Genomic DNA, 71,573 nt, shown 5'->3' with positions numbered 1-71,573 from the left:
AGGGGATGGCAAAAAATTGGGCCACTAACTGATGGTTGGAGCAGTGAACAGATCTAACCATCCTGGAAAGCAATTTGGAACTATGCCCAAAGGGCTCTAAAACTGTATATCCACTTTAACACAGTAATACCACTACTAAATCCATATCACAAAGAGATCCAAGTAAAAGAAAAATGACCTCTCTCTCTCTCTCTCTCTCTCTCTCTCTCCCTCTCTCTAAATATATATATATATATGTATGTATGTATGTATGTATGTATATGTATGTAAATATTTATAAAAGCTCTTTTTATGGTGGCAAAGAAATGGAAATTGAGGGGATGTCCATCAATTGGGGAATGGCTGGGTAAGTTGTAGTATGTGACTGTGATGGAATACCATTGTGCTATAAGAAATGATGAGGATGATTTAAGAAAAACCTGGGAAGATTCATATGAACTGATGAAAGTAAAGTGAGCAGAACCAGGAGAACACTGTAACACATAGTAACAGTAAAATTCCGTGATGATCAATTGTAAAATACTTAGCTACTTTGATCTAAGGCAATTCTGAAGGACTTATGATGAAAAGTGGTATCTACCTCAGAGGAAGAACTGATGGAACCTGAATGCAAATTGAAGCATACTCTTTAAAAACTTTCTCCTTTTTTGGCAACCTGGCTAATATGGAATTATATATTACAAGATTTCCCATGTATATTCTATATTAAATTATTTCACTTCTCTAGAAGGAGCTTGGGAGGGAGGAAGGGATGGAATCTGGACCTCAATTTTTTTAAAAAAACTAATGTTAAATTTTTTACATGTGATGGAGAAATATTCAATGAAATAAAAATATATTGGGAAAAAAGAGAAAATTGTACTTTTAATATATAATTATTTTCAGTTTTCAACTTTCACTTCCACAAGATTTTGAACTCTAAATTTTCTCCCCATTCCTTCCGTTCCCCCATTCCAGGAGAGCATGCACCAGGACCACTCCTTTCCCCAATCTGCCTGCCCTTCTATCACCATACCCCCCTTCTGCCATCATTCCTCCCCTCTATTTTCATGTAGGGCAAGATAGATTTCTATACCCCATTGCTTGTACATCATATTTCTCAGTTGCATACAAAACAATTTTTCAACATTCATTTTCTCAAAGCTTTAGGTTCCACATTCTCTCCCTTCCTCCCTCCTCACTCACCCTCAATGAGAAAGTAAGTGATTCAATATAGATCATACATGTATAGCCATACAAAATACTTCCATAACAGTCAGGTTGCAAAAGACTAACCACATTTCCCTCTATTCTGTCCTTCCTTCCATTTATTCCATTCTCTCCCTTGACCTGTCCCTCAACAAAAGTGTTTGCTTCTCATTACTCTTTCCCCCATCTGCCATCTCTTCTATTATCCTCCCCTCTCTTATCCCCTTCCCCTTTGCTTTCTTGCAAGGTAAGATAGATTTCCATACCCAACTGGGTGTGTGTTATTCCCTTCTTAAGCCAAATCCAATGAGAGTAAGGCTCATTTATTCCCTCTCACCTCCCCCCTCTTCCCCTCCACTGCAAAAGCTCTTTTTTGTCTCTTTTATGTGAGATGATTTACTACATTCTACCTCTCCCTTTCTCTTTCTCCCAGTACACTCCTTTCAGCACTTAATTCCATTCTTTATGTATCATCCCTTCATATTCAGCTCACCTTGTGCCTTCTGTCTGTCTGTCTATCTTTGTATCTACATGTATGCACATACATATACATAAAGATACATATATGTATATATACACATACACACATATATATGTATATCTATGTCTGTATGTGTGTATGTGTGTGTGTGTGTGTGTGTGTGTGTGTGTATTCCCTCTACCCTAATACTGAGAAAGGTCTCATGAGTTACAAATATCATCTTTCCATGTAGGAATGTAAACAGTACAACTTTAATAAGTCCCTTAGGGCTTCACTTCCTGTTTACCTTTTCATGCTTCTCACATTCTAACGGAGGTGTCAGCCATAATTCAGAGGGAAAGGTCCCATGGTCCTTAGTGTGCAATGGCAAAGCAGATGATAATGTCTCTTCTTTGTGCCATTAAAACTGATAAAATTGGGGAGGGGCAGAGCCAAGATGGTAGAGTAGAAGCAGGGATCTGAATGAGCTCTTCCCCCAAACGCCTCAAGATATGTTTAAGAAAATGACTCTAAAATTATAAAGCAGTAGAAGCCACAATATGACAGAGTGAAGCTGATTTCCAGCCCAAGAAAATCTGGAAGGCTGACAGGAAGGTTCTATTGCACCATGCTCAGAGTGGAGCATAGCCCAGTGAAGACCACGCTGGCACAGAGGGGACTGGAGCACACCTCAGGGCACTGAGTCACTGGCAGTTGCGGAGGTCTCCAGACTTCTGAACAAAGACAGATTCAAAGGTCAGTGGGACAGCTCCCTCACCTGGGTGAGAGAGGAGTGTGCTCCAGCCACAGCCCCAGCCCCAACCCCAGGGCAGTGACAGTTATTGCCACAACAGCAGCTGCTTTTGGAGCTTGGGGCCTACAGATGGTTGGAGAAGCAAGTAGCTGATCTGGGTCACAGCCCTAGGTGGTAGTCTTGGGATGAGGAGGAGCACTTGGGTAGGGGAGCTGGTGGCAGCTATGGAAAGGGAACCCACCTTGAAGTTCCAAGGCAGAAAAGAGTGCTTTTGAATGCTCACAGATCAGAGCATAGTCCAGGAGAGGAGAACACACCTCTCTTTTAATCACACCACTTTGAAGGAACTGAGAATTGTTTTTACAATTTATTTTTATTTAATATTTTTAGTTTTCAACATTCATTTCCAAAAGATTTTGAGTTACAAATTTTCTCCCCATCTCTGCCCCCCTACCGTAAGATGGCATAAATTCTGATTGCCCCTTTCCCCAATCTGCCTTCCCTTCTGTCACCCCACTGCCTCCCCCATTATCCCTTTTCCCCTTACTTTCTTGTAGGGCAAGATAGATTTCTATACCCCATTGCCTGTATATCTTATTTCCCAGTTGCATGGAAAAGCAACTTTTTTTAAACATTTGTTTTTAGAACTTTGAGATCCAAGTTTTTTCCCTTCTTCCCTCCCCACCCACCATCCTTGAGAAGGCAAGCAATTAAACATAGGTGGCACATGTATAGTTATGGAAAACATTTCCATAATAGTCATGTTGTGAAAGACTAACTATATTTACCTCCATCCTGTCCCATTTATTCACTTTTCTCCCTTAACCCTGTCCCTTTTCAACATTGTTTGCTTTTAACAACCTCCTCCCCCAATCTGCCCTTCCTTCTATCATCCACCACCTTATCCCCTTCCCCCGTACTTTCCTGTAGGGTAAGATACCCAATTGAGTGTGTATGTTATTCGCTCCTTAAGACAAATTCTATGAGAGCAAGAGTCACTCATTCCATTTCACCTACCCACTATTCCCTCCCATTATAACAGCTTTTACTTGCCCCTTTTATGTGAGATAATTTACCCCATTCTGTCTCTCCCTTTCTCCTTCAACCAATATATTCCTCTCTCACCCCTTAATTTTATTTTTTAGATATCATCCTTTCATATTCAACTCACCTGGTGCCCTCTGTATGTATGTATGTATGTAGATATATCTATATCTATATCTACATATATCTATATCTATATCTATATGTTTATACATACACACAAGTACCCTAATACGGAGAAAGGTCTTATGAGTTACAGATATCATTTTTCCATGGAGGAATGTAAACAAAACAGTTCAACTTTAGTAAATCCCTTATGATTTCTCTTTCCTGTTCACTTTTCCATGTTTCTCTTGATTCTTGTATTTAAAAGTCAAATTTTCTCTTCAGCTATGGTCTTTTCATCAAGAATGCTTCAAAGTCCTCTATTTTATTGAAAATCCATATTTTGCCCTGGAGAATTATGCTCAATTCTGCTCGGTAGGTGTTTCTTGGCTTTAATCCTAGCTCCTTTGACCCCTGGAGTATCATATTCCAAGCCCTTTGATCCCTTAATGTAGAAGCTGCTAGATCTTGTATTATCCAGATTGTGTTTTCCCAGTACTCGAATTGTTTCTTTCCGGCTGCTTGTAATATTTTCCCCTTTACCTGGGAACTCTGGAAATTGGCTAAAATATTCCTAGGAGTTTTCTTTTTGGGATTTTTTAAAAGAGGTGATAAGTGGATTCTTTCCATTTCTATTTTACACTCTGGTTCTAGAATATCAGGGTAGTTCTCCTTGATAATTTCTTGAAAGATAATGTCTAGGCTCTTTTTTTGATCATGATTTTCAGGTAGTCTGATAATTTTTAAATTATCTCTCCTGGATCTATTCTCCAGGTCAGTGGCTTTTCCAATGAGATATTTCTCATTGTCTTCCATTTTCTTCATTCTTTCACTTCAGTTTTATAATTTCTTGATTTCTCAAAAAGTCACTAGCTTCTACTTGCTCTATTCTGATTTTTAAGGCAATATTTTCTTCAGGGGTGTTTTGGACCTCCATTTCCATTTGGCCCATTCTGCCTTTTAAGGCATTCTTCTCCTTATGGGCTTTTTGAGCTCACTTGGCATTTGGGTTAGTCTATTTTTAAGGTGTTATTTTCTTCAGTATTTTGGGGGTCTCCTTTAGCAAGTTGTTGATGTGTTTTTCATGATTTTCTTGCATTAATCTCATTTCTCTTCCCAATTTTTCCTCTACTTCTCTTACTTGCTTTTCCAAATCCTTTTTGAGCTCTTCCATAGCCTGAGACCAATTCATATTTTTCTTGGAGGCTTTTGATGTAAGATCTTTGACTTTGTTGACTTCTTCTGGCTGTATGTTTTGATCTTCTTTGTCATCAAAGAAAGATTCTATAGTCTGGGTCCTTTTTCACTGCTTGCTCATGTTTCCAACCAATTACTTGACTTTTGAGTTTTTTCTCAGGGTATGACTCCTTTCAGAGTGTAGATTGCTTTGACCCAAGCTTCAGGGGTTTTGCGTTGCTGTTTTCAGAGCTACTCCTATTATGAGGTGGTTTGACACACCACAAAGCTCTGCCACACCAGTGCTCCTCCTCTCCCAAGAACCACCAACCAGGGCTGCAACGCAGAACCAAGCACGGCAAAGCAAGAAAAACTAGCCTCAGCACCAACAAAGCAATCTCTGCATTCCAGCTCTGATAAGTGAATTGATTCCTCCCACAATGTTGGTCTGAGGCAGGAAGCATCTGCAACACTGCTGCTGTTATTGCTGCTGCTGCCATTGCCACTGCAGCCACTTGTGCTGCACTGGAGAGCATGCATTTCCCTCACCCAGATCCAGCAGTTTTCCCACTGATCTGCTCCATTGTCTTTGGTGTTTGTGGGTTGAGAAGTCTGGTAACTGCCACAGTTCAGTGATTTAGGGACCTGAGGCCTGCTCCACCTGGGCTACTCTGTCCCTCGTCTGTGCTGGCATGGCCCACATTGGTTGGGCTGTGCTCCACTGTGGAGACCCTTCCCAGGGACCATCCTGGCCATCTTCAGCTGGAGACTTGTTTCCGTCTGTTATCTTGTGGGTTCAATAGCCCTAGAATTTATTTAAAATTATTTTTACACATGTTTGGAGGGATTTGGGAGAGAACTTAAAAGATTCCCTGTTTTTAAGCTGCCATCTTGGCTCTTTCCCACCAGAACTAAGAACTTACTCATCCAACGGATATCTCTGAAAACAGCTGTACAAAACCCCTGAAATTTGGGGCAGTATGACTTCCACTTAACAAAGAACTCCAAAGTCAAGTAATGGGCTGGGAAAATAAGCAAACAGGGAGAAAAGAATATGACTATAGAAGGTTACTTTTTCATGTAAAGATGTTTTCTTACTTACTCAAAAGAAAGATCAAGGCATCCAGCCAGAGGATGACAAGGTCAAGGCTCCTACATCCAAAGCCTCCAAGATAAATACAAAATGTTCTCAGGCCATGGAAGAGCTCAGAAAGGATTTTGGAAATCAGGTAAGAGAAGTGGAGGAAAAATAGGGGAGAGAAATGAGGGAGATGCAAGAAAATCATGAAAAACAAGTCAATAGCTTGCTAAAGGAGACCTAAAAAAATACTGAAGAAAATAACACCTTAAAAAATAGACTAACTCAAATGATGAAAGAGGAGCAAAAAACCAATGAGGAGAAGAATGCCTTGAAAGGCAGAATTAGCCAAATGGAAAAGGAGGTCCAAAAGCTCACTGAAAAAAAAAACCTTAAAAATTAGAATGGAGCAAATGGAAGCTAATGACTCTATGAGAAATTAAGAAATTATAAAACAAAACCAAAAGAATGAAAAAATAGAAGACAATGTGAAATATCTCATTGGAAAAACAACTGACCTGGAAATGAGATCCAGGACAGATAATTTTAAAATTATTGGACTACCTGAAAACCATGATCAAAAAAAGAGCATTGGCATCATCTTTCAGGAAATTATTAATTCTTGGGGGGGGGGGTGGAGCCAAGATGGCAGCTGGAAAGCAGGGACTGGCCTAAAGCTCTCCCCCAGGACCCTCCAAACACCTATAAAAATGGCTCTGAAAAAATTCTAGAACTGCAGAAACCACAAAACAGCAGAGGGAAGCAGGGTTTCAGCCCAGGACAGCCTGGATGGTTGCTGGGTAAGGTCTATCACAAGGAGCTGGGAGCAGAGCTGAGCAGAGCCCCACATGGACTGCGGACAGACCAACCAGTCCAGGAGCCAGGCAGAACAGGCCCTAGCACCCTGAATCAGTAAGCTGTGGCAGTTACCGCACTTCTCAACCGACAAAATGAAAGACAACAGAGAAGGTTAATGGGAAAAAACTGCGGGGACAGAGTGAAAGGAGTTCGCAGTTTGGCCACCACCCTGGGGGAAGCTGGGGTGGTGCACCTACAGAACTACAGCTGTAGTTGCTTCTGGTCCCAGGCCCACCTGGTGGGAGGAATTAAGTGGCAGATCAGAGCAGGAGAGCAGAGCCTGCTCAGATCTGAGTCCCGGTCGGGGTTGGAGGTTCTTGGGAGAGGAGAAGTGCTGGTGTGGCAGAGCTTGCTGTGTAGAAAAAGCTCTGAAAACAACAGCATAGCCCCTCAAGCTTGTGACAAAGTACTCTGTACTCTACAAGCAGTCATACCACGACAAAAAACTAAAGGGTCAAGTAGTTGGCTGGGAGCAGGGCCAGGCAGTGAAAATGGACTCAGATTCAAACTCAGACTTTGGAATCTTTCTTTGGTGACAAGGAAGACCAAAACATACAGACAGAAGAAGTCAACAAAGTCAGAGAGCCTACATCAAAAGCCTCCAAAAAAAAACATGAACTGGTCTCAAGCCATAGAAGAGCTCAAAAAGGATGTGGAAAAGCAAGTTAGAGAAGTAGAGGAAAAATTGAGAAGAAAAATGAGAGTGGTGTGAGAAAACCATGAAAAACAAGTCAATGACTTGCTAAAGGAAACCTAAAAAAATACTGAAGAAAATAACACCTTAAAAAATAGACTAACTCAAATGGTGAAAGAGGACCAAAAAACCAATGAGGAGAAGAACGCCTTGAAAGGCAGAACTAGCCAAATGGAAAAGGAGGTCCAAAAACTCACTGAAGAAAATACTACCTTAAAAATTAGATTGGAACAAGTGGAAGCTAGCGACTTTATAAGAAATCAAGATACTATAAAACAGAACCAAAGGAATGAAAAAATAGAAGACGATGTGAAATATCTCATTGAAAAAACCACTGACCTGGAAAACAGATCCAGGAGAGATAATTTAAAAATTATTGGACTACCTGAAAGCAATGATCAAAAAGAGAGCCTAGATATCATCTTTCAAGAAATTATCAAGGAGAACTGCCCTGATATTCTAGAACTTGAAAGAACTACCTGAAAGAGCCTCCTGAAAAAGATCCCAAAAAGAAAACTCCTAGGAACATTGTTGCCAAATTCCAGAGCTCCCAGATCAAGGACAAAATACTGCAAGCAGCCAGAAAGAAACAATTTGAGTATTATGGAAACACAATCAGAATAATACAAGATCTAGCAGCTTCTACAGTAAGGGATCAAAGGACTTGGAATATGATATTCTGGAGGTCAATGGAGCTAGGATTAAAACCAGGAAACACCTACCCAGCAAAATTGAGTATCACGCTAAGGCAAAATGTGGATTTTCAATAAAATAGAGGACTTTCAAGCTTTCTCAATGAAAAGACCAGAGCTGAATAGAAAATTTGACTTTCAAACACAAGAATCAATGGTAAAGAAGAAAGAGAAATCATAAGGGACTTACTAAAGTTGAACTGTTTTGTTTACATTCCTACAAGGAAAGATGATGTGTGTAATTCATGAGACCTCAGTATTAGGGTAGCTAAAAGGAATACACACACACACACACACACACACATGTATATATATATATATATATATATATATATATATATATATATATATATGTGCATATGTGTGTATGTATATATATATGTATATATATGCACAGGATGAGTTGAATATGAAGGGATGATATCTAAAAAAATCAAATTAAGGGATGAGAGAGAAAGGGAGAGATAGAAAGGGGTAAATTATCTCACATAAAAGTGGCAAGAAAAAGCAGTTCTGTAGGAAGAGAAGAGAAGGCAGGGGTAATGAGTGAATCTTGCTCTTTTCATAAGAGTACTTAGGAAAAAGAAAAACCAATGTGTCATAGGGCTGATATAGTTTCCTTGAAGATGGATGATCCACTGGGAAGTGGCTGCCATTTGGCTTTTTCAGTTAAGAAATGAGTCTTTTTTATGTTCATTACTTTATAAATAAAGTATTTCAATGTTTTATAGCCTTGTGAGGATGGTTTCTTATAAGGTATTTTGTGGATATCCTTCTTTTAACTCCCTTAACTTCTCTAAGAATTTGGATGCTTTACCATTTGGTACATATATATTTAGTAATGATATTACTTCATTGTTTATGATGTCTTTTAGCAGGATATAGTTTCCTTCCTTATCTCTTTTAATTTGATCTATTTTTGCTTTTCCTTTGTCTGAGATCAGGATTGCTACCTCTGATTTTTTACTTCAGCTGAAGCATAATATATTCTACTCCAGCCTTTTACTTTTATCCTGTTTTTATCCCTCTGTTTTAAACATGTTTCTTGTAAACAACATGTTGTAGGAGTATGATTTTTAATTCATTCTGTTTTATAGGAGAATTCATCCCCTTCACATACAGAGTTATGATTACTGTCTGTGTCTTTCTCTCCATCCTTTCTCTCCCCTCCCCATTTATACTTTTCTTTCTCCTTTCTCCTTTTCTTGCCTCCCTAGAGTTTGGTTTTAGACCACTCCCTCCCTCAATCTTCCTTCCCTTCTGTCAGCTCCACTCCCTTTTCGTTCCCTTTTACCTTACTACTTCTTCCTTCTCATCCTTCTGTCCCTCCCTCCTTTTTCTTTCCCTTTCCCCTCGAACTGCCTATAGGGCAAGTTAGATTTCTATACCTAACTGAGTGTGGTATTCCTTCCTTGAGCCAATGTAAGGAAGAGCAAAGTTCAAACAATGCTCACCTCCCTCCCTTCTTTCCCTCTCTTGTAATATGTCTTTTTGCCTTTTCATGTGATGTAACTTACCCTTTTCTGCCTCCTCCTTTTCTCTTCTCTCATTACAATCTTTTGTCACTGCTTAATTAATATTGTTTATCATCACATCAAAATCCACTTAAAATCACTCCCTCTGTCTAAGTATTTCCTGTTTGGGTGATGTAATAAAGATACAGTTCTCAAGAGTTATAAGTATCATCTTCCCGTGTAGGGATGTAAACAGTTTGTTCTTACTGAATAACTTTTTTCCCTTTCCTGTTTTATTTTTTATGCTCTCTTGAGTCTTGTATTTGAAGATCAAACTTTCCATTGTTGTCTGATCTTTTCATCAGGAAGGTCTGGAAGTCCCCTATTTCATTGAATGCCCATTTTCTTGCCTGAAAGATTATGCTCAATTTTTCTGCATAGTTGATCCTTGGTTGTAATCCAAGCTCCTTTGCCTTATTGAATATCATATTCGAAGCCCTCCAATCTTTTAATGTAGAATCTGCAAGGTCTTCCATGATCCTGACTGTGGTTCCACAGTATTTGAATTGTTTCTTTCTGGCTGCTTGCAATATTTTTTCCTTGATCTGATAATTTTGGAATTTAGCTGCAATATTTGTTGGCATGTTCCATTTGGGATCTCTTCCAGGAGGTGATTGGTGGATTCTTTCAATGACTATTTTGCCCTCTGGTTCTAGAACCTTGGGGAAGTTATCCTGGATGATTTCTTGGAAGATGCTGTCCAGGGCTCTTTTTTTCATCATGGCTTTCCAGTAGACCAATAATTCTTAAATTATCTCTCCTGCATCTATTTTCCAGGCCAGTTGTTTTTCCAATGAAGTATTTTACATTTTCTTCTATTTTTTTCATTCTTTTGATTTTGCTTGACTGATTCTTGATGTCTTGAAGAGTCATTACCTTCCACTTGCCCAGTTCTAATTTTTAATGAATTGTTTTCTTCAGTTAGCTTTTGTATCTCCTTTTCCATTTGAACAATTCTACTTTGTAAGGACTTGTTTTCTTCAGTGTTCTTTCCCCCCCACCTCCATTTTTGTCCATTGCATTTTTAAAGGAATTGTTCAATTTTTCTTGCATCTCTTACTTGACTTTCAAAATCCTTCTTCAGCTCTTTCAAGAAGACTTTTTGGGCTTGAGACCTTTGAGTTTTTGGATGTGGCTATATTGACCGTGTTGTATTCTCCTGAATTTGTGTTTGGTCTTCCTTGTCACCAAGATATTTCTCTAGGGTCATTGTTCTTCTTTGATTCTTCTTGCTCATGTCATTTGCCTTTTTCTGGCTTTTAAATTAGATCTCTGCTTCTGGGGCCAAGGGGGCACTATCTCAGACTTCTTGTGCTGGGGGCTAGGGACCTGGTTACTGGTTTTGTGTGCGGGGGCCTCAGGTACTGGCAGCTGGATGTTGTACTGGTCTGTTAATTTACCTGGTGCTGAACTGGAGCTGCTGGTGGCTGCTGGTATGTGTTTGGTGTTGGCACTTGCCTGCTCATCCTCCCTGGGGCTCAAGATCTCCTGCTGGTGCACTGAGGTGTGGCCTGCTACTGGCTTGCTGGGACACCTCCTGCCCTGTACTTGTCCTGTTCAGCCACAGTAAGAGGGACCTTTCCTGTTAATCCCCCTAGCCTCCTGAGTTAAAAGACTGCTGTACTCTGTCTTTCTGCTGGCTCCACTATTACAGGATTTTTCCCAGGGCAATATTCTTTGTGTTTTTCAAAGTCTATAGGGGAGTGTAAGAGCAACTTACTGTTTACTCCACCATCTTGGCTCCCAGAAGTTTAAATAGGTGACTTTCAAACATTCTGGGGCTGACAGCCCCAGGAGCAGCTGTTGCTGCTGCCACAGGCCCTGCACATGACGGCCCTCCTCTCTCACCCAGTTCTGACAGAGCTCCTGCCTGCTGACCTTCTACGTTGTCTCTGGCATCTGTGGGCTGAGAGGTCTGGGAATCACCACTGCTGCCAGTGATTCAGTCTCCCTGGTGTCTGCTCTGGCTTTGCTATTATCAGGGATGCACTGGTGCAGCCTGTGTGCTAGACTGTGCTCCTCTTCCAGTCCTGTGTAAAAGACCTTTCCTTTTGACCTTTCAGGTTGTCTTGGGCTGGAAATCTGCCACACTCTGTCTCTTTGGGTTCTGCCGCTGCAGAATTTGTTCAAATTCACTTTTTAGAGGTATTTGAAGAGGTTTGGGGGAAAGCTCAGGTGAAGCCCTGCTTTTACTCTGCCATCCTGGCCCCACCCCTCTGTGTCTCTCCTTAGGGAAGTGTTAGTACAGAAAGTTCCCAAGTTCCAGTTGAGTGACGACAATGACTTAAATAGTAAGAGTTCCCCAAAGTACGTGTAAGGCCTTTGTGTCAGAGAAGGCACTCCCACCCTAAAGTTTATATGCATATAGCAGCTCCTTATAGTTTCTGGCAATCAAACTTTTTCCTGATTTATTTTCTTCAAATGCTTTTTTCTCTCAATCTGCTTCTTTTCTTTTTTTAGTTTGCAGATTTTGATTTCTATTGTATCTTTTTCATCAACATCTTCAAATGTCAATTATTCCTATGTCTCATCATGGTGTACAAGGAGGGAGAACACAAAAGTGCAAGATTATAGATCTCACTAATAATGAGGCTAAATGTTCCTCACTCATGAAAATCCTCATCACACAGGGGAAATGGAGAATATTACCCTGTCTGAAAGAACCCCATCTAATCAGAAGTAGAGCTAGTTGAGAAAGTTTTTGTAATAATTTAGAAGGTAAATGACAGTGGCCTGACTTAGAGTGGTAACTATGTGAGTGAAAAAAAGAGGTCACATACAAGAGATGTGGAGAAGGAAATTACAGGCTTTGGCCACTGATTTTATATGTTGGGTGAGTGAGTATAAGAAATTAAGGATGATGCTGAGATTTCAAACCTCAGTGGGTGGAAAGATTGTTGTGCCCAGTAAGAGAGAAGTTTGGAATCAGGATGAGTTTAGGGGGAGAAATAGGAAATAATCTCTGACATAGGGGCTTCAGATGGTTTAGAAAACCTGGGTCTCCATTGCAAGTAACCTCTGCACTTAGTACAATGTAGAATAAGATCATGTAACAACGATGTTGCTTGCAGCTGCTGTAGGGGTGTAAGACCAATAACACCAACACACAGGAGGGCACAATTTTAATATTCTCTTTTCAAATTCTGAGTTCCAAATTCTTTCCTTCACTCCCCTTCCCCCTTATTGATAAGGAAAGCAATTTGACATAAGTTATACACGTGTAGTCATGCAAAACGTGTCCATGTAAGTCATGCTGTGAAAGAAAACACAGATGAAAAATAAGGAGAAAGTAAAGAAAATGTATCTTAGATTTCCATTTAGGTTCCACCAGTTCTTTCTTTGGAGATGGACAGTGTCTTTCATCATAAGTCATTCAGAATTTTCTTTCTTTGCTGGGCTGGATTGTAAAAAGCAAAAAGAATTGGTAAACTTTACTTCACTTTTCCAGTTGTTTTCTGTTAATTTTTGCTTTCTGGGTTTTTTTTATTGCTTATTACATTTTGTGCTACGTTATGGACCACACAAATGAATGTCTGGACTCACATTAAAAGCTTGTGATTGCCTCCACAAACACCTGAATAAATGATTGCAACCCCATCGATCTTTTAAGTAACTTTCTACTTTCGTAGTTAATAAAATTACATTTTCAAGACTTTAGGTCACTTATGTGGAAGCAAATACTTCAACATTTCAAGGGAGGGAAATGTTGCCTTGTTTGTATAAGGATTTTCCAAAGGGTGCTTAGGGAAATTCCAAGAAATGTGTTATCAGACATGTAATCATCCAGAGGAATCTGAGATCAGGTTTCACTCCAAATTCCAGTTTCAGCTTGCCAGAAAGGTTAACCAGCTCTGGCCACTTCCATGATTCTCTTCCCCTTAACGTCAAATGAATATGCACCAATGGAGTCTCTACCAGGTGCATATGGATGAGACTTCCTGCCCTGAATTTGGTCCAAAGTGGAACAGATAAAGCTTATACACATGGGCAGGCAAGAAGGGAAATCCTAGACCATTCTAGATGTGGAAAATGTCTGCGGTTGGACCACTGTGAATGAACTTCACCTACACTATAGTAATTTCCCCTGTTATTACAGGGAAAGAAACTTCTGGACAACTTACTATGCTAACAACTAAAAGGCATTTCCATTTCTTCTAGTTTTTATCACTTATTTACAAATAACATGAATGAAAGTGGTAAGTGAAAAGTAAGAAAAGCAGGCCTACTTGGCACAATGGATAGAACATAGAGCTAGAGCCAAAAAGACCTGAGTTCAAATTTGGCTTCAGGCACTAACTAGCTGCATGACCCTGCAAGAATCACGTAACTTCTGCCTGCCTCAGCTCCCTCAACTGTAAAATGGGGATCATAATAATAGCCCTTACCTGTGAGGGTTATTGTGATGATCAAATGAGATATTTTTTGTGAAGCCCTTAGCACAGACGGGACTGAAATACATTTTCTCTTTCTTCCTATGCACAGCAAAGTTCTGTGCCTATTTGTCCTTCCTTCTTCTTTAGTATTGCCAGTTATGCTTGATGCCTGTGGGACCTATATGGCCCTAACTGCCTCTGTGGACAACTGCCCACAGAGGTTAACTTCCCGTGATAACTCAGATAAGGCAGTAATGAGCTATGAACAAGACAAGTACCAGGACCTTGGGTAAGTGGAGGAACAAGGTTGAAGCCAGTGGTTTTTATGCTAGATAAAGTATTTTTCTATGGTTATTTTCTATATGGTTATTCTAGGCAATTCATACAGAGGAGACAGTAGGGCATGGGAGAAAAGAATGCTATATGTGGAGTCCCAGGACCCAGGTCTAATTCCTAGTTCTTCTACTTCTTATGTATGCAACCCTGAGGAAATCGCTGAGTTTCTCTGAGCCTCAGTTTCCTCATGTGTACAGTGAGGGAGTTGCATTAGATGATCTTTGTGATCTCTTCCAACTTGAAATCTATTATCCCATGAATAGTAAATGTTGAGGTTAGAAAAGCTGACTGGGGCCAGAATGTAAAAGTCCTTGAAAGCCAGGCTGAGTGTTCACTATGTTTTACCCAATCTAGATTGCTAGGTGTTCTCCAAATAGTATCCTCAGAGACCATGACAAAAAGGACACTTAAAAAGAGGCATCTTGAGATAAAATAAAGGCTCTGACACCTTGGGCTTAGCAACACGTTCATCTTCCTGAAATATCCTTTTCTTGATGTACAGTGCCCTGCACAGAGGTGATCAATACCCACTTACTGAATTGAATTGAACTTTATCTTGTAGGCAAGACAATTTCTGAAGCTTTTGTTTTTTAGTGGGAGATGGAGATGTTATGATTCTCTACATTCTTTTTCCTTAAGCAGTTAATTCACTGACTCTCCCTGTCTTTTTTTTTCCTTCAGCCAGATGTTTTTCAGTTCCTTTTCTTCTTTTTTATTAGTTTTTTTGTTAGAATTTATTTAAAATTTGTTTTGTGTTCAAATTAACAAGCTTTTTTCCCCTTTCCTTCCTATATCTCTCCACACAAATTGAAAAAAAAGGGAAGGGAAGAGAAAGGGAGGGAAGGGGAAGGGAGTGAGGGGAGAGGAGGGGAGGGAATTTAACAAATAGCTAGTCAGGCAAAAGAAATTTTCACATTGGCCATGCACCAAAACGTGTCTCATTCTTCATCTTGTGTATGTATGATACCTCTCTGGCGGGAAGTAGCTTTTTTCATTGTCAATATTCTGGAATTATTTTTCATTGTTAAATGTTTATAACAGCTCTTTTTAAAATTGCCCAAATAATTTACTTGTTAGGGGCTTTTTTTCTATTACAAAAAGAGTCATAAATTTTCTGTACATGTGGTCCTTTTCATCTTTGTTTGATCTCTTTAGGTATTAGCCAAATAAGTAATGGTGGCTCTGGGTTAACAAAAGTCACAGTCAGTGACTTTTGAGGTATGTTTCCCAATTGTTTTCCAGAAAGACTGTATTCTCCAAGTATGTCTTCCCAGATAAAAGGACATTGATTATTACTCTCTCGGGACTTTCTGGACTCAGTTTCTTACTTTTTTTCTTCCTAGTAGTGCCATCCCTAGGTTTTAAGAAGTCCTGGGGATAACAGCTTGGCTCCCTGCATCTCTCTGGTTCCTTTACCTCAAGCCTTTGAATACCATCTTCTGTCTTAGTCCTATGACTGTAATTACACAGGATATATGTATGTATGTGCATACATGTTTGTGTGTGTGTACATACTAGGTACTAGAATAGCTTCCTTTTCACCACTCATCTCCCATTTGAATGAGTGGGTAAAATAAATCATGTTTTCATCTGAAAGCATGGATGCCAATGGTTAGGTTTTTTAATTCAGTCATAAACTCTAAGGTTCCTTCCAGGTCTAATCCCTTCTACAATGTCCCCCAAATGATAATTTAATCTTAGCTTGAAGCCTTCTGGAGAGGGAGAATCCATTGTCTCCAGAGAAAACCTATTTTGGATAGCTCTAATTGTTAGGAAGCTTTCCCCTACATCAAGAGAAAATTGGTCCTGCTACAGCTTTCACTCATTGTTTCTAGTTGTGTCCTCTTGAATATAGATCTAGCTCTGCTTCCAAAAGGGAGTCTTTCAAACACAATCATGTCCCCAATATGCCTTCACTTCTCCACATTAAACACTCCTAGTTCCTTCTATTGATTCTCTTCAGCTTATCCTCTGGCCCTCTCATCATCTGATCTCTCTGTTCTAGATATATTCCAGAATGTTCCGAGTGTTTCCTAAAATGCCCCAAACTGAACATATTGCTCTAGACAGTGCCTAATAAAGACAAAGTGGAGTAGAACTATTACTTGCAGGAGACTGGCAAAATAACAGCAAACAAACAAATAAGAAAAGAAATAAATAAAAAGTGAAAGAATCAAAGAGGAAAATAAGAAAGATAAGGATTCTGGATACTTCATCCTCTTCTTTCACAGGGTCAATGGCACTGAAAGCTTGGACAAGCAGAGATTTGTCTTGATTTTTCAGTATCAATGTACCACCTGTCCCAGTCAAGTCTGTCCTCAGCATGTGTGGCAAAGGCTGAGGTGCCAAAGGGCAAACCCATTCCAGCCCTCTGGACATTGTCTCCAAGCAGATAAAGGGAGGTTTTTTGTTTCGTTTTGTTTTGTTTTTACTGTATGGTGATCAAGAGAATGATCAAAGATAGGATAGGATCATTGCTTGAGGTGAATAGGAAAGGGAAGAAAATAAGCCTTTATATAGCACCTACTATGTGGTAGGCACAGTGCTGACCACTTTACAAATATTGTTTCATTTGATCCTCACAACAACCCTTTGAGGTAGGTGCTGTTATTATCCCAATTTTACAGTTAAGAAAAAAATTTAAAAATTTTTTATTCTCCCATTACATGTGAAAACAATTTTAACAGTTTTTACAATTTTTGAGTTCCAAATTCTCTCCCTCCCTCCCCTCCCCCTCTCATTGAGAAGGCAAGTGATGTGATATAGATACTAGTCATGTTGTGAAAGAAAATAAAGAAAAAACCAAGAAAAATAAAGGAAGTAAAGAAAAAGTATGCTTCAATCTGTATTCAGACTCCAGCTCTTCTTTCTCTGAAGATACATAGCATTTTTTCATCTTAAGTTCTGCAGAATTGTTTTAGATTATTGGTATTGTTGAGAGTAGCTAAGTCATTCACAGAGAGACAAGCTGAGGAGGAAGGGAGGGAGGAAGACCATAGAAGAAGAAGAAGACACTGGAAAAAGGTTTGAGGAACTGAGGGGTAATTCTTTCAAGCTCAGATTACAGGAGCTGTGTGTGGAGGGTGTTGGAAGGAAGTTGGGTGTAGTCAGTGGATACCAGAGAACGGTGACTAAACCTAATGCTGGGGATTCCCTCAGAATCTGTTCCAGTTTTCTTCCCACAACCTGTCTTTATCCTGACCATCCACGCATGACACTCTTCTATTTTCATTTGCCATTGCGTGAAAAAACCTCTCTGCAGCCAATTAGAATTAAGGCTCTGCTTTTATATTCCGTGGATGTGAATTGGTCTCAATGTTTTGATTACTGACCATGGAGGCGTATGTGCTATCTCTACTTTTGTTTGGTTTCCTAGTACTTACAGAGACCTGGGCAGGTAAGTGTAGCATAAGGTTAAAAGTCTCCCTGGAGACAAATGTCCAGAGGGCCGGGGCAGGTTTGTTCCCCGGCACCTAGGCCTTTGCTGCGAATATTAAAGACAGACTGGATTGGGACAGGGGGTGCACTGGTACTCTCTGTACCAAGTCCCCGCCCTGAGCCCGGGCCAAGGTCTCCGATGTTTCTGACTCAGGCTCCCACTCCCTGAAGTACTTCTACACCGTCATGTCTCAACCCGGGCTAGCAAAACCAAGGATCATCGCCGTAACCTACGTGGACTATCTGCAGGTCTTGAGCTTTGACAGCGACCTCGAGAACCAGAGCCGGGAGCCCAGGTTGTCGTGGATAGAGCACGACTACTGGGAGCGGGAGGCTCAGATCTTCAGGGAGGCCACCCAGCGTTATCAAATGTGCCTGCAGATAGTGCCCGCATACTACAACCATAGTGAGCGAGGTGAGTGACCAGAGGGGACAGCGGGTAACCTGTCGGGTCAGTACAGTTACCGCCTTCACACACGGGTGGCGGGGCGGAGGGTCGAAAGAGGAGCAAGATTTCTGACCCTGTAGGAATGGTATTTGGGGTCGAGACGCTGTGTAATCTTGGTGCGACACCACCCGCTGGGCCATGCTGAATCTTCTTGGGGGTCTCAGGGGTTCACACATACCAGCTACAGTCAGGGTGTGAGGTGTTCTCCAACGGGAGCTTCAGCCGCGGCTATGTGCAATCCGCATACGATGGACAGGACTACCTGGCGCTGGACACCGACACTCTGCATTGGATCCCGGGGAACACAGGGGCCCTGAACTATAAGCGCCAGTGGAAAGAAGAACAAAGCGTTGCGAAACATTGGAAGGGCTATATGGAGGGGGAGTGCGTGCACTGGCTTCAAAGATACCTGCAGAACGGAAAGCAGACACTACTTCGGATAGGTACCTTCCTACCTCCCCGCCCTGCCGCACTCCCTCCCTAGGTGGCCTATTCTATTTCCTCACCCTGAGGCCATGGTCCCAGCCTGAGTGTGCTGTGGACCTAAGTGGGGCTCAGTTTCCCTCTCCCTGAATGGGGGTGGGGGACAGATGGGGTCTTTAGCCCTTCTCTGCCTCCCCTGTAGCTGCAGTCTTAGGGCCTGTTCTCCCAGGACCTTAGGGCCAGGGCCAGAATCTGTCCAGGCCTAGACTAAGAGCCCTCTCCCTGTATCCAGTCTATTCTTGTCTACCTGGAAGATCAACCTCTCAGACAACGAGCGAAAGGCCAGCCTGACCATGCCTCTGACTTTGGCCCCACAGATCCGCCCTCCGTACAAGTGACCCGACACACAAATTCTGACGGGGAAGTGACCCTGCGGTGCCGGGCCCAGGGCTTTTACCCTGCGGAGATCTCCCTGATTTGGCTGAGGGATGGAGAAGAACAGCTCCAGGAGACAGAGCTCATTGAGACCAGACCTGCCGGAGATGGGACCTTCCAGAAATGGGCAGCTGTGGGGATCTTCTCTGGAAGTGAACAGAAATATACCTGCCGAGTTCAGCATGAGGGACTACCTGAGCCGCTCTTCCGGAAATGGGGTGAGGACAGTGAGGTGGGACTTGGCGGAGCTCTCCTCGCCTCCCCACTCCCAGCGACAGAAGGATCTGGAGCTATTCTTGAGTAGGGGAGAGTGGGACGGTGTTTGGAGAGAGCGAACTGAGCCCAGAGAGGCGGCAGGGTTTCTCACTTTGCGTTTTCCTTTTAGAGCCGCAGTCCTCTGCCGTAGGGCTCTCTGCTGCAGTCATCACTGCTCTCCTCCTCCTCCTCGCTGCAGTCATTGCGGGAGTTGTGATCTGGAGGAAAAATGCTTCAGGTAGGGAAAGGAGAAGGGGCTCAGTAAACAATTGGTATGAGGGAGATTCTGGGTTGTCCCATCCTTTATCAGTTCCACCCAACAAGTCTCCTATTCTTCATATAACACACCCATGGGGCTGTAGACGAACAAACTAATAAAGACATACCATTTTTACCGATGGTCCATTCCCGATACAATAGGGTCACTGAGCAGGGTAATTCAGACTCAGATCACAAACAGATCTAGCAATGTAGGTCAAAAGAATTGAGTGCCTGCCCAGAGGTGACCAGGCCTAAAATCTTTCTTTCCTTCCTGCTGGATTATGATTCTGTAGCAGTTAAAGGGTCACAGTTATAGGAATTTGTCCTAGGTAAATGGCCAACGACTTGATCCCCAAGGGTATTTGCTTCTCCTGAACTTCCCCACTGAGTTATTACTATTTTCCTTCTAGATGGAAAAAGAGGGAGCTATACTAGAACTTCACGTAAGTAAAGAGTCCACATGGTGATAGATGAGGAGGGTTGCTTCATTTAAACCTTGGGACATGGAAATCGGAACCCAGAGTCTCTCCTCTCTCTTCACCTCTCCCTGCCCTTTCCCATTCTCCTGTTCTGAGCAATATATTCCTGATTAGGTTATCTCTGTCCTGTTTCTCCAGGCAGTGATAGTGCCCAGACACCAGATGTCTCTCTTACAGGAAAAGGTGAGAGTCTGGTGATTCTAGAGAGGGGCTGTGGTAAAGGGGGCAAATGCAATGAAGATGAGTATGGTGGTGGTTGGGGTTAAGGGAGTCTCTGATTTTTGGAGGGGTGGTGAGACAGGCTGTTCAAAATACTGAGAGGCTTGATGCTAGATTTGACTTTTTTTCCATATCTTTTCTTAATTTGTTTCCTTTTTTCAGCCTAAGGGAACTGCCTTATGTGGAACAGAGGGAAACAAACAAACACACCACATAGAGGCATCTTTTTCTCCATTTCCTTTCTCAGTTCTGTTACTGTGTCCTCCCTTGACTGGCCTCTGTGATGAAGCCCATATACCTACCAGCCAAACCTTATGGTAGAGAGCATCGGTGCCCTCACCCTATTATTTTGTGCCTTCTCATCCACCTGCTTTCTCTTTGTTCTGCCAGAATTTGCAGGGAGAAAATTAGAGGGGGTGGGGAGCAGAGAGGTTTTAGACTTTTCATTTCTCCCTGGTTGTTACATAGACATCTGATCTTTTTCTTTAGAGAAATAACTTTTCCCCTAAGTACTGCTTTGGCTGCATCCCATAAATTTTGTTGTGTTGTCGCATTGTTGTCATTCTCTTTAATGAAATTATTGATGGTTTCTATGATTTGTTCTTTGACCCACTTATTCTTTACGATTGCTGATCTTTTTTTTCATATTTTCTTAATGAAAGGAAATGCATTGTGAATAATTTTTCTTGATGCCTCAGTTCCCCCCCCCCACTTAAATCAGATTCGTGAGGTGCATGCATGCTTGTGTTTGGACCCCAATTTCAAGATCATATTTCTTCCTACCCTCAAAACACTATCCCTGACAGTTTTCTTTCCAGTCCAAGGACACTATGCCTAGCAATTACTCATGAGTGGATCCCAGTGAGACAAAGTACCTTTCCCCATTACAAGAACAAGCTGACCTTTGAAGAATTTCCCTTGTATGAACAGGACTATCTTGTACCAGCAGAACTATCATGTATTGATTTTCACAGTTGTCATGTACAATCAAGCTATAGATGTCAACTCTCAAAGCTATCTTGCTACATATGTAACAGATGTAAAATCCACCCATTAGGATTCCCATCTTCTCGTTTCCAGTGTTCAATGATTCCTATATTATGTTATCACCTAATTCGTATATCTGCCAGATAATCCATTACTTTTCCTACATAAGCTTTAACATCATTCCTGTTAAGTTTCAAGTTCCTTAAGGAGCTCTGCTTTCCATATTGGTGTTAAAATAAACCTTTGTCACCTTGACTTAAAGAATGCTAGAGTCTGCGAATTTATTCCTGATGACCTTCTCTTTGTACTTCAGTCTTTGAGCGGTGCCTGAACCCCTTAAATTGCATCAGGATGACGCATTACACATTATGGCAATACAAAAAGGAAAAGAAATTAAAGACTTGAAGACTTTTAATAATTGTCTTGTTGGCTGTGTCGAGTTGGTGGTTGAAGACAGCAGTTGATTAAGGAGGTAGGGGATACAAGGGATAACAGCTTGTACATAGTAACTACTCAAATATTCCTTTTTATTTAGGCAATTTGTTCTGTTAGTGTGTATATGTGGTATAACTGGCAGTTTACAGGAATTCAGAAAGATCCTAGGTCACTGTAACCATGCCATGACAGTCTGATAAGATCATAAATACTAAAGTGGCAGAGTGGACAGAGTGCTGGACCTAGAGTCAGGAAGACTCATCTTCATGAGTTCACATCTGGCCTCAGATATTTACCAGCTGTATGACCTAGAGCAAGTCACTTAGAGCTGTTTGCCTTACTTTCCTCATCTATAAAATGCACTGGAGAAGGGAATAGCAAACCACTCCAGTATCTTTGCCAAGAGAACTCCAAATGGGTGCATGAACAGTTGGACATGCTGCACAAAAGTTTTGAGTGATAATAGATCTACAGCTAGAACTTCAAAGGCTGTATAGTCAGACCCTTCTATTTCATTGAGACAGGCAAGTGGCATAGCAGACTTGGCTTTGGGAGAAACTTGAGTAGAAATGTCAGCTCAAAGTCTTACTACCTGTATGACCCTGGGCAAACGCCTTAACCCCTCTTGACCCCAGTTTCATCACCTGTAAAACACCTACTTCACAGGGTTGTTGTGAGGATCAAATGAAATAATGTATGTCAGTGCTTTGCAAACAAAGAGTGCTATATAAATTCTAACTACTAGCATTTTATGGTCAAGGAAACTGAGGCCCAGTGAGGATAATTTTGTGCAGGTAGTAAATGTCAGGTAGGTGTAGAATCCAGATCCTCTCACTCCAGAGCTAGTCCTCCTTCCACTCTCCCAGGTTTTTAACTTATAGTCTTACCATCAATACCAATTATGCTTTCATGTTCTTGTGTGTTTGAGTGTGGTGTGTGTGTGTGTGTGTGTGTGTGTGTGTGTGTTTTGGCTTTGCCCCTTAGCCCAGGAACCTTCAGGGTTTCAGTGTCCTCCATGCATAGACCACTACAGCACAGGATTCGGTATTTGGGGCATGACGATGATGATGATGATGACAATAATATCCATAATAATTTTAATAATAATTCATGCTTTATGGTTTATGCTTTAAGATTTACAAGGTACTTTATAATGTTATCTCATTGTATCCTGACAACAAACCTGTGAGGTAGGTGTTATTATTATCAGTCCCTTTTTACAGATGAGGATACTGAGGTAACAAGAGGTTAAGTAACTTGCTGAGGATCACATAGAGAGTATATGTCTGTATGAGTGTGGATTTGAACTCAGGTCTTCATTTCAAGTCCAATACTCTATCTACTGCCTCTTGTCCACATTTTGGGCTGTTTCTGGGCCCTATGTTTGTTCATTCCCCAATTTTCTGCAAATGGTCTAAATTTGGAATCAGCAAAGAGGGACTTTGGGGATCCTAAGCATAAAGAAGCCCCTATTGTGTGATCCACCCTGCTGGAGGAAAAAAAAGTGCTTCCTACATTTTAAACTGCTCTCAGCAATTCTTTCCAAATAGAAATATATGGTAATTACTTACATTTCTGTGTTCTGTTTCCTTCAAGGACTGACTTGGTATCTCTGAGAGTTGGCATTAGACAGTTGTTCTTTCCCCTATTTCAGGTGCACTCACACGTTTTCACTTGATCAGAAATTTATATGTTTGAGTTACATTATTTTAATTATATGATTTATATGATATATTCAGCTTCTATTATAATAAGTAATTCATTCAAGGTAGCCACTTACGTTGTGGTGGGAGCAGACTAAAGCTTATGCCCCATTGTTCATGTGTGCAAATTAACTAGAGGAACATTTTTAGTTAAAAATCTGAGTTGACTCACAGCCTGGAGTTAGGTAGGTGACACTTGTTTCACACTGTGGGATTAGATGGCAAGGTGGGTAGAGTGCTGGACCTGGAGTCAGGAGGACCAGTCTATATTTGGCCTCTGACAGTTACTATGTGACCAAGTCACTTAATGTCTTTTTTTAAAAAAAATTATTTTTAGTTTTCAACATTCACTTCCATAAGGTTTTGAGTTCTAGATTTTCTTCCCCTTCCTCTATTTAATGTCTTTTTGCCTCAGTTTCCTAAACTGTAAAGAGGAGATCAAAATGGTGGGCACTTAATAAATATTTGTTTCCTTCTTTCCTTCCTTCTTTCCTTCCTTCCTTCCTTCCTTCCTTCCTTCCTTCCTTCCTTCCTCCTTCTGTTCTTTTCTCCTTCCCTCATGCCCTTCCTCCTTCCTTTCCTCTGTTTCTTGCTTCCCATAAAGAGTGCCAGCTACTTAAGAATAAGAACTCTCTTTTTTTTTTCTATTTATATTTATAGTACTTAGACACACAGCAAACAATTAATAAATACATCTTTATTTCATTCATTTGTCCCTTATACCAAATGTCCAAGAAAGGGATAAGGAAATCTCTTTAAGACTTTATCCCAAACAGACGATAAAGAGTTTAACATGATAGGCAAGAGTGAATAGATGGATGATCCCACCTGGTAAGGAAGCTATCTTACCCCATTCCCAACCCATCTTGACTACTAACCTGACTTATAAGAGTAAGTGCTGTACCACACCTCTCCTCTTCCTACTGATTTCCTAATGGCTTACAGATTGAAGGATAAATATTTTGCTTTCGAATACGCAATATCTCTGATGAATAGTTACCTCACATTCAATGTGCCAAATCACTAAACCTGCAATGCAGCTGTTTTATAATACATCTCCTCTTCCTTCTCATCCTCCTTTTTCTCCCTCTCAGTTATGTAAATTGGTTATTGATGCAAAAACTGGAAAATAGATTTGAATAATTCTGTAGAGAATTTTAGAACAATCTGTAGACTAATTGTAGCAATTCTGTAAGGAAGTCAAACAGTTGCTATGATGAGAGAGTCTAAACATTGTATTAGTCACTAAATGTTGTAACATTGAGTTTAAGATGCCTATTAGTCATCTAATTCATCTAGTAAGCAGCTGGCAATCTGGTGCTCAGGACAGTGACTGGGGCTGGATATATATACATCTGGTAGTCATTTGTATAGAGATGAAACAGATTAAACTTATTGAATTGCTGAAGTCACTGAGAGAATGTGTAAAGAGAGAAGGGGTGCAGGACAGAGCGTTGGTATAAGTCCAAACTCAAGACAGAATTCATATGAATTGTGTTCAGAAATATCTTTTACTTCTCATCATAGCTCCTCCTTTCCTTATCCCAAATTATAAAGGAAGGGTGGTGAAGCATCCTCACAACCTCCCTCATGCTTTGTCCACATAGCACAATGTAGTCTTATTGAAGACTAAAATGGGCTTCAAAACAAGTCTGTCTGTGTGTGTGGGGAAGGGGGGAAGGGAGATGTGGGAGCTCCTTGTTTCTTTTGTTTAGCTCTTCCTGTTGTTACTTTGTTTATCACTACCTTTTTATGTTGCATTTTGGATACTTGCACAAAAGTATTTCTTTCTCTCTATAGTGAATAAAATAGTTGCAGCTCCATCCATCTTTTAAATAAAGAATACTTTTTTTCTGTGTCTGTTTACTTTGTTATGCTTCCTTTTGTTTCTTAGTAAAATGGAATTTTAAAGACTTTGAGTCACATACGGAGGTACCATGCCTCAGGTAAGGGGAAATGTTTACTTCCTTGGGGAAGAATTTTCCAAAGTGTAGCTAGGGGAATTCTCAGAAGCATACTATTAGATGTAAGAATATGGGACCAGGTTTGATCCCCAATTTGTTCTTGCCAAGGTTTGACTAGCTCTGGCCACTTCTTTGATTCTTATTCCTTTGACTTCAAATGAATATAGGTCCTCTATTAGGCACACACATCCAGGACAATTGTCTCTGGATCTGGGCCAAAGTGGCACAGATAAAGGTTATAGAGATAGACAGGCAGGAAGGGAAATCCCAGACCACTCTAGGTGCAGCAGTATTTGAGATTCTAACATTTCAAATTAATATGCTCCACAAACAGGATTCATGCAGCAATTTGTGTTCCTGACCAGCTTGGATTTTCCTTTTCTGCTATTTTTTATCCCTCGGCTTTTTGGCATCATGGTAAATGAAAATTATAGCAAGAGCTAAATTCTATGCAAAAATTTTTCTAGGCCAATGTTATGGGCTTCCAAAGCCCCGTAACTATGCTCGGGATTCCCCCCAAGCCCCAGGCCTCTGCCTAAGCAAAGGACCTGATCTCGCGGACAATGTATGGGGTGAGAGCCGAATAATGGTGAATGACTCCGTTTATTATTTCAGCAAGCAGCACATTTATATCTTTAGTGACATAGGTACATTCTTTGGTTACGTGGGTGAAGGACAGGTAAAATTCAATTCACCTGGGAACTAGGACCGCCCCGACTCCGCCTACTCTCCTCCCCTTCTCTTCCCGAGCTAACCCGACGCTCCCTGCGGTCAGGCAGTCCAGGTAAAGAACCGGAAGTTCCACATGCTCTGGCAAGGCCAGACAGAGAGCCGGAAGTTCCACGTGGTCAGGCAGGTCCAGGCACGGGCAAAGACCTGGAATTGCCAGGGAGGCAACAAAGGCTAGATCCCTCCTCCTGGCTCCACCCACATCCCAAAGCCCTGAGTTTATCTCAGCAGGCCCCTGGGCCTGGAGGTCCGAGGAGGACAGGGCTCAGCTCTAATGCAGCCCGCAACAGGTCAACTCATTCTTTTACCATTTTCTTAGCATTGCCATTTCTGCTTGATGTCTTTATGGCTGCCAATGTCTCCAGGTAGCTACTTAATTTTCTCCTGCCTCCCGTGACATCTTATTAGGTCAGATAAGGGAGCGATGTTCCAAAGTCCAGGCAGTAGTGACAAGACAAGCCCCAGGACTTCGGGAGAGGGGAGCAGCAAGAGCTGAGTAGAAACTGAGGAGTGAGTGTTAAGGCTTAGGCTAGTGCGGAATGCTTGCTATTTTCCATGGATAATACTAAGAGCTCATGTTTGTATATTAGTTTTTATGATACAAAAACACTTTCCCCTCAGCCATGTGAGATAGGTAGTTATCTTTACTCTTTGCATTGTTACCATATTGCTTGTCTTTAAAATATCTATCTAGTCTTCTCACTGTTCCCCAGCATAGTACTGAATCACAAAACAATATTTGAACTCTTGTTTGTTGTAAAGTTTAATGCTGATGCAAATAAAACACAGCATTAGACACAGCACCTGCACTCAATGACTTTCCAGACTTGGCAGCTTCATTATTCCTTGTTTATCCAAATTTGACCCATTCTTTAAGGGCCAGTGCAAACCTAGCCCTATTTGTAAAGATTTTCTTGTTCACACTGATCTGTTACTTCTCTGACCCTCTATAATCTCTCTTTACTTTATCACATACTTGTACATACCATTTTGTGTTGTCATTTGACTTTCTGTGCATGAAGGCCTTAAGGAATCCCCCCCTTTTCAAGCCATAGCTGGTAGTAAATGACAAGTTACATGAATCTTTCTTTCTTCAGTCAGTTCTATTAAACAGAATAGTCATCTTTCTCCAATCATCACCCAGCAGCAAAATTTTTCCTCCAATCAGGTTTTACAATCACCACAGCAGATGGACAGTATTTGACACTGTTGATCACCTCTTGAAAAATACTTTAAAATATTTATATTTTAGTCAGTTTTCATTTCTACATTGACTTTTATAAGATTTTGAGTTTTAAATTTTCTCCCCCCTCCTTGCATGTAATCTGATATGAGCTATATACATATATATATACATATATATACATATATATACAATCATATTAAATATTTTGTACATTAGTCATGTAAAAGAAGAATTAGAACCAAAAGGAAAAACCATCACAAAGAAAAAAAACAAGGGAGAACAAAAGAGAGAAAATAGTGTGCTTCAATCTGCATTCAGATTCCATAATTCTTTGTCTGGTTATAGATAGCATTTTCCATCACAAGTCTTTTGGAATTGTCTTAGTTCATTACATTGCTGAGAAGAACTAAGTCTATCAGTGTGGGTCATTGCACAATGTTGCTGTTGTGTACAATGTTCTCCTGGTTCTGCTCACTTCACTCAATATCAGTTTATGAGAGTCTTTCCAGTTTTTTGTGAAATTTGCCTGCTTCTCATTTCTTATGGAAAAATAGTATTCCATTACATTTATATACCGCAACTTCTTGTGCCATTTCCCCATTGATGAGCGTGCGTTGGTAAGCAAAATGGCCTCCTTAGCACTTAGTTCAACCAAGTGCCCTTGAATAGTTGGCCTTTGTCTCCTTTGAGTAATTCAGTATATTTCATTGAGCCTTACTAGGTGCTAAGCCCCAGGCCCAAACCCCTATTAGGTGTGGAACCTATGTGGGTGTGGATTGCTGACTGGGGTGGGGCCCAAGGTGGGACTGGCTAAGGGGAGGTGCTAACCCCTATTAGGTGTTAACCTAACCTGTGTGGCTGTGAACCTCCCAGGGTCCTAAGGGGAGGGGTTAAGTCAAGAGCCAATCATAGTAGCCTAAGCTCTGGTCATTCAGATGATGTTTGATGATGTCTGAAGCCCTATAAGAAGAGAGGACAGAGCAATTTGCAAAGGGGCTCTCATTTGAGATGGTGTTGATGCGGAGACTCCAGGCAACTGTAGCTAAGGGCCCTCCAGCTTGTAACCTGGATGCTGAGACTTTGTTAAACTCTGGTAACTATGTGTTGGGATTTGAATCAGACACGGTCTGTCTGTTGATGTTTGTAATTTGTTTGTATTTTGCTCTGAAGTTTAGTGTGCTGGTCTTTTCCCCTGAACTAAGTGAATGATATTTGTATGCTGAATTAAAGTAAGCTTGTCAACCCTTTCACCTTGCTTTCCTTGGTTAAACAGATCAGAGGAACCTGTGCTGTTGGCAGCTTTCTGGGTGCTGGCTGTAGGACACCTCCACACAAGCTGCTAGCTAGATTGTTGAATCAGAGTGTTCCCTCAATTTCCAGTTCTTGGCCAACACAAAGAGAACTGCTATATAAAGATTTTTGTACACGTGGGTCCTTTCCCCGTTTTTATGATTTCTTTGGGTCAATAACATTCTTTTCAATAATCTCACATCTCTGGGTTTTCACAACACTGGTCACTTCTTGTTTTCTTCCTACTTGGGTGAGTGATCCTTCTCAGTCTCCTTTGTTGGTTCTTTATCCATATCATACCCATTAACTGTGCATTTCCACAAAGTCTCTCTTGGAGGCACTCTACTCCTTTCCTTCCAAACTAACTCACTTGGTGACCTTAACAGCATCCTGAGTTCAATTAATACTATTATGCAGATGACTCCACCCCAGCCCAAGGTACAGTCCAATATCAATAAGTGCCTTTTGTACACCTCACATTGGATGTCCCATAGGCATCTTAAATGCAATATGTACAAAAGAGAAAAAGAGAAAATCTTATCTATCCCCTGAAAACTTCCATTTTCCAAATTCCTTTATTAAGGGAATTATCACCCTTCCACTTGCCCAGGCTCAAAACATAGATGTCATCCTCTACTCTTCAATCTCATTCACCTCTCATATTACATAAATGATGTAAAATCTTGTTTTTCTACCTCAAAAAAACTTACATATATCTCTGTGTGACTATCTATCTATCTATCTATCTATCTTCTCACCAGTCATGTAGCCATCATCCTAGTTTAGGATCCTATTATCACTTGGCTGGACTCTTGCAGTAGCCTTCTACTTGAGATCTCATTATCTCCAGTCTCTCCCTACTCTAATCCATCCTTTATTAAGCTGCCAAATTGATTTTCCTGTAGTGTGTATCTGACCATCCATCCTCTCACCCCTCATTTAGTGAACTCCAATGACTCCTTCATACCCCCAGGGTCAAATAGAAAGTACTCTGTTTGGCATTCAAAGCTCCTCCTAACCTGGACCTTTTCTACCTTTCTACTCTTCTTACACTTCATTCCCTGCCATGCACTGATTCAGTGACACCAGCCTGTTTGCTGTTGCTTGAACATGATATTCTATCTCCCATTTCCATGTCTTTTTACTGGCTGTTCCCCATGTCTGGAAGGCTCTCCTTTCCTCACTTTCTCCCCTTACTTTTCTTTGCTTCTTTCAAGCCTCAACTCAAATACCAACTTCTGCAGGAGGCTTTTCCTGGTCATCCTACTTCCATTTTTTTTTCAATAGAGGGTCTTCTCCCCTCCAATAGATCCCTGCAAAACCAAAGAATGCAAGAAGTAATCTCAGACAGAGAATCTCTCCAGAGAGTCCCTGCCAAGGCAAATGGAGTTGCAATAAATCTCAGGTGATCACACAGTGTAGCATGGGCATAGCATTGTGCCTAACCCTTTTCTCCAGACTCTCTGGGCTGGAATTGGTTCACTTATCTCACCTGTATCTATGCTGGCAGGAATGCTGGCAGGTTAGAGTGGTTCCCCAGAAGGGAAAGATACACAGCTACATCTCACTTGCAGAGTATAGCATAACAGGAATATGGTGAAGCTTTATATCTGCTATGCATATGGGAAGCCTAGGAGCTCTCATCTTGCCAAGCCCTGTTCCTGGTTTCTGGCCTTCAAAACTATGCCTGCTGCTTTTCCTGGAACTTCCTTCAGCAACTCCCCAGCCTGGAACATTCAATTATCCCTGTGACTTTATCTACTTGGAATATTCCTTTAAGAGACCCACTCCTTTCTCTTATTGATGAGTTCCTGTTGGGGCCCCCATTTTGTGGGGGAATCCAGGCTTCCCTTCCTTCTCCCTTTCACCCTGTTCCTGGCTTCTGGACTTCAAAGCCATATTACCTTCCCAATGTTTTCTGTGTGTTTTCATCTATTAGAATATAAACTCCTTGAGGGCTAAGACTTTCTTTTGGTTGTATTTGCTTATCAAGTACTTCAGCACACTACCTGCAATACAGTAGGCTCTAAATAAATTCTTTTTTTCTGTTCCTTCCATAGGTTCTTCCCATTCAAATAAATCAGCCAAATGACACAGTTAACTTTTGCCATGAAAAATTGGCTAAATTGAATGTAAAAAAAGAACAGTTATAACGTAATACACTACTAATAAACCTAAGTCACACTCTTCCAGCAATTATTCAGTGTCTATGGGAAAGAGGAGGCACAGAATTACAGAAGGCATTGAGGAGGCATATTAATACAAGCTCATGCCTCTAGGCTTCATCCCCTGCTATCATTCATCTCTTTGGGGAATAGCTTGGTGTGTATCATCACAATTCATCTGCTGGGCAGGGCGCTTCTAGACTGGCTATTTCACTCAAACAGCTCCTGGGTTGGACTCTCAGGAAGTATTATGCTTTTTTCCCCTCCCAAAAAAGACAGTTTTCCTAAACCTCTGATTTCCAGAGCTATTCATGACTGCTGTCATGGAAGGGCTCTGAGGAGCTTCCACCTTTAAAACCATAAGTGGCAGGAAAGAACAAGGCTGAGAAATCTCTGAGCAGGTTCAATTTGCTTAAACCATAGGTGGTAGTGTGTGAGGTAAATAAATGAAATGTGAAGATTTCACAGGGGAGGATGTGTATAATATTCATATCTATTCATATCTATATACAGGAGTGTTTAAAAATCAATATATAGGGAAGGGGAAGACTGAGGCTGTGAGAATCTGTTTATTCAGCAGTCAGCCTCTGGGAAAGTTTCTTCTTTTTTACTCTGAAACTTTTTTTTCTTTCTTATGGTTCTGGTTTAAAGATTTTGTTCAGTAAGAACAGGGTCATAATGACCTGTTTTCGTCTACTGTAAAGAATGGAGAGGGTTTCCCCCTCCCCTTATTCTATTATCCTTCCTCAGATTTATGGATGTCACCCCACCTGTAATCATTAACTAAGGGAATGGGAATTGGAGTTTCTGTGCCTTGATTTCCCGGTTTTTTGTTTAGGTTTTCGAGCTTAGATTGTGAACTTGCCTCCCAGTACCTGGTGAGAAGGGTCAGAGGTGGGCGGGGGATTCTTTTGCATTAAGTATAATAATGTCTCCTTTGCTGGTTCAGCTAGTAGAGGATGCCCTATTCTCGCGAGAATTGAATAAAATTTAATTTCTGTTCCCACCTTGAGATGGTTCCTTATTAGTATTACTATTTTGTGAGGGTCAAGTTGCCCCACACGGTAGTAAAACAGAAACCCAGAAAAACCTCCTCTTTTCCTAGCCAGCTCTGTCAAGTAGCTCCTAACTCCTAGCAGGGCAGTTTTTCCTCTGATCAACTCATCTCCCAGGAAGACATGCAAAAGCTGTCTTCCTCCTTAAGGTCATCAGGGGAAAGAGATTGAGGAATGCAAGCTGTCAGCTTTTCTCTCTGTTCTTTTTTCAGTCTGCATTTCTGAGTCACTAGTCCACATGGATCAGGCAGGGTTTGGCTTCTTTCCAATAGCAGAGGGAAATCTCCACACCAATTCTGTCTTCTGTTTTGTTTTGTTTCTTTCCTTCTCTTGTCTTCCAGTGGTGGTTTTTCTTCTTCTGCCTTTTTCTTCTACTTCTGCCTTTCTCTTGCCTCAAAGTGGGATCTCCTTGGGTAAAGTGACTCAATTCCGTCTTAGGCTGAGAAATCAAAATTCCTTTTCTGTTAGGTTTACCAAAAATAAGCAGTATTCAATAGTTTCATAGTGATAAGAAGTACTAGTTATCAAAAATTTCCCAGACATCAGCCTCAAAATACTCATAATATTCATAAGTAAACCACTGAATGTGAAACAAGACACTTCTACCATGTTTGCCTTCGGTAGGTCTTCCCCCCCCTCCCCATCAGAGCTGCTTTCTCTCAGGTCTTGTTTCTCTCTAGTTTTTTTCTCTGGACTACTCTCAGAAGAAGTGTCCATGTTTCTACCCATTTCCATAAATAAAATTGTTAAATTTGAAAGAGGGCACTACCTTACATGAATATAAATGCCTTCAACAGCAGGTGATCCAGATGTGAAGACCTCCAGTAAGGGATGATCCACTACTTCCCAAGATATCCCATTCTACTTTTAGATAGATTGAGCTGTTAATAAGTTTTGCTTTGCTTTTCCTAATGGAAGGTGGTATCTCAGTAGCAATAGCAGCAACAGCAACTGAGATGGTGGAAAGTGTGGGCAGAGTAGGAACAATGACACAGCCATAGTGGCCTGATGATATCGGGAGCATCCTAGCCTTACTTGTCTTCATCCATGGGTGGCAGAACAGATAGCAGGGACTGCAGTGGGAGGCAAGGGAAAGTGGTAAGGAATTGCTGACTACACAATCTGGGCAGTGGTTGGATCTTTCCCTGTTCTTTCACTTCCCCCTGTATCCTCTTTCCTTTCAGTTGGAGATTTAAACTCAAAGCTTCCTGTTCCTTTAATGCTGATATGTTACTGTTACAATGGTATTTTATTTAATTGAGTCAGATCTTTTACTTGAGATTGTTGACTTTTGTCTCATGGGTATATTTTTACTGGTGCTAAGTGGAGATTGGATTTGTAGCATCTATGTGTAATTCACAGGGAATTGCTTGCTCTCAGCTTGGTGGCTAAAGGCCAATGGGACAAATCAAGACAATATTGACTAGTTATTTCATTTGTATTAATAATTTGATAATTCTCCACAAAGTTAGAACCTTAGGAACCTGCAGCTTTTATTTCTATTCCACTCCACTTCACTAAATGAGACTGTCTTTCTTTGCTACATAGCTCGCAATCCCATGTGTAGCTCAGAAGGAAAGAATGACATGAGCCTCTTAAGGCTAAGTCCTCTTCCAGACTGCTGCTGGAGAAGGAAGAGGACAGCAGCTAGGAGAGAAGGCCCCTCCCAGTACTTGCCCAAGTAGAAGACATAGGTGGGGTCTGAGGAGATTCTGTCCCTTCCCTCTTTCTAGTTGGACAGATGGGACTAGTTGGCAATGGGCAATACCCAAGCAGGTGCCAACCACAATGATGCCTATTCCTTTTATTTTTTTTTTACATCTAAGTTAGTTAATTGTACATCCATATTGGTCTCTTTAAAAAGTTTCCCTTTTTCCCTCCTCCTCACAATTGTTTTTCTGTGCATCTTTAGAATTCCCAGAGGTTAGAGACAAAAGGCAAAAAGTCATAGATATAATCACCTATCTGTATTTTTTCTTAGCTGAATCTGAGGGAAGGAGAAGTTGGAGGAAGAGAATGTCAACCACTACTAACCAATATTCCTTCTGTGGAGGCTCAAACAGGAGGAGCCTAATCTGTCTCCTACCAACCTAAATTACTCCATCTTAGAACTAGCCTCCATTTCTGTTTAAAATGAGCAAATCTCATTCATTTCCCTGTATCAGACTTATCTTCGTCTTAGTCTGTTTGCAAGACTAATCACAGAGAGAAAGAAGTTGTTCTACTCCTGCTCCTTCCCAGGGCTAACCATAAGAAGTAAGTTTTCCCACTATGATTTTAAAGTCAGGTACAAAAAGTTTCAAAGATAAGTTTTTTTTCCCTTTAAGGCATGAAAAGGCTCCTTTTTGTATTCTCCTTTAACCATATATTACTGATTAAAACATCTGTCACACAGTAAATTGTGAGCTATGCATTTGTTTTGGGGGGGGGTGGTGGTTGACTCATTTGGTGTATTTCACATGAATCCAACCCATGGACTCTGATGAGAAACTGCTTCCTGGCACCAGATGAAAGGCAAAGTTACTCACCATAAAAACAATCACAGATAGTAGGTCAAGACTTGGGTGGCATGTGTATCACAGATGAGAGTAATTGTCAGTATCTGTCTCCCCTTACCTCCTGCCAGTGATCATCTTAGTGACTATGAGCTATCTGACTCTCACCTCGAGATGACTATCTCCTTGGCAATATGACCTATGGGCTGGGGTACTTGCCCTTCAGCTTCAGTATTTGTCCTTCTGATGGGAAACTAATGATGGGCCCCTAAAAGGCCCTAGACTTTCCTCACACAGGCCAAATCCCTGGCATTTGCCTGAGGCATACAGCCCATCCCAGCCTACCTTGATTACTTAATTACAAGTAATCTGTTGTACCAGAAGCGAGCGAGACACACCACAGAGTATAAGTTTTAAGTGGAGAATTTATTAGCCGGCGGCCATCGGGGTGCGGTACCACAAATCAATGGCAAATGTGTTGGGGTGATGGCTTGGCTTATATAGGATATGGGGGTACAGAGTGGGTGGGGGAAAACAGGAACAAAGGTCCTGGCTGATCAAAAGATTCAGGCAAGTTATCCTACTAGTGGGATAATCTCATTTACATTCCTTGGTGGAGTCACGGAGCTCCAGGGATATCTGCTAGAAAGGATCTGCCAGGTTATACTTCAGTGGGATGGTCCTATCTATTGAGATTCCTTGGTGGAGTCATGGAGTCCCAGGGAGTTTGCTAAATACCAAAGATATCTGAGTCCATTCTTTCTGGGGGTGCTTGTCAGTAGCTAGGGGTTTCTCAGGGGTTCCTAATTTTCCTTGTATTACAATTAGCTTACTTGACACTACTTAATCCCTTCAGGCCCATTTTTCTGAGACCTCCAGACCACCCCAGGCTATTTGCCACTCCTACATCCCTTCCAGATCTTCCTGCAGTCTTTCTGTGTAAGTACCAATTTTTATGCTCATCAAATGTGCAAACTCTTAAAATCTGGCCTGCTTCTATTGGCAACACAGTACCCCTTGTCTCTGACTGAAAGAAGACTTGAGTGGTTGAATTCTTTCAAGGCAGACTCCTGCCCCATAGCCCTGCATTCTGGGGTTCCTAGTGAAAAGGTTTAAGGAAAAATGATGATGGTAGGGAACTATAGGTTTCTAGAGGTGCCCGTGACCCCAAAATACCGACATGCCAGGTCCTGCCGAAAGAAGTCGACTCAAGCCTTTCTCAGCCAAGGGAAAAGACAAAGTTTATTAGGGATACACCATAATGGGTTGTCTTAAGAAATCCCACCCTTTGTGACACCTGTTTTCACAAGCCGGCCAGATGCGATCTAAACTGAGCTAGATTGAAGCTGAGCACCCTCATGGAGGCAAGGTGGAGATTATATACACAAAGATTGTAGGAGGGATTGAGGGGTGGTCTGGGGTGACTAGAAGAGGGCTTTAGGGAGGGTCTTAAGGAGGAGTCTAAGGAGGACAAGATGAGGTCAGACTCCAGCAACCAAGAGAATGGAATTAAGGGTGGGAAGTAGCTGAAGGCATGATATTGATAGTATCAAGGGTGGGAAGTAGCTGGACAATAAAGGGCAAGGCTAGGTAGAGACTTGGGCCTAATGGTAATAATAATAATAATAATAATAATAATAATAATAATAATAATAATAAGGCTTATGGCCTTAGGGAAAGGCCAGATCTAGTTGGAAGATTCAAGGACAATTCAAGGGGGCTCCCAGAGACTGTATTCCAGATTCAAGGGAGTTCCCAGAGACTGTGCCCTCATCACTAGCACCCCTAGAGTGCACATATTTTGGTTCCCTGTTGTGCCTGACCCCCCTCAAGCCCTTCTTCAGCCAACGTATGTAAGCCTCCCCTTTCTATTCCTTTCTTGCTCTGCAGTTGGGGTCATTCCCTAAGCACCTAGGAAGGGTTGTGATGAGGGCACAGTCTCTGGGAACCCTTTGAACCCTTGAACTCTCCTTGAATCTTCCCACTCGACCTGGCCTTGGCCTGAGGCGATAACCATTAAGTCCAAATGCCTACCTTGCCCAGTCCTCTATTGTCCAGCTGTTTCCCACCCTTAATCCTGTTTCCCATCCTTAATCCTGATCAAAATATCTATACTCCAGCCCTTTATGGTCTGTCATTTCCATATAGCCTTCAGCTATTTCCCCCACCCTGGAGTCTGACCTCATCCCAGTCCCTTCAGGCTCCTCCTTAGACTCCTCCTTAAGTCCTTCCCTAGACCCCTCCTCTGGCCACCCCAGACCACCCCTCAATCCCTCCCACAACCTTTGTGTATATAATCTCCATTTTGCCTCCATGAAGGTGGTCAGATCCAATCTAGCTCAGATTGGTCTGGCTGCTTTCCTTACAGGCGTCGCAAGGGGTGGGATGTCTTGGGGGCAGGCCTATGTGGCTAACTCTTAATAAACTTTATCTTTTCCCTTGGCTGAGAAAGCTTGAGTCGAATTCTTTCGGCAGGACCTGGTGTGTCGGTACTTTGGGGTGTCGAGCACCTCTCACCCCAAACCCTCATCAGTTGGAGGTGCTTTTTGGTCCTGTTGTTCTTGGGTTCAATTGAGTTCAGACCATTACAAGGCTGTCTTGGACCTGGCCTAATGCTCTCAGGCTCTTGCTCCAGCGATTTGGCTCAAAGTCATGGGCATGGGCACTCCTTCTGCCTCATAGGGGACAGACCCTATATCCCAAGGTGTATGCTCAATTCTCTCAGTTCCCTAGGATACTAGGGAATTGGAAAAACTGCAGGTGTTTTTTGGTTTCCTGATTTCCCTCTACACCCTGGGACCCTCTTTCACAGAGGGACTCCCTGTCCCCGAGCCCAGCCCTCAGCATCCCACTTCTCTTCCAGCCTCATGGCCACCAGATCCTTGTAGCAGGACTCAGCAGGACTTCCCTGAGATTTGTCCCTTGGTTAAAACTGAAAAAGCTAAGTCTCCAAGAACTTGAAAAGGAAAGGTTTATGCCTGGTTTCAACACAATCTAGAGGAAAGAAAAGAAAAATTGTAAAAGTTAAAAAAAGATCTTAAGACTTTTTTTCCTGCAGTACCTGCTCTGACCAGGCTAAGGCTACAGTGAAAAGTCACAACAGCTTAAAACATCTTAACTGATTCTGGAGGTTTTGGGATTGATCATTAATGAGTTTTGAAACACCTCCTTACAACCCTGGTCACTCCCTTTCCTGACTCCCTTCCCTTGAGTCCAGAGGGTATATCAGCTCAGGGATTGCCTGAGCAGGGTTTTTTTCTGATAAGCCCTCTCATCCCAGATCAGAGTAGGAGGAGAGTTTCACTCTTCTTCTCCCACCTTTGAATTCACCTTCCCCCCACTTGACCAAAGGAACGAGTGTTGAGGGGCAGCAGCTAGGGCATGCGCCCCACTGATAATGGCCCTGGGCCCTGGAGCAACCTGTAACCTGCCCAGAAAGCCTGGAAGTATCACCCAGGTTCAGCACACCCTACTCACCACCACCACCACCCCCAGCTGTAGGGAGAGAGGGAAGGGGGCTGGGTCAAGGTAAAGAAGCCAGCGATTCAGCCTCTGCACTTGGTAAGGTATCCTATTCTTCCATCCATGATTTTTATACGATCTGGAAATGCAATTGATATCATGTGAGGTTTATTATTAGTGTTACAGCTAAAAAATTTGGCTATCACTTGTGCAAATTGTAAGATTGTTGGTTATTGTTTATTGCTAAAACCTAGATTGTAATTGGTGATTGATTACTGTGTGTGTGGAAAGGAAGGGAGGAAGTGAGAGCCAGATTGGTTCTCCTTATTCAGAACAGTCCTCACGGCTAGTCAAAAGTCACAGCCCACAGCCCCTCCAAGGGTAGATATGATGGATAGGAAGCCCCTTCTCTGGCGTCCCTGTCGATCTCCCATTATTTGGTAAACTTCTCAAAAAGACTATTTGGGTTTTGGAGTTCCTCAACAATGAGCTTGGCTTGCTGAGAATTTGCAAGTATATAGAAATGATCTCTAATGATTGGCTTTTACACAAGGACAAATTTAAAGTTTAGATGCAAGTCCTGGAAAACTGTCCACATGTGAAATCAGCTGGCCAGAACTGGCGGTGATTTGTAAGGGAAGAGAGAGGAGAAGCATCTTAGGAGGACTGATGGGTAGAGAAGGGCACCTCTACAGGCTCCTTTTCCCCATCTGATTTTCCATCCCGTGATGCACTGTCCTGGTAGTGGCCGGCCCTAGACATGATCTCAAGATTTGGCATTATCCCTCTGCTCCCTCTAGGCCCACCTCATCACTATCCCAGTTCATATTCTCTGTACCTCCCTCTAAAAAGTGATGCCCTCATTCATTATCTCTACCTCCTTTCCAGAACTCCCCAAAACTATGTAGTATCCTCACACCTCAGGCCTTTTACCCCATAGTGCCAGTTTCTCTGTACTTGACCATATGCTAGGCTTTTTGGTCTCCTTTAGACACTCCCCATCCATCCACTATTTAAAAAAAAATAATTTTTTTCTTTTTTTCAATGTCATGTACATTTCCCATTGTATCCTTCCTCCTCCCCTTCCCAGAAAGTCATCCTTGACAATAGAGAATGAAAAAAGGAAAAAACGGTTCAGCATATTTAATCACTATATTGAACAAATCTGACAATATTTAATGTTCCATGGCCATAACTCTGCACCTCTGCAGAAAAGTAAAAGGTGTCTTTTGTGTCTTCTTGGTGGCTAAGCTTGATAATTAAAATTTAGCAACATGAGGTTAAAACCTCACAGTAGCTGCCAACAAAGTCTCTCTGGGGTAGGATAGAAAGAGATAACCAACACAGGAATAAGGCTAGATTTTTAGTAAAAAAGTTCCTATTTTCGACTTAAATATTTGGGGCGCCCTCTTGTGGACGACTCGGGTCGACGAATCCCTGGTTTGGGGACTTAGGGGAGCGAAAGTGAAACCACAGGCTCTGGGGTTGGGAATAAGGCAGAAAGGAAAGGTTTAAAGGGGCCTAGAGACCCAGATCGGGGCCCAGAGACGCAGATCAGACCCTGGAGACACAGCGGGACGCTAGTCAGTACCCACACCGTGCGGCGAGCTCCGCTCCAGCTGCAGCCCTGAAGTTTGTGCTACCAATAGGCAAGTCCTCGCAGGGGCACCTGGGTGGAGTTGGGAACTGGGAGGGTGGGGAGAAGGATCATATTTAGAGATTTTTAAGAGGTGTCCCCCTCTCCTTTTCATCATCCCTCCCTGCCAAGAAGCAGCACCAACTCCTGAGCCCTAGTGAAGTGGAAAGACCTCTAGCAGAGGGGGAGCTCACACCTGAAACCTGGCTTTGTCCATGTTCTCTTCCTGTGACTCTGCCCAAGCCGCTTCGTTTCTCTAAGCCTCAGTTTCCTCATCTGTAGAAATGCTGGGAGTTGGTTCCTATGACCCCTAACACCCCTAATTCTTACGAGCTCATCAATCAAGCTAGGCCTAGGAACCTGCTGAGGAGTTTGGGGTTAAGCAAGGTGGCCCCTGGTAGGGAGGGAAGTGATCTTGGATAAGGGATAAATGGTAGACTTGATTGGAGGTGCTGCTTTTTATAATAATATCTCTCATTGTTATATTAGAATGCCATAATAATATGTTATATTAATAATAATAATAATAATATAATTATATAATATCTCATTCTTTCACAGGCCCCAAAACGCAGCTCCCTGCCCTGAGGCCCTTGGCTCCCTTCCTCCAGAATGACCTGATCCTGCTTTGGTTGGTGCAGAGGCTGCTGGGAGCTCTGTTCCCTCCAGGGCTCCTTGTCCTCTGGCTGGAAGTTGATTTTCTAGTGTGGGTCCTGTGGTGGTAAGTTTATTGGAGGGACTTGAGAAGGTGGGAAAACTACTGCCTACTTTGTGACTGAGTACCCCTTATTCCTGTCCCGGAAGGCCCTCCTTCCAGGGCCATTGAATGCTGCCCCTGGGCCCCTAGCCTCAGCCCCCTGGGCCTGGCTGCTGGTGGCTTATGGAGGAGTAGGACTGTGCTGGGCTGTGTGGAAGGTGCTGAGTCCCTCAGAAGCCCCTCCCTCAGCACAGGAGAAGGAGCAAGTCCAGGAGAACAAAGCCATGATGTGGAGGCTGCTGAGGCTGTCCTGGCCTGACCTCCCCTTACTCGTTGCTGCTTTCTTCTTTCAGTTATAGGTAAACAGACAAGGTGGGACTGTGTGGGGGATAGCATGAATTTAAATGAACATGGAAAAGGGTCCTTGATGCTGCTCCCTGCCTATCTGCTCATGCCCCACTCCAGGTGAGATACCATATGATTGCCATCCTGGGCCAGGACTTTGATCTGATACCTTAGCCATTGCCATCTTCTTCACTCTGCTCTTCTCCCTTGGAAGGTTAGTGCCTTGGCAGGGGTGGGAGGAGGTAGGGAAATCATATGCCTCTCCTTTAGGGCTCTGCCGCTTACTATCTGTGTGACCTTGAGACAACTAATTCGTATTTCTGGCTCTTAATTTCCTCATCAATAAAATTAAGGGGGTTGGACCAGATTGGACCAATCCCAATTCCTATGATCCTGAGGGGATTTGTCATCACCTGAAGTTTTTGTAATATCCATTGGCCAGCTGCTCCTAGATGCAGAATCTGGCCTCCAGAAAGGCAGGGAAAACATCTCTCCCACAAGGCTTGGATCCGGGGATGCTATTTTTTTAGATGCTCCTATTCTGAGGTAGGAGACATGGACCCTTCTCCCCCTCAGGGAGCACCTATTCTAATGAAGGAATATGGTTTCCATCTTTTGGAAGTTCTTTTTCTGTTGATGCAGATGAAGTAACTGTGGTCCCTGAGCTACGACTGATGTGGGAGACAGGGGTCATACATTTCACAAAGGGTTCAACAACAGGTGAATGTATTTATTCAATTTTTTATTCATTCAGATGTATTTATGTAGTGTCAGACAGTGGCAATGTTATTTTGTCCTAGTAGTGTCCTGCCTTCTCTGCCAGAGAATAAGTGCTTTAGGTAAAATTGTCACTTTATTATACCTATTATCATATTAGTATCATATTAATTAATAATACATTTATTAGTTATGCTATTTATTCTTATTTATCATCTATTATATCAATATTTTATATTAGTAATAATGAGTGTAATACTGCTATTATCATATTGATTATATTGGCTTGGCCAATGGGCATCTATTATTTCCCCAGTTGTTTAGAATGATCTTTATTTATGTGAAAAGTCTTTTGTAATTACGTTCAGATAATCTCTGGGGCTGTCTTGGCAGGTAGATTCCTAAGCATTTTGTCTTGTCTGCACTTATTCTAAATAGAATTTCTCCTTCTATCTGTTCCTCCTAGGTTTTGTTGGCAGTATATAGAAATGCTAATGATTTATATACTACAGCTTTGCTGAAGTTGTTCATTGTTTCAGCTAGTTTTTAGTTGATTCTCTTGGATTGATACTCCAAGGATACCATCTTTTCATCCACAGAGAAGGATAGTTTTTTTTTCCTCATTGCCTATTTTTATTCCTTCAATTTCTTTTTCTTGTCTTATAGGTAAAACTAACCTTTCCAGTACAATATTTTTTATACTAATTTTTTTTTTATTTTTAGTTTACAACACACGGTTCTACATAATTTTGAGATCCAGATTTTCTCCCCTCCCTCCCCCCTCCCTCCCCAAGACGGCATGGAATCTCATATAACTACCATGTATAACTTTGCATTGAATTAATTTATACACTAGTCAAGTTGTGGAAAAGAATTATGACCAATGGGGTGAATCATGAGAAAGAAGAGACAGAACCAAAAAAAAAAAACCCCAAAAACAAAACAAAAGAGAAGAAAAAAGGCGAGCATGAAGTGTGCCTCAATCTGCATTCAAACTTCACAGTTCTTTCTCTGGATGAAGATAGCATTCTCCATCGTGAGATGCTATCCTGGAGTTGTCCTTGCACCTTACGTTGCTGAGAAGAGCGAAGTATGTCAGGGTTGGTCCTCACAGAATCCATATATCTGTGGTTGTGTACAATGTTCTCCTGGCTCTGCTCCGCTCACTCAGCATTATATCGTGTAGGTTTTTCCGGATTGTTACGAAGTCCGTATCATCCCCATTTCTTATGGCACAATAGTATTCCATTACCTTCATATACCACAGCTTGTTCAGCCATTCCCCAATTGATGGGCATCCCTTTGATTTCCATTTCTTGGCTACCACAAAAAGAGCCGCTATAAATATCCTTGTACATATGGGTCCTTTTCCCGCTTGTGTGATTTCTTTGGGATACAACCCTAGAAGTGGTATTGCTGGGTCAAAGGGTATTAACATTTTTATAGCCCTTTGGGCACAGTTCCAAATTGCTCTCCAAAATGGCTGGATCAGCTCACAACTCCACCAGCAATGTAGCAATGTTCCAATTTTCCCACATCCTCTCCAGCATTTGTCATCCTCTTGTTTTGTTATTTTACCCAATCTGACAGGAGAGATGTGGTATCTAAGAGTTGTTTTGATTTGCATTTCTCTAATCAGTAATGATCCAGAGCATTTTTTCATATGCCTATAGATAGCTTTAATTTCTTCCTCTGAAAACTGCCTGTTCATATCCTTTGACCATTTCTCAATTGGGGAATGGCTTGTATTCCTATATATTTGGCTCAGTTCCCTGTATATTTTAGAAATGAGGCCTTTATCAGAGAAACTAGTTGCAAAGATTTCCTCCCAATTTTCTGCTTCTCTCCTAATTCTTGTTGCATTGGCTTTTTTTGTACAAAAACCTTTCAATTTAACATAATCAAAATTATCTATTTTGCATTTTGTAATGCTCTCTATCTCTTGTTGGGTCATGAATTCTTTACTTTTCCATAAATCTGATAAGTAAACTATTCCTTGCTTTCCCAAATTACTTATAGTATCAGATTTTACTCCTAGATCATGAACCCATTTTGACTTTATTTTGGTGTATGGTGTGAGATATTGGTCTATGCCTAGTTTCTGCCCTACCATTTTCCAATTTTCCCAACAGTTTTTGTGAAATAGTGAATTATTAGCCCAGAAGCTGGCCTCCTTAGGTTTATCAAAGAGTAGATTGCTAAACTTGTTGATTTCTCCTACTTGTGTGCCTATCCTATTCCACTGATCCACACCCCTATTTCTTAACCAGTACCAGGCAGTTTTGATGACTGCTGCTCTGTAGTACAGTTTAATATCTGGTATGGCAAGGCCACCTTCTCTAGCATTTCTTTTCATTAATACCCTAGATATTCTAGATCTCTTGTTTTTCCAGATGAATTTTGTTATTATTTTGTCCAGCTCAGTAAAATAATTTTTTGGTAGTTCGATTGGTATGGCACTGAATAGATAGATTAATTTAGGTAAAATTGTCATTTTTATTATATTAGCTCGGCCTAACCATGAGCAACTGATATTTTTCCATTTATTTAGATCTGATTTTACTCGCGTGAAAAGTGTGTCATAGTTATGCTCATATAGACCCTGGGTTTGTCTTGGCAAATAGACTCCCAAATATTTTATAGTGTGTATAGTAACATTGAATGGAATTTCTCTTTCTATCTCTTGCTGTTGGGATTTGTCAGTAATATATAGGAATGCTGAGGATTTATGTGGGTTTATTTTATATCCTGTAACTTTGCTAAAGTTGTTTATTATTTCAAGTAGTTTTTTACTTGATTCTCTAGGATTCTCTAAATAAATCATCATATCAGTGATAATTTAGTTTCTTCTTTTCCTATTCTAATTCCTTCAATTTCTTTTTCTCCTCTTATTGCTACAGCTAAAGTTTCTAGTACCAAATTGAATAATAGGGGTGATAATGGACATCCTTGTTTCACCCCTGATCTTATTGGGAATGCATCTAGCTTATCCCCGTTACAGATAATGCTTGTCGATGGTTTTAGGTAGATACTATTTATAATTTTAAGGAAGGTTCCACTTATTCCTATGCTTTCTAGTGTTTTTAATAGGAATGGGTGTTGTACTTTGTCAGAGGCTTTTTCTGCATCTATTGAGATGATCATATGGTTTCTGCTAGTTTTGTTGTTGATATGGTCAATTATGCTAATAGTTTTCCTAATATTGAACCAGCCTTGCATTCCTGGAATAAATCCTACCTGGTCATAGTGTATTATTCTCGTGATGATTTGCTGCAATCTTTTTGCTAATATTTTATTTAAAATTTTTTCATCAATATTCATTAGAGAAATTGGTCTATAATTTTCTTTCTCTGTTTTGACTTTACCTGGTTTGGGTATTAGTACCATATTTGTGTCATAAAAAGAATTTGGTAGGACTCCTTCTTCACCTATTTTCCCAAATAGTCTACAAAGTATAGGAATTAGTTGTTCTTTAAATGTTTGATAGAATTCACCTGTAAAACCATCTGGCCCTGGAGATTTTTTCCTAGGGAGTTCATTGATAGCATGCTCAATTTCTTTTTCTGAGATGGGGTTATTAAGAAATTTTACTTCCTTTTCTGTTAACCTGGGCAGTTTATGTTTTTGTAGATATTCATCCATATCTCTAAGGTTGTCAAATTTATGGGCATACAGTTGGGCAAAATAATTCCTAATTATTGTTTTGATTTCCTCTTCATTAGAGGTGACCTCACCCTTTTCATTTTTGATACTAGTAATTTGATTTTCTTCTTTCTTTTTTTTAAGCAAATTGGCCAAAGTTTTATCAATTTTATTGGTTTTTTCATAAAACCAGCTCTTTGTTTTATTAATTAATTCAATAGTTTTCTTGGTTTCAATTTTATTAATCTCTCCTTTGATTTTCAGTATTTCTAATTTGGTATTTAATTGGGGGTTTTCAATTTGCTCTTTTTCTAGCTTTTTCAGCTGTATGCCCAGATCATTGATCTCTTTTTTCCCTATTTTTTCCAGTACAATATTGAATAATAGTGGTGATAATGGACATCCTTGCTTCACCTCTGTTCTTATTGGGAAGGCTTCTAGCTTATCCCCATTAAAGATAATGCTTGCTCTTCATTTTAAATAATTTCTACTTATTATTCTAAGAAAAGCTCCTATAATTTCTGTGCTTTCTACTATTTATAATGGGAATAAGTGTCATATTTTGTTCAAGGCTCTTTTTTTGCAACTATGTGCAGCCAGGGGATGGAGTGGATAAAGCACTGGGCTTGGAATCAGGAAACCTCATCTTCATGAGTTCAAATCCAGCTGCAGACACTTGTTAGCTGTGTGGTGCTGGGCAAGTCACTCTTTGGCTCAGTTTCTTCATCTGTAAAATGAGTTGGAGGAGGAAATGGCAAGCCATTCCAGTACATTTCCCAAGAAAACACCAAAAGGGGTGATGAACACTTAGACATGATTGAAGTGAGTGAGCAACAAAATTGACAAGATCATGTAATTTTTGTTGTTTTTATTATTCGTATGGTCCATTATGCTGATAGTTTTCCCAGTATTGATCCAGGAAATGGATCTATGGTTTTCATAGACTCTTTCTGGTTTAGGTATCAAGATCCTCTTTTGTCATAGAAGGAATTTTATGGTACTCTTTCTTTACCTATTTTTTCTAATAGCTTATATAGTATTGAGAGTAATCGTTCCTTAAGTATTTGGTAGAATTCATTTCTAAGTCCATTTGGTCCTTGGGATTTTTTCTTAGAGAGCTCTTTGATTACTTGTTCAATTTCTTTTTCTAAGAAAGGGTTATTTAAGCATTTTATTTTCTCTTCTGTTAATCTAGGCAGCTTATATTTTTGTAAATATTTATTTATTTCACTTAGTTTTTCAGTTTTAGTGCAGTATAATTGGGCAACATAATTTTTAATAATTAATTTCATCTTCATTGATGGTGAATTTACACTTATTTTCATTTTTTGATTTTGTTATCTGTGTATCTTTCTGGTTTAAGTATGTTTCTTGCAAACAACATATTGTCAGATTCTGGTACCTAATCCATTCTATTATCTACTTCCATTTCATGGGTGATTTCATCCCACTACCATTCACAGTTATGATTATTAACTGCATTCCCCACCACCATCCTATTTTTTCTGTTTATCCTTCTCTTTTTCTCATTTTATCTTATTTGCCTTCTAAAATCTGTTTTGCTCCTGACCTTTGCCTTCTTTTACCTGCCCTCCCTTTTATCATGCCCCTCCTTTTCTTTCCTTCCTCTTTTACTTCTCCATTAGGCAAGATAGATTTCTATTACCTATTATACACACACATACATACACAAATGCACTCACCTGCGTGTGTATATACATATATATAACATATATGTTGATATGATTATACAAACACACACATTTTTTCCCTCTTTCAATCAATTTAGATGTGAGTTAGTTTCAAGTATTGTTAACCGCCCCCCCCCCCAGTTTTCTCTCCACCATGAATGCTTTTCCTTGCATGTCATTTTTATGTGACATTAATTTCCCTCATTTTTCCTTCGCCTTCCTCTTTCTCCCAGAGTCTTATATTTAAAAGTTAAATTTTCAAGTCAATGCTGGTCTTTTCATCAGGAATACTTGAAAGTTCTCTATTTCATTAAATTTCCCTTGAAGGATTATAGTCAGTTTTGTTGGGTAGTTTATTCTTGGTTGCAATCACAGCTCTTTTGCCTTCCGGGATGTAATTTTCCAATCTCTCTGCTCCTCTAATGTGGTAGGCTACTAAATCTTGTGTGACCCTGACTGTGGCTCTTTGGTACTTTAATTGTTTCTTTCTGGCTCCTTAAGATGTTTTCTCTTTGGCTGGGGAGCTCTGGAATTTGGCTATAATATTCCTGGGACTTTCATTTTGTGATGTTTCTGGTGCCAATAAGAATGAAAAAAAATAGAAAACAATGTGAAATATCTCATTGGAAAAACCACTGACCTGGAGAATAGATCCAAGAGAGATAATTTAAAAATTGTTGGATTACCTGAAAGCCATGATCAAAAAAAAAGAGCCTAGACATCATCTTTCAAGAAATTATCAAGGACAATAGCCCTTATATTCTAGAACCAGAGGGTATACCAGAAATAATAAGAATCCACCACTCACCTCTTGAAAAAGATCCCAAAAAGAAAATTCCTAAGAATATTGTAGCCAAGTTCCAGAGTTCCCTGGTCAAGGAGAAAATATTGCGAGCAGCCAGAAAGAAACAATTTGAATATTATGGAAACACAATCAGGATAACACAAGATCTAGCAGCTTCTACATTAAGGGATCGAAGGACTTGGAATATAATATTCTAGGTTCTTAGCTGGGATTAAAACCAAGATTCACCTACCCAGGAAAACTGAGTATAATACTTTTGGGTAAAATGTGGATTTTCAATGAAATAGAGGACTTTCAAGCATTCTCGATGAAGAGACCAGAGCTGAATAGAAAATGTGACTTTAAATACAAGAATCAAGAGTGTCATGAAAAGGTAAACAGGAAAGAGAAATTATAAGGAACTTACTATAGTTGAACTGTTTACCTTTGTACATAGAAAGATGATATTTGTAACTCATGAGACCTTTCTCTGTATTAAGGTAGTTGAAGGGACTATACATAAATATAGACAGAGGGCCCAGGGTGACTTGAATATGAAGGGATGATATCTTAAAAAAATAAAATTAAGGGGTGAGAGAGGAATATATTGGGAGGAGAAAGGGAGAGATAAAATGGGGTAAATTATTTCATGTAAAAGTGGCAAGAGAAAGCTGTTATAGTGGAAGGGAAGACGGGGTAGGTGAAAGGGAATGAATGAACCTTGCTCTCATCCAATTTGGCTTAAGGAGGGAATAACACACACACTCAATTGGGTATCTTACCCTGCAAGAAAGCAAGGGGAAGAGGATAAGGGGGAGGGAATGATAGAAGGGAGGGCAGATTGGGGGAGGAGGTAATCAAAAGCAAACACTTTTGAAAAGGGACAGGGTTGAAGGAGAAAATTGAATAAAGGGGGACAGGATAGGATGGAGGGATATATAGTTATTCTTATACAACATGACTATTATGGAAGGGTTTTACATGACAATACATGTGTAACCTATACTGAATTGCTTGCCTTTTCAAGGAGGGTGGGTGGGGAGGGAAGAAGGAAGAGAATTTGGAACTCGAAGTTCTAAAGAAAAAAAACGTTAAAAAAAATCATTTTTACATGCAACTAGTAAGTAAGATATACAGGCAATGGGAAATCTATCTTGCCCTACAAGAAGGTAAGGGGAAAGTGTATAAGGGGGGCTGAGTGGGGTGATAGAAGGGAGGGCAGACTGGGGAAAGAGGCAATCAGAACACATGTCATCTTGGGAAGCAGGGGGTAGAGAGGGGGAGAAAATTTGTAACTCAAAATTTTGTGGAAATGAATATTGAAAACTAAAAATAAATTAAAAAAGAGAAATGGTCAATGAAACCTTGATGATGCTCTCACAGTCACTGCATCCCTTGGTGTGTGTGAAGTGAATCAAAGATTGCAGAACCTGTTCCCATTACAGAGCTCTCGTCCTGCACTCTACTAGGTAATCACCTAGAAAGACTTAAAACAATGCCATTCTGACAGGACTGCAGAACACCTGGATTGTGAACTGGCGGGCTTGTCAGGGGAGACCACTTGGGCCCTGGAAATGATTGTAATCCACCTGCCCCACCCTTCCTTCTTCACTTGGGATTTATGTATACAAGCTGTGCTTTACTCCAGCTTAGAGAGCATTCCTTACTCTGCAAATGATCAATTAAGCCACTCCTTGATCACTGGCACTCCTGTCTCTAGGCCTGCTTTGTGTGACTCCAAGTACTACCAGGTTAAAGAGTGGCTCAGTAAAATCCTTTTAACACCCACTTTGCTTAATTCCAGTACCGACTGTTTTCTTCTAATATTTTGACATTCATTGTTTTGATATGCACTCTCTTCATACGGCTATTGCTAGATTTAATTTCACCTATGAAAATTGTTACATATTTTGGCCACATTATCTATTTGAGAATAGCTCTTAGTTGTACATATTTGTTGTAAGACCAAGACAATTCAGTATGTATATGCAAATTGTAAAAAATTGCTGATATTATAACTGAAAATCTTGTGGAAATGAATGTAAAAACTAAAAATAAATAAATTAATAATTGTATAAAATTTGTCCATGCGAAAGCTTGTAAATTTTTCACAATACATATTGTCTCTTTTATATTTTAAGATTACTTCTGTTCCTGTGTTTGGTTATGATTTTTCCTTTCTAAACATAGTTGTGAAAGAAACCTATTTTTCTCTTTTTTTGTTCTAATTTACTCTGATTGGAGCTTATAATGGTATGGTGCAAGAAACTAATTTAAATGAGTTTTCTACAAACTGCTTCCTAATTTTGTTCAAAGTTCTCATTTACCCAAATGTTATGTTATTATAAAGGTTATTATTATTATTTTACCAAACCTGTGATTTTTATAGGAATAGGGAGTCCTGAGTATGAAGCTCCCTCTATTTACATAGACCAGCAGTTGTTCTGTAAAGATTTAGAAAGTTTCTTAGGGAACTGAAAGGTTAAGTTATTTGCCCAGGGAATCATAACTAGTATGCATTAGAGGTGAGATCTGAATGAAGGTTTTACTGATGCCAAAGCTGGCCTTCTCTTCGTTAGCTCACTCAGCCTCTTAGACCCTCATTGCTGTTTCTAAGTATATGACATATATTCTTTTATATATAAATTTATTTTTATTTTTAGTTTACAACACTCAGTTCCACAAGTTTTGGGGTTCTGATTTTTCTCTCCTCTCTCTCCTCCCAACTCCACCCCAAGATGGCATGTAATCCAGTGAAGGTTCTACATATACCTTCACATTGAACGTATTTACATAGTAGACCAGTTGTAAAGAAGAATTATGACCAATGGATTGAATCATGAGAATGGAGAAATGAAACCAAAAAAGAAGGAAAAATAAAGAGAGCATATAGTTTGCTTCAATCTGCATTCAGACTCCATAATTCTTTCTCTGGGTTTAGCCATCATGAGTCTTTTGGAGGTTTCTTTGAACTTTGCATTTATGAGAGGAGTCAAGTGTATCCAAATCAGTCCTTACAGATACTGTATAATGATGTCCTGGTTCTGCTCCCCTCACTCAGCATCAGTTCATATATGTCTTTCTAGGTTATAATGAAGTCTGTCTGCTCCTCATTTCTTATAGCATGGAAGTATTCCATTCCATTCATATACCACAACTTCCCTGCCTGGGTTCTGTTGCTCCTCCCTTTCTGGTGTGTTCTGGTGCAGTTCTGCATGTTGGGTGCTCTCCCAGCCTACAGATCCATCCTGTCAACCCTGAGGACTCTCCTGGCTTGGAAATTTGCCACACTCAGTCTACTAGTGGCTTCTAACTCTCAAATCTGCTCAGATTCACTTTTTTAGAGGTATCTGACAGAATTTATGAGAGAGCTCTTTTAAGTCCCTGCTTTCGCAGTGCCATCTTGGCTCCTCCCCTGACTCTCATATATTCTACATTACAATATGAGGTTGATAATACCATCTATATAATTTTGGACAAGTTGCTGCCCCTTTTTGTACCTCTGTTTCACTGCAGAATCATCAATAGTCAATAAATATTTGTTAAGTGTCTACTCTGTGCCAGTCACTGGGCTAAAGACTGAGGATTGGAATATTAAGTTAATCTCTAATATCTTTTCCACAGATAATGTTTGGTGGTTATTTTAGAAACAAAAAAGTTTGAAGCCACATTTAATTCATTGTAATTCATATTTATCTTGTCTCTTCCCAAGCACTATTAGACTTGAAACCTATCAGAGCTATCTCTATATATGATAGATAGATAGATAGATAGATAGACAGATAGACAGATAGACAGACAGAGGTGCCACCTTCATCTACCTGACTACTAACAGATTCATAGACTGTTAAGGAGGAATAAATCTGAGAGATCCTATAGACCTTAGAGATCATATAAACCAACTCCTTCAGATGATAAATGAGGAAATTGAGTCCCAGAGAAAGGAAGTAGCTTGCCTAAAGTCATACAGCAAAGTTATGGGATTGTAAGGATTAGAGCTACGCTCTTTTGAGTCTCAGCCCAGATTTTTTGCCTCTATACCATATTGTCTTCTCCTCTTTCAAAATCCTCTGAATTGCTCCCAATGACTACAGCAGACTCTGAATACAAAAAGTTTCTTACAGAACAGTGTTGGAGTGAAGATGTAAAGATGCCTCATTCATCATCGAATTGGAAGTAGCTCCTTTCCCAGGATGATTTCCTGTTTGGTGCCAGCAGCTGTGAGGGTGAGCAAATAGATGACCCCTTCACTGGAGCCATTCCTGCCCATGGCCAGAGCAATAACTATAGAGAGATTTGAACAGGCAGGGGAAGAGGCAGGTTTATCCTGGTTCAAGACTCTCTTGTCTGTCTCTCCAGGCTATTCTCAGAGCCCAGGTATCCATCCCTTTGGGGGGTTTATCCCCCCTTTCTTTGTTGCTCCCTTACAAGGACCACTGTTCTAGTCCTGATTTCCCCCCTTTCCTTCCCCCAAGGGATAGTTACCATTAGTAGCAAACTATCATAGGCGGCATCCACATAGCCACAAATGTAGGTGCTCCCAAAGCCCCCTATAGCAAAAGGCTGTCGAGTCAGCATCCCTGGCAAGGTCCCGTACACCTGGGATAAGGTAATCAAAAAGTAAGATGATGATGATGATGATGACGATGATGATGACGATGATGATGATGACGATGATGATGATGATGATGATGACTAACGTTTATACAGCATGTAACATGTGCCAGGTGCTGGGCTGAGCACTTTACAATTGTTATCTTACTTGATCGTCACAACAACCTGGGGAAGGAGGTGGTATTATTATCCTCATTTAACAGATGAGGAAACTGAGGCAAAAATAGGTTAAGTAACTTGCCCAGGGTCACACAGCTAGTAAGTGTCTGAGGCAGGATTTGAACTCTTGTTTTCCTGACTGCAGTTCTCAACTTTTGGAGCCCCATAGGAGACAGGCTCATTCCCCAGATTGGCCTTAGATTCCCCACTTCAGGCCTCACACGGAAATCACACATTAACCTCCAGCAACAGTAACTCTGGCCCTCATTGATAGGTTGACTTGTGATTCCTGAGGCTAATTATAAGGGTAGTGATCCTTTTGGGAGGGTCTCACCTGGGCTCCCTGCTATGGATCCCAGCCAGCCACCATCAAATGGGCTGAAAGCTCTTCCCAGTATTTATCAGTGATATTCCTCACCATGTTTGCAGCAGACAGAACAAGGGTGGGGGGTTCCTTATAACTTCATCCTAAGGAGATTGACAGCCATTGTTGTCTGAAGTACCACATGCTTGCCCCTCTCCCAAATCCTCATAAATCAAGCATAAAAACCTATACCTGTAAAACTCCCAACTCCAATTTCACTATGCTTCTGATTTTTCCCTACCCCCGCTTTCTTATTTGCTTCCCTGCCTGCACCCCAACAAAACTACAATTTCATCTGATGGGTGCCAGAGTCCTTCTCATTGTGTCTAAAGAGGTCTTACATCCTCCCCACCGTGTCACTCACCCACCCACCACACTCTCCCTATGGGGAATGTCATGAAGAGGGAGATATCAAGCCCTAGTAGTTTGGGTAGGGAGTATTTGAAGAACAAAATAAAAAATCCCAAGACCATTCCTAAGTCATACCCATGAAGCTTCAGCTGGTAGGTGGCCATATCAGCTATGGCCTGGGCATCAGCCGCTGAACCAGACAGTGCACAATAGATTCATTTGTGCAGAGGGGCCAGCTTGTTAAACACTTAGATCGCTATACCTGCTCTGAGTGGTGGAGGAAAGAGATGATATGGGGGAGGCTATTAAGGTTATTAAGGAAGAGACTAGTTGTACTTATCAATTATCCTAGAGTTCTCATTCTTTGCAAAGATATCCCCCACCTCAGTATCTCTGTTTCACTTAAGTATACCTTAATTTCCTTCCATATTCTGTTTCCAACTTCTTATTATACCAGCCCCTGCTTTGTTATTTATGTTGACCCCCATCTCTTCCAAAACTAATTCCACAAAGCATCTTATGCCTGGGATAGGTAACATGCCTGTTTGGGGAGAGCCCCCTAATACCTGATCTTCCCCTGATACTTACCCTGCAGAAACTTGGGAATCAGAACTCATCACAACACCACCATCAAACTCTACTACCATTATAGTTGTCTAGAGAAATGTAGACTTTTAGGGTGTTGAAACTGAAAGAGACTTTTGCAATTTCCCCCTCATTGTATGGATAAGAGAAAACAGACAGGATATAGGAATCAGACACCCCAAATTTCTTACAAGTTTGGTTTGTGGCAAAGCTAGAAGTGGAACCAAGAGGTCTGATTTCCAATATACTGTTCCTCCTATTATGCCCAACTCCTTTATATGGCAGGGAGCAGGTATCTCAACCTGGTTAAGAATCAGACTCTTTCCCCCAACCAGGACCTTGATGCCTGAGTCTTAGATTCTCCCAAGTGACATCCTTCCCTAACATGGGGAAAAGAATATTGGGGAAATCCAAGGGCCACCTGTTACCTTTTTGGGGAGGGAAGGTTGTGGGTACCCTTACAGGCCTGGTTATTACTATACTGAATAGACCTCCAGTGTACAAAGTCAGAATGTGTTATGTTTTCTCTCTACCTGCGGTACAGTACTAGCTAAGGGGGTGACCATGAATTTGTTAAATGGGAATTGCTACTTGGCTCCCCCCAATAAATTTGGATGATTCTCATGGTAAGTTCTCAGCATGGTGAAGTGAGGATTGGCTATTTAGAAGCTTAGCCATGAGGACCATATTTTTTAAACTGAAGAGATATAGTTAAGCTGAGTTTGATAAGGAGGAAATGGAATTCTCTTGTAGCCAGAGGAGAAATCTCGAGTTCCAAAAAAGCTGGAGTCTATGGTCTGAATGTACTTAGAACATTATATACTTATGCTTGACTGGTTTGTAAATATCCAATATTATTATCTTTGCTGCCTGAAGTAAAAATCATTACCTCTGTATTCCAGAAGACTGTCCTAATGACTTATGGTGACTTACTTAAACCAGACCACTCACTATCCACAAGATGGCTATAATTTACCTTCCTAGCCTTACCTCATACCTTAAGCACTTTGTTCTTTACCCACACATTTACCCATTGTCCATCATGATTCAGAGGACCTGAGTCCAGTCCCAGACCTGCTACTACATAGTCGTGGGATCTAGGGCTAATCATTTCAACTCTTTGATCCTCAGTCTCCCCAACTATAAATAAAGGATTCCTCTCTAAAGTCCCTTCTGATCCTATGTCCTGCATTTTCTTACCTCAGTGCCTTTGTTCATGTCCTTCCCTATATCTGTAATGCCTTCTCTCTCCCTCCATTTAAATCCTCCCCAGTTTACTTGAGCAACTCAATGAATGTCATTCCCTCCAAAATTATTTTTGCGGGATCACCTCATTCCCCTCCTCAGAACTGTAGTTTCTATGTAGATGCTGTATAGTGTTACCCCATTAGACTGCAAGCTCCATAAAGGCAGTGACCATGTTTGACTTTGTTCATTACTTCACCCGGTGGGCCAGGGTCTGTACAGGTGCTGATTAAATGTCTACTGAATTAGAATCGATCACGAGGAGTGATGAGGCCGCCCCACATTTCTTGGTCCTTGGTGATACAGAGCTGCGCTCACTTCAATCCTTGAATAGTGGCAGTAATGCAGATCAGTTGTCTGCTTGCTGCCACTGTATTTCCTCCTCCCCATCTTCCTTAGGCAATCAGCTTATGGGCTGATTCCAGGAGTAGGCTTGTGTGATGTGATTAGCATGGTCGCACCTGAACCAAGGATGAAGCTTACCTGGGATACCACCAGATCAAAGGTATCCGCCCCACCATATGCCTCTCCCCCATGGGTACTACTGAAAGCAGTATATGTGATAAATTAATCGTTCTTTAAAAATTCTTTTCCATCACTCCAAGTTTTCACTCATCCAGCTCCCATGGTCCACGTGACCATGGGGCTCTTTCCTGGAGTCTTTCTCTCTTCCCCCAGATCTCCACCCACCTAGTCCCGCCAAGTTTCCCCAGAGAAGCGAAAGCAAAAGGGCTTGGAAATCGCTTCTCCTCCCCTGGACTCTGCCGCGGTGTCTGGACTCCCCACTTCGGCCTCTCTCTGGTAGTCTTTAGAGTTTATCCGCTCTCCACATCCCTAGACTGCCTCTCCCAAAGTAAGACTTTTCTTCCTATCGTGGGCTGACTTTGGAAGGGTGGTGAAGGGTTCCTTCTACGTGTATTCTCCGGCTCAGTCCCTGCCGCCGGGTTTCCAAAGCCGTGCCTCCTCTACATCTTACTTTGCTCTCCCTAGAGTCTCTTACTCCGGTAAGGACTTCTTCGACCCCGGGAAGATCCTCAAAAAGAGAGCTCTCCCTCATCAGTTCAGCACCGTGCATTGCACCTCTCCTCCCCCGCACTGCTTTGTGACCAAGGATAGAGCGCCAGCCCCGGCCCTCCTTGCTCCGCTCCCCTCCAGGGGGCGCGTCTGTAGTATCTGGCTGCGGTCCAGTCCAGCTCCTAACCTGTTTAGGGCTGATCTGCTCGGAGACTGGTGATGCTACAGCCAGTGGGAGGGCCAGTTGGAGGGAGTGGTTCTTCTGAGCCGAGAACTGAGCCAAGAAACTGGGGTTGACATTGTGGTTGGAAAGGTGGGGCTAGGGGATTTTCAAGGCTGCTTCCTTTCCCTATTTATTTCAAGCTGCAGAGCCCCTGGGTGGGGCCAACTTGGCCGGGCGGATTCTAGAAACCTCTATAGCTTACTATTTCTTTTCCTGGAAAAGGCCTTCCTTTCTGGTACTGAGCAGCACGGCACATTTCCCGGATTGAAGTGGGCTGAGACTCTGGCCGGGCCCGCCCCTTCCACTACTCTTATCTGTGTACAGGCGCCTTCTCAGGACACCGACACTAGCACTCCCTGAACCCAGACCGTTAGCTAAAGGGCAGAGACGCAGAGAAGCTCGACTCAGGACGCCAGACAGCGCCCAGTGAATGACTGGCTTTGGTCCCCCGGTTTGCTCCAAAATAGGATGAAGGGAAATAAAGTTAGTCTTTAACGACATGGCTATTATGGAAGTGTTTCACATAAGGACACATGTATAACCTATATTGCTTGCCTTTGCAGTGAGGATGGGTGGGGAGGGAAGACAGGAGAGAACTCAATGTTTTAAAAACAAATGTTAAAAATTATTTTTACATGCAACTTGGAAATAATGAGTTGATAGACTGCATGCAGAACAAAGCATTTTTTCACTTATTTTATTCTTTCTCATGGTTTTATTTCCTTTGACATGATAGCACATGTATAAACTATATCAAACTGCCTACCATTTTCAGAAGAGGGGAGGGAGAAAAATTTGGAACTCAAAATCTTGTAAAAATTAATTCCTTTTTTCAGGTATGGGTTTTTTTTGCAGTTTTCTGTATATATTTTATTTAATATTTTAATTTTCAACATTGATTTCCACAGGATTTTGAGTTACAAATTTTATCCCCATTTCTACCCTACCCCCATTCCAAGATGGCATATATTCTGATTGCCTTGTTCCCTTGTCAGTCCTCCCCTCTTTCACCCCCTCCACCCCCTTTCCCCTTACTTTCTTCTAGGGCAGGATAGATTTCTATGACCCATTCCCTATACATCTTGTTTCCCAGCAGCATGCAAAAATAAATTAATTTTTTTAAGCATCTGCTTTTGAAACTTTGAGTTCCAAAATCTTTCCCCTATTCCCTTCCCACCTACCCTCCCTAAGAAGGCAAGCAATTCATGGATCATTATGCAAAGCACTTCCACAATGCTCAGGTGAAAGGCTAACTATATTTCCTTCCATCCTATCCTGTCCCCCTTTATTCAGTTTTCTCCCTTGACACTGTCCCTTTTCCAATGTGTTTGTTTTTGATTACCTCCTCCCCCTATCTGCTCTCTCTTCTATCATCCCACCTTTTTTTTATCTCCTTCCCTTTACTTTCCTGTGGGGTAAGATGCCCAATTGAATGTGTATGGTATTCGCTCCTCAAGTTGAATCTGATGAGAGTAAGATTTGCTCATTCACCCTCATCTGCCCCCTCTTCCCTTCAAATAGAACTGCTTTTTCTTGCCACATTTATGTGAGATAATTTACCCCATTCTATCTCTCCCTTTCTCCCTCTCTCAATATATTCCTCTCTCACCACTTAAATTTATTTCACTTTTTAAGATATCATTCCTTCATATTCAACTCATCCTGTGCCCTCTGTCTATATTCCCTTCAACTCCCCTAATACTGAGAAAGGTCTGTTGAATTACACACATCATCTTTCCATGTAGGAATGTAAACATAACAGTTCAACTTTAGTAAGTCCCATATGAATTCTCCTTGTTTACCTTTTCATGCTTCTCTTGATTCTTGTATTTGAAGGTCAGATTTTCTGTTCAGCTCTGGTCTTTTCACTGAGAAAGCTTGAAAGTCCTCTATTTTATTGAAAATCCATATTTTGCCTTGAAGCATTATGCTCAGTTTTGCTGGGTAGGAGATTCTTGGTTTTAACCCTAGCTCCTTTGACCTCTGGAATATCACATTCCAAGCCCTTTGATCCCTTAAGGTAGAAGCTGCTAGATCTTGTATTATTCTGATTGTGTTCCACAATATTCAAATTGTTTCTTTCTGGCTGCGGGCAGTACTTTCTCCTTGACCTGGGAACTCTGGGATTTCACTACAATATTCCTAGGAGTTTTCTTTTGGAGATCCTTTTCAAGAGGCGATCAGTGGATTCTTTCGATTTCTATTTTACCCTCTGGCTGTAGAATATCAGGGAAGTTCTCCTTGACAATTTCTTGAAAGATGATGTCTAGGCTCTTTTTTTGATCATGGCTTTCAGGTAGGCCAATAATTTTTATATTCTCTTTCCTGGATCTATTCTCCAGGTCAATGGCTTTTCCAATGAGATATTTCACATTGTCTTTCATGTTTTCATTCCTTTGGTTCTGTTTTATAACATCTTGGTTTCTCATCAAGTCACTAGCTTCCACTTGCTCCAATCTCATTTTTAAGGTGGTATTTTCTTCAGTGGTATTTTGGACCTCCTTTTCCATTTGGCTAATTCTGCCTTTCAAGGCATTTTTCTCCTCATTGGCTTTTTGGAGCTCTTTTGACATTTGGGTTAGTCTGTTCTTTAAGCTGTTATTTTCTTCAGTATTTTTTTGGGTCTCCTTTAGTAAGTCGTTGACTTGTTTTTCATGGTTTTCTTGCATCACTCTCATTTCTCTTCCCAATTTTTCCTCTACTTCTCTTACTTGCTTTTCCAAATGCTTTTTGAGCTCTTCCATGGCCTGAGACCAATTCATATCTTTTTTGGTGGCTTTTGATGTAGGCTCTTTGACTTTGTTGACTTCTTCTGGCTATATAATTTGATCTTCTTTGTCACCAAAAAAAAGGAGTCTAGAGTTTAAGTTTGAGTCTGAGTTTGTTTTTGCTGCCTGTTCATGTTCCCAGTCAACTACTTGAACCTTGAGCTTTTTGTCAGGATATGACTGCTTGTAGAGTGAAGAGTACTTTGTCCCAAGCTTTAGGGTCCAACCAGTGCTGTTTTCAGAGCTACTTCTACTCCACTTCACCCCAGGCTCTGTCACAGCAGCGCTCCTCCTCCCCCAAGAACCACCAACCAGGACCGCAATTTAAATCCAAGCAGGGCACATCAAGAGAATCTACCTTTGTGCCCACAAAGCACTCCTTGCACTCTTGCTCTGATATGCTGCTAGATTCTTCCCACCCTGTGAACCAGGGATTGGGAAGCCTCTGATGCTGGTGCTCTGGAGGTAGCCTCAGGAGCTTCCTGCTACCACCACCACTGCATGACATCCTCCACCCACAGAGCTGGAGGCTGGACTGCTCTGAACTCGATGTTACAGTTTTCCACTAACCTGCTCTTTGGTGTTTGTGGGTTGAGAAGTCTGGTAACTGCCACAGCCCACTGTTTCATGGCCCCAAGGCCTGTTCTGGCTAGCCGATTCTGGGTCTGGTCTGTCCCAGTGCAGCCCATGCTGGGCTGCCCTCTGCTCTCAGCATTGTGCAATAGACCCTTCCTGGTGACCATCCAGGCCCTCCTGGGCTGGAGGTCTGTTTCCCTCTGCTATTTCGTGGGGTCTTGCTGCTCTAGAATTTGTTCAGAGCCATTTTTACAGGTGTTTGGAGGAATTTGGGAGGGGAGCTTAAGCAAGTCCCTGCTTTCCTGCCGCCGTCTTGGCTCTGCCCCCATAAAGGAATTCTAAAAAAATTTCTTGATATGTAACTGGGGGAAAATAAAATACTATTTAAATTTTTAAAAATAATTCTCCTATTTATGCTCACTTTTCTTTGCATCATTTCAAAGGTGTTCCCAGTTTCTTCTGAAAATGTCTATTTTATCATTTTTATGGCACAATAAAAATCCCATTCACATACCATGTTAGTCGTTCCCCTAACAGACATACACTGTTTTAATTCCCAGGTTTTTTTTCCTATTAAAAATTATTTGGAGATTAAATTATTTCAGAAGAACTTGTGGGTCAAAAAAGAAATCATTGAAACTATAGATAATTTCATTAAAGAAAATAAGGAGTTGTTCAGGGACTTTTGACTCTTCATGACCCTATTTGGTGTTTTCTTGGCAAAGATACCAGAGTGGTTTGCTATTTCCTTTTTCAGCTCATTTTACAGTTGAGGAAACTGAGATAAACAGGGTTAAGTGACTTGCCCACAGCCACACAACGAGTACTAAGTGTCTGAGGCCAGATTTCAACTCCAGGAGATGAGTCTTCCTGATTCCAGGTCCTCTACTCTATGCACTATGCCTCCTAGCTGCTGCGTTTTGGGGTGGGGAATGCATCCAAGTGATCTACTAGTACTAGATATTCAACACTTAAAAACACGTTGAACAAATTTTGAAGGAGTTTAGTCGTGTAGGTTGAGTTGGTGATGGCAGTGAACCTTTGTTTAGGTCTCTGGGCTTGACTGAAATAACCCTAGTCTTGATTTACATAATTCTCTGAGTGGGAGATATTCTCACGAAGACTTCACAGAGGGAGAATGTAGGAATTATTTTCTTTTCCTATTGATAAAATAAGTAGGATATAGGAGGATAGAATGAACTTGAAATTTAACCCTATAGGAATTTGATTACCTAACTTTTAGGAATTCAGGGCTTGGGGCAATAAATGCCCTCCTCCCTTCTCTCTCTCTCGGTGCTAGCACAAGGTTTTTTCCCAAATAAGGATATAATGAACTACACACAGTTGTTTGTTCCCTGCTCCTCGAAGGCCCCCCCACCCCATTCCTCTCCTTTACTTTAGCCACATTACTACCACATCAGCAGCTAGTTGTGATTGGCTGTGCCTGATTTCCTGGTTCTTTGTCTAGATTTTCATGCCTAGATCGTAAGCCCACCTCCCAGCCAATGGAGAGGAGGGATAGTGGTGGGCAGGAGTTTTCTCGCATTAGTATATATATTGGTGTCTTGCATTTTGTAATTTGCCTCCTTCTACTGGTCCATCCTAGGGGAGGTGATGCCCCTTTCTCTGGAGAACTGAATCAATACTTTCTGTTCTTCCTCAAGATTCCTCTTTATTTTATGAATATTTATATTATTGGTGTTTTGGTAAGGGTCTCATACCCCACACATTCTCCAAGCCCAATTCCTTTTACTTAGCTTTAAATTTAATACCTTACAATCTATGTCACACAACTCCCTTGTGGGGGTGACATAGAGGGCAGGAGGCCAAGAAACGAATAGTTTCAATTACAAAATTTGGGGGCCATTGGCATAGGGATTTCCAGTGCCCCTGTAAAGAAAATTCAACACCAAAAGAGAGAGAGAGAGAGAGAGAGAGAGAGAGAGAGAGAGAGAGAGAGAAAGTAAGAGAGAGAAAGAACTCAGTACAGGGACCTGTGACCTGTGGGGATCAGAAGCAGTAGAGCTAAATTTAAACCATCGGGAGTCTTTCTAGGGTGCTGAGGGTTCTGCGGAAGGGGAAGGATAGGCAGGGTGTCTAGAATTGGAGAAGGAGCCCAGCAGAGCTACAGCTCAGATCTTTGGAGCTAGAAGCAACCATCTTCCCAGCTGCCCCTTAAACTTTGTTGATGCTGATAGGCAAGTCCCTGTTGGGGAACCAGGCAGAAACCCCTGGGGCTTGAGTCTTGATCCCTTCTGATCACCACCAAACCCCTCCTGAGCTGGACAGTCACAGACTCTGGGGGCAAAGAAGAGCAACTCCTGGGTGAGGAGATGAGGATGGAACCAGAGAAGGGGTGGCATTTGGAGGTTTTCTAAAAAGAGGGTCCTGCCCCTCATTTCCTTTAGCTCCTCCCCATACCCTCCATCATCACCAAATATTAGGGGATTTCTCTGCCTCTTTGCTTGTCTCTATGAGAGTGAAGGTGAGAGCACATGTGAAACAGCTCTGACTCCTGGGGCTTAAGGAAAAGGCAGTGTGGCGAAATGGAAAGATCTATGAATCGAAAGGGGAGAGGGTGTCACATCTGAACCCCTGCCCTGACACTTACTACCTGTCTGATCCTGGACTTGTCGCTTGATTTCTCTGAGCCTGTCTCCTAACGTGTGGAAGGAAGTGTTGGACTAAATGGGTCCTATGGCCCCTAACAGCTCTAACTCCTATGAGCTAATCAATCTAGCTATGCCTGGCAACCTGCTGAGCAAGGTGGGTGGCAGGGCAGGGCTGGGTGGGAGAGCCTCTAGTAGGGAGGGAGGTGACAAGAGACAGGGTGAATGTGGGACTTGGTTGGAAGTACTGCCTCTCATAATCCTTCCCTCTTTCACAGGCACCAACATGCAGCTCCCTGCCCTGAAGCCCTGGATGGCCATCCTCCTGACTGTCCTGACTTTGCTGTGGGTGTTGCAGGAAATCGAATGCTCCCTATTCCTGCTAAGGCTCTCTGGGCTTTGGCTGGAGGGGGCCTTTTGGGTGGGGGTGCTGTGGGGAGTTCTTAGTTTATTGGGGGAGCTTGGGAAGGTTGGGGAATTACTGCCTACCTTGTGCCTGAGCACACCCCTGTTTCTGTCCCTGAGGACCCTGGTTCCAGGGGCTTTGAATACCCCACCTGTGCTCCTAGCCTCAGCCCCATGCACCTGGATGCTGCTGGCTTATGGAGAAGTGGGACTGGGCTGGGCTGTGTGGGAGGTGCTGAACCCGGAAGAACCCTTTCTCTTAGTACAGGAGAAGGAGCAAAGCCAGAAAAACAAAGTCATGATGTGGAGGCTGCTGAGGCTGTCCTGGCCTGACTTGCCCTTCCTTGTTGCGGCTTTCATCTTCTTGACTGTTGCAGTCATAGGTAAATGGGAAAGGTGGGAGTGGGGGTGGGGGAGAGCATGAATTTCAGTGGACATAGAAAGGGGTCCTGATGTTGCCCGCAACCCACCCAGCTCTTGCCTCCACCCCAGGTGAGATGTTCATCCCCCACTACAGTGGTCATGTGATTGACATCCTGGGCCAGGGCTTTGACTCTGATACCTTTGTCACTGCCATTTTCTTCATGTGCCTCTTCTCCCTTGGAAGGTCAGTGACTTGGCAGGGGGGTGAGGTAAGGAAATCATGCATCTCCCTTAGGACTCTGCCACTTACTATCTGTGTGACCCTGAGATAGTCATTTAATATCTCCGGACCTCAGTTTCCTCTTCAGTGAAATGAGAAGGGTTGATACAGATTCTAATATTCAATGATCCTCTGAGGGTGCCTCTCTGGCATCTTGGGCTTAGTGTCATGTTCATCTCCCTGAAATGCCCTTTCCTTGATATACGGTGCCCAGGACAGAAGAGGTGATCAATATACACTTATTGAATTGAATTCAACTTTGTCTTCCAGGCAACACAATTTCTGAAGCTTTTTTTAAAATTAGGGGATGAACGTGTTATGATTTCTATGGTTTTTTTTCCCTTGGGGAGTTGATTCACTCACTCTGCCTGTCTTTTTTTCCCTCAGCCAGATGTTTTCAGCTCCTTTTCTTCTTTTTTATTAGTTTTTTTGTTTATCAGATAAAAAAATTTTGTTTTATGTTCAAATTGTATGGGACAGAATTTTTAAATAATAGGAGAGACATCTTTAAGAGAAACAAAGTAAATTTATTATACAAACCTTGCAAGACTTGGGCACACCTCCATAAGGGAGGAGGCAAGGTAAAAGGGAACCTGCCTTAATTTATACTCTTAATGAAAAAGATTCCCACCCACCTCTATCCCTTCTCACCATTGGCTGAGAGGCGGGCTTACAATCTAGGCGAGAAAACTACACAAAGGACCAAGATTGATCCAGTTCGTTCATGTTTTTCCTTATCAGAACTCAACTGCCAAGGTGGCGGCTGAAAGTCTAGGAGGAGAAATGGGATGGGGGAAGGAGAGACCCTTCCCAGAGCAGAGAACAAATAGCTCACAGGAAGTTCATTATCTTCTAACGAGAGAGAGAGAGAGAGAGAGAGGAGAGAGAGAGAGAGGAGAGAGAGAGAGAGAGAGGGAGGGAGGAGGGAGGGAGGGAGAGAGAGAGAGAGAGAGAGAGAGAGAGAGAGAAGAGAGTGAGAGAGAGAGAGAGAGAGAGAGAGAGAGAGAGAGAGAGAGAGAGAAGGGCATGCCTTCCCAAAATTACAAGGCCAGATCCCAAAACCTTTCCATTAGACATACCCTGTGAAGTCTTCACAATTATCCACCCCATACAAAATTAACAAGCATTTTTTTTTCTTTCCTTCCTATGCCTCTCCACCCAAATTGAAAAAAGGAAAGGGAAGGGAAGGAAACAAAAGAGAAGGGAAAGGAAGGAAGGGAAGGGAAGGAAATTGAACAAATAGCCAGTCAGGCAAAACAAATTTTCACATTGGCCATGCACCAAAATGTATGTCTGATTCTTCATCTTGTATCTGATACCTCTCTGGCAGGAGGCAAGCTCCTTCACTGTCAATCCTCTGGAGTCATTTTTGGTTGTTATATATTTATAAGAGCTCTTTTTAAAATTACATAAATAATTTACTTTCTAGGGCCTTTTTTTAGTTACAAAAAGAGTTGTTTTAAATATTTTTTGTCCATATGTTCCTTTTCTTCTTTATTTGATCTCTTTAGGGGTATAAACCAAGTATTGGTGGCTCTGGGTTAAAAAAAAAAAGTACTCACAGTTAGTGACTTTTGAAGTATACTTCCCAATTGCCTTCCAGAATGACTGTATTCTCCAAGCATTTTTTTTCCCAGATAGAAAGACTTTGATTATTTCCCTCCAAGCACTTTTTGGACTCAGTTTATTACTTTTTTTCTTTCTAGTAGTGCCAGTCCTAGGTTTTTAGAGGTCCCAGGGATAACAATGAATTAGCTTGGCTCCCTGCATTCCTCTGGTTCCTTTACTTAAAGCCATTGAATACCACCTTCTTTCTTAGTCTTATGACTGTTATTACATAGGATATATGTATGTGCATGTGTGTGCATGTCTGTGTGTGTATCTGTGTACTAGGACAGCTTCCACCCCTCTTTCTCCACTCCTCTCTTATTGGAATGAGTGGGCAGAATAAATCATGTTTTCATCTGAAAGTACGTCTGCAAATGGCTAGAGCTGTTAATTCAGAGTCACAGACTCTAAGACCTGGAAGGAATCTTAGATTACAACTAGTCCAACCTGTATCTGGGCTATAATCCCTTCTACAATGGCTTCAAGTGATGATTTGATCTCAGCTTGAAGACTTTCAAAGAGGGATAATCCACTGTCTCCAGAGAAAACTTATTTTTGGAGAGCTCTAATTGTTAGGAAGCTTTCCCCTACCTACATCAAGAAGAAATTGCTCCTTCTACAGCTTTCACTCAGCGTTTCTAGTTGTGTCCTCTTGAACATAGATCTAGTTCTGCTTCCAAAAGGGAGCCTTTCAAACACTTGAAAACACCTACCACATCCCTATTATGCCTCCACTTCACATTAAACAGTCCTAATTCCTTCTATTGATTCTTTTTAGCTTGTCCTCTAGTCCTCTCATCACCGGATTTCTCTGTTCTAGATATACTCCAGAAAGTTCAGGGTGGTTCCTAAAACTCTCCAAGCTGAACATGTTACTCTAGACATTGCCAGATCAAGAGAGAGTGGAGTAGAACTATTACTTGCAAGAGACTGGCAAAAACAACAGCAAACAAACAAATAAGCAAAGAAATAAATAAAAAGTGAAAGAATCAAAAAGGAAAATGAGAAAGATAAGGATTCAGGATACTTCATCCTCTTCTTTCACAGGGTCAATGGCACTGGAAGTTTGGACAACTAGAGATTTGTCTTGATTTTTCAGTATCAGTGTACCCTGTCCCAGTCAAGTCTGTCCTCAGTATGAATGGCAAAGGCTGAGATGCCAATGAGCAAACCCATCCCAGCCCTCTGGACATTGTCTACAGGCAGATGCAGGTGAGGAAAACAACAAACAAACAAAGAAACAAACTGTAGAGAATAATTAAAGAAAAGATAGGACAATTGCTTGGGATTAATAGGGAAGGGAAGAGAATAAGCATTTATATAGCCCCTACTATGTGGTAGGCACTGTGCTGACCACTTTACAAACATTATTTCATTTGATCCTCACAACAACCCTTTGAGGTAGGTCCTGCAATTATCCCCATTTAGCAGTTGAGAAAAAAAAGAGATTGTTTATCACCCCCATTACATGTAAAAGCAATTTTAAACATTTGTTTTTAAATTTTTTGAGTTCCAAATTCTCTCCCTCCCTACTTTTCCTCCCCCTCTCATTGAGAAAGCAAGTAATTTGATATAGATTATACATCGGCAAACATGCAAAACATTTCCATGTTAGTCATGTTGTGAAAGAAAACGAATAAAAAGTAAAATACGGGAAGTAAAGAAAGTGTGTGCTTCCATCTGCATTCAGCTTCCATCTGTTCTTTCTCCGGAGATATATAACATTTTTCATCTTAGGTCCTGCAGAATTGTTTTGGATTATTGCAATACTGAGAATAGCTGTCATTCATAGAGAGACAAGCTGAAGAGGAAAAGAGTGAGGAAGACCATCGAAGAAGGAGAAGACATGGGAAAAGGTTTGATGAACTGAGGGGCTAATTCTTTCAAGCTCAGAGCACAGGAGCTGTGTGTGGAGGGTGTTGGAAGGAAGTTGGGTGTAGTCAGTGGATACCAGAGAAGGATGACTGATCTTAATGCTGGGGACTCCCTCAGAATCTGTTTCAGTTTTCTTCCCACAACCTGCCTTTATTCTGACCATCAACGAATGACACTTTTCTATTTTCATTTGCCATTGGGTGACAAAGACTCTGCCGCCAATTAGAATTAAGGCTCTCCTTTTATGTAATGTGAGTTGGTCTCAATGTTTTACCATTGACCATGGAAATGTATGTGCGGTCTCTACTTTTGTTGGGTGTCCTGGTCCTTCCAGAAACTTGGGCTGGTAAGTGTAGCTTCAGATTAAACATCTACCTAGGGACAAATGTCCAGAGGGCCGGGCAGGTTTGCTCCGCGGCACCTCTGCCTTTGCCGCAAACACTGAAGACAGAATGGACTGGGACTGGGGGAAGGGGGGCTGGGGCGGGGTGCGTTGATACTCTCACGACCTAGTCCCCACCCTAAGCCACTGCCAAGTTTTCCGATGTTTCCGACTCAGGCTCTCACTCCCTGAAGTATTTCTACGCCGCCATGTCTCAACCCGGGCAAGAAAAACCAAGGTTCATCGCTGTGACCTACGTGGACGATCAACAGGTTTTGAGCTTCGACAGCGACCGCGAGAGCCAGAGCCCGGAGCCCAGGACCCCGTGGATCGAGCGGGAGATCCCCGATTACTGGGAGAGGGAGACGCGGATCTCCAGGGAAGCCACGCAGCGTTATCGAATGTGCCTGCAGAAAGTGTCTGGGTACTACAACCACAGCGAAGGAGGTGAGTGGCCAGAGTGACCCTGTATTACTTGTCGAGTCAGCACAGCTACTGCCTTCACACACAGTCTGGCTGGGAGGTGGGAGTAGGGTAGGGGGTGGGGCTTGGGAGGGAGCCGAAACGTGGAGAGGAGAGGGTGTGGCCTCAGCGCGAGAGGAGCAAGATATCTGACCCTGTAGGAATGGTCTTTCGGGTCCAGACACAGTGTGATCCTGATGCGACGCCGCCCTGTGGCCCATGCTGAATCTTCTTGGGGTTCTCAGGGGTTCACACATACCAGAGACTGTCAGGTTGCGAGGTGTTCTCCAATGGGAGCTTCAGCCGCGGCTTCGTGCAATACGCCTACGACGGACAGGACTACCTGGCGCTGGATACCGAGACGCTGCATTGGATCGCTGGGAATGCAGGGGCCCTGAACAATAAGCGTAAATGGGAAGCGGATCCAAGCGTTGCGAAATATTGGAAGGGCTATATGCAGGAGGAGTGCGTGTACTGGCTTCAAAGATACCTGCAGAACGGAGAGGAGACACTGCTTAGGACAGGTACCTTCTTACCTTCCCCCTCTGCCGCACCCCCTCCCTAGGTGTTCTATTGGGCTTCCTCACCCTGAGGCCATGGTCCCAGTCTGAGTGTGCTGTGGACGGAAGTGGGCTCAGTTTCCCTCTCCCTGAATGGGGGTGGGGTGGGGTGGGGTCTCTACCTCTTCTCTTCCTCCCCTGCAGTCGCAGTCTTAGGGTCCGGTCTTCCAAGACGTAAGGGCGAGGGCCAAAATTTGTCCAGGCCTGGACTATGAGCCCTCTCCCTGTGTCTAGTCTATTCTTGTCTACCTGGAAGATCAACCTCTCAGACAACGAGCGAAAGGCCAGCCTGACCATGCCTCTGACTTTGGCCCCACAGATCCGCCCTCCGTACAAGTGACCCGACACACAAATTCTGACGGGGAAGTGACCCTGCGGTGCCGGGCCCAGGGCTTTTACCCTGCGGAGATCTCCCTGATTTGGCTGAGGGATGGAGAAGAACAGCTCCAGGAGACGGAACTCATTGAGACCAGACCTGCGGGAGATGGGACCTTCCAGAAGTGGGCAGCTGTGGAGATCCTCTCTGGAAGCGAACAGAAATATACCTGCCGAGTTCAGCATGAGGGACTACCTGAGCCGCTCTTCCGGAAATGGGGTGAGGGCAGTGAGGTGGGACTTGGGGGAGCTCTCCTCGCCTCCCCACTCCCAGCGACAGAAGGATCTGGAGCTATTCTTGAGTAGGGGAGAGTGGGACAGTGTTTGGAGAGAGCGAACTGAGCCCAGAGAGGGGGCAGGGTTTCTCACTTTGCGTTTTCCTTTTAGAGCCGCAGTCCTCTGCCGCAGGGCTTTCTGCTGCAGTCATCACTGCTCTCCTCCTCCTCCTGGCTGCAGTCATTGCAGGAGTTGTGATCTGGAGGAAAAATGCTTCAGGTAGGGAAAGGAGAAGGCGGCTCAGTAAACAGCAGGTATGGTGGGGATTCTGAGTAGTCTCATCCTGTTTCTGTCCCACTCAACAAGTCTCCTATTTTTCACATGAAGACTAAGAATAAGACCCCCATGGGGCTAATAAAAGAACACCTTTTTAACAGATAGTCCACTTCGGATACAATAGGGTCAGCGAGCAGGGTGATTCAGACTCAGACCACAAATAGATCTAGAAATTTAGATCAAAAGAATTGAGTTCTTGGAGGGGGGCGGGGAGGGACCAAGCTTAAAAATCTGTATTCTCTTCCAATTGGATTATGACTCTGTGCTAATCGAAGAGTCATAGTCACAGAACTTTGTTCTAGGGGTAAATGGCCAACCAATTGAACCTCAAGGGTACTTGCTTCTTCTGAACTTTCTCACTGAATTGTTATTACTATTTTCCTTCTAGATAGAAAAAGAGGGAGCTATACTACAACTGCAAGTAAGTAAAGGGTCAACATGGGGATAGATGAGAGGGGTTGCTTCATTTAAACCTTGGGACATGGAAATCGGAACCCAGAGTCTCTCCTCTCTCTTCACCTCTCCCTGCCCTTTCCCATTCTCCTGTTCTGAGCAATATATTCCTGATTAGGTTATCTCTGTCCTGTTTCTCCAGGCAGTGATAGTGCCCAGACACCAGATGTCTCTCTTACAGCAAAAGGTGAGAGTCTGGTGATTCAAGAGAGGGGCTGGGGTAAAGGGGGCAAATGCAATGAAGATGAGTATGGTGGTGGTTGGGGTTAAGGGAGTCTCTGATTTTTGGAGGGGTGGTGAGACAGGCTGTTCAAAATACTGAGAGGCTTGATGCTAGATTTGACTTTTTTTCCATATCTTTTCTTAATTTGTTTCCTTTTTTTCAGCCTAAGGGAACTGCCTTATGTGGAACAGAGGGAAACAAACAAACACACCACATAGAGGCACCTATTTCTCCATTTCCTTTCTCAGTTCCGTTACTGTGTCCTCCCTTGACTGGCCTCTGTGATGAAGCCCATATACCTACCAGCCAAACCTTATGGTAGACAGCATTGGTGCCCTCACCCCATTATTTTGTGCCTTCTCCTCATCCACCTGCTTTCTCTTTGTTCTGCCAGAATTTGCAGGGAGAAAATTAGAGGGGGTGGGGAGCAGAGAGGTTTTAGACTTTTCATTTCTCCCTGGTTGTTAAACAGACGTCTGATCTTTTTCTTTAGAGAAATAACTTTTCCCCTAAACACTGCTTTGGTTGCATCCCATAAATGTTGGCGTGTTGTCTCATTGTTGTCATGCTCTTTAATTAAATTATTGATGGTTTCTATGATTTGTTCTTTGACCCACTTATTCTTTATGCTTACTGATCTTTTTTTTCATATTTGCTTAATGAAAGGAAATACATTGTGAATAATTTTTCTTGATGCCTCAGTTCCATACCCCCCCACTTAAATTAGATTCGTGAGGTGCATGCATGCTTGTGTTTGGACCCCAATTACAAGATCATATTTCTTCCTACCCTCAAAACACTATCCCTGACAGTTTTCTTTCCAGTCCAAGAACACTATGCCTACCAATTACTTATGAGTGGATCCCAGTGAGACAAAGTACCTTTCCCCATTACAAGAACAAACTGACCTTTGAAGAATTTCCCTTGTATGAATAGGACTATCTTGTACCAGCAGAACTATCATGTATTGATTTTCACAGTTGTCATATACAATCAAGCTATAGATGTCAACTCTCAAAGCTATCTTGCTACATATGTAACAGATATAAAATCCACCCATTAGGATTTCCTTCTGGTTTCCAGTAGTGAATGATGCCTATGTTATATTATCACCTAATTCGTATATCTGCCAGATAATCCATTACTTTTCCTACATAAGCTTTAACATCATTCCTGTTAAGTTTAAGTTTCAAGTTCCTTAGGAGCTCCGCTTGCCATATTGGAATTAAAATAAACTTTTGCCACCTTGACTTAAGGAATGCTAGAGTCTGTGAATTTATTCCAGATGACCTTCTCCTATGCTTCAGTCCTTGAGAGGTCCCTGAGCCCCTTAAATTGCATCAGGATGATGTATGACACATTATTGCAATACAAAAAGGAAAAGAAATTAAAGACTTGAAGACTTTAACGAATTGTATTGTTGACTGTGCTGAGTCTGTGATTGCGGATGGTGGTGGATTAAGGAAGTAGGGGATACAAGGGAAAACAGCTTGCATATAGTAACTACTCGAATGTTCCTTTTTATTTAGGTAATTTGTTCTGTTAGTGTGTATATGTGGTATAACTGGCAGTTTACAGGAATTCAGAAAGATCCTAGGTCACTGTAACCATGCCATGACAGTCTGATAAGATCATAAATACTAAAGTGGCAGAGTGGACAGAGTGCTGGACCTAGAGTCAGGAAGACTCATCTTCATGAGTTCACATCTGGCCTCAGATATTTACCAGCTGTATGACCTAGAGCAAGTCACTTAGAGCTGTTTGCCTTACTTTCCTCATCTATAAAATGCACTGGAGAAGGGAATGGCAAACCACTCCAGTATCTTTGCCAAGAGAACTCCAAATGGGCGCATGAACAGTTGGACATGCTGCACAAAAGTTTTGAGTGATAATAGATCTACAGCTAGAACTTCAAAGGCTGTATAGTCAGACCCTTCTATTTCATTGAGACAGGCAAGTGGCATAGTAGACTTGGCTTTGGGAGAAACTTGAGTAGAAATGTCAGCTCAAAGTCTTACTACCTGTATGACCCTGGGCAAATGCCTTAACCCCTCTTGACCCCAGTTTCATCACCTGTAAAACACCTACTTCACAGGGTTGTTGTGAGGATCAAATGAAATAATGTATGTCAGTGCTTTGCAAACAAAGAGTGCTATATAAATTCTAACTACTAGCATTTTATGGTCAAGGAAACTGAGGCCCAGTGAGGATAATTTTGTGCAGGTAGTAAGTGTCAGGTAGGTTTAGAATCCAGATCCTCTCACTCCAGAGCTAGTCCTCCTTCCACTCTCCCAGGTTTTTAACTTATAGTCCT

At 41.9% G+C, this 71,573-nt stretch overlaps 2 protein-coding genes and 1 pseudogene across 2 annotated transcripts; 2 read left to right on the top strand and 1 right to left on the bottom strand.

Moving 5' to 3' along the window:
* Positions 1–17,605: 17,605 nt before the first annotated feature.
* On the top strand, positions 17,606–20,277 carry LOC118858011 (BOLA class I histocompatibility antigen, alpha chain BL3-7-like). Its single transcript, XM_036768446.1, has 7 exons — positions 17,606–17,669; positions 17,865–18,125; positions 18,323–18,601; positions 18,959–19,234; positions 19,402–19,509; positions 19,943–19,975; positions 20,150–20,277. The coding sequence occupies exons 1-7, from the start codon at positions 17,606–17,608 to the stop codon at positions 20,275–20,277; spliced, it is 1,149 nt and encodes a 382-aa protein (XP_036624341.1).
* A 31,098-nt stretch (positions 20,278–51,375) lies between these two features.
* Positions 51,376–55,606, bottom strand: LOC118858010 (annotated as a pseudogene).
* Positions 55,607–65,436: 9,830 nt separating this feature from the next.
* On the top strand, positions 65,437–70,562 carry LOC118858248 (patr class I histocompatibility antigen, A-2 alpha chain-like). Its single transcript, XM_036768733.1, has 9 exons — positions 65,437–65,589; positions 66,115–66,598; positions 66,812–67,081; positions 67,342–67,620; positions 67,976–68,251; positions 68,419–68,526; positions 68,972–69,004; positions 69,179–69,223; positions 69,423–70,562. Exons 2-9 carry the CDS (start codon positions 66,535–66,537, stop codon positions 69,425–69,427), a joined length of 1,080 nt encoding a protein of 359 aa, XP_036624628.1. The 5' UTR covers positions 65,437–65,589; positions 66,115–66,534; the 3' UTR covers positions 69,428–70,562.
* The last annotated feature ends 1,011 nt before the right edge of the window (positions 70,563–71,573 follow it).

This window comes from Trichosurus vulpecula, chromosome 7 (genome assembly GCF_011100635.1).
Source record: "Trichosurus vulpecula isolate mTriVul1 chromosome 7, mTriVul1.pri, whole genome shotgun sequence".
Classification (NCBI taxonomy): Eukaryota; Metazoa; Chordata; class Mammalia; order Diprotodontia; family Phalangeridae; genus Trichosurus; species Trichosurus vulpecula.
Note: the sequence above shows the minus strand (reverse complement) of the source record. Positions and strands in the feature narration are given on the sequence as shown.

Coding starts and splice junctions, on each gene's coding strand:
- LOC118858011 (XM_036768446.1), top strand. CDS start 17,606: ATGGAGGCGTATGTGCTATCTCTACTTTTGTTTGGTTTCCTAGTACTT. Junction 17,670..17,864: donor ACTTACAGAGACCTGGGCAG/GTAAGTGTAGCA, acceptor TTTCTGACTCAG/GCTCCCACTCCCTGAAGTAC. Junction 19,510..19,942: donor CTGGAGGAAAAATGCTTCAG/GTAGGGAAAGGA, acceptor TTTTCCTTCTAG/ATGGAAAAAGAGGGAGCTAT.
- LOC118858248 (XM_036768733.1), top strand. CDS start 66,535: ATGGAAATGTATGTGCGGTCTCTACTTTTGTTGGGTGTCCTGGTCCTT. Junction 66,599..66,811: donor CCTTCCAGAAACTTGGGCTG/GTAAGTGTAGCT, acceptor TTTCCGACTCAG/GCTCTCACTCCCTGAAGTAT. Junction 69,005..69,178: donor GAGCTATACTACAACTGCAA/GTAAGTAAAGGG, acceptor CTGTTTCTCCAG/GCAGTGATAGTGCCCAGACA.